The 72,089-nt window shown below is 42.3% G+C and overlaps 2 protein-coding genes and 1 long non-coding RNA gene across 3 annotated transcripts; 2 read left to right on the plus strand and 1 right to left on the minus strand.

Annotated features, from left to right (window-relative positions):
- Positions 1 to 10,326: 10,326 nt before the first annotated feature.
- On the plus strand, positions 10,327 to 12,024 carry LOC124691429. The gene is made up of 2 exons (XR_006998946.1): positions 10,327 to 10,439; positions 11,710 to 12,024. It is a non-coding gene; the product is annotated as an uncharacterized LOC124691429 (long non-coding RNA).
- Positions 12,025 to 17,728: 5,704 nt separating this feature from the next.
- Positions 17,729 to 20,099, minus strand: LOC124689360. The gene is made up of 5 exons (XM_047222904.1): positions 19,954 to 20,099; positions 18,625 to 18,931; positions 18,442 to 18,480; positions 18,164 to 18,342; positions 17,729 to 17,830 (listed from the first exon to the last, which is right to left on the minus strand). Exons 1-4 carry the CDS (start codon positions 20,097 to 20,099, stop codon positions 18,265 to 18,267), a joined length of 570 nt encoding a protein of 189 aa, XP_047078860.1. The 3' UTR covers positions 17,729 to 17,830; positions 18,164 to 18,264.
- A 709-nt stretch (positions 20,100 to 20,808) lies between these two features.
- Positions 20,809 to 41,437, plus strand: LOC124691430. Its single transcript, XM_047224714.1, has 4 exons — positions 20,809 to 21,334; positions 30,596 to 31,186; positions 32,189 to 32,288; positions 40,999 to 41,437. Exons 1-3 carry the CDS (start codon positions 20,809 to 20,811, stop codon positions 32,239 to 32,241), a joined length of 1,170 nt encoding a protein of 389 aa, XP_047080670.1. The 3' UTR covers positions 32,242 to 32,288; positions 40,999 to 41,437.
- The last annotated feature ends 30,652 nt before the right edge of the window (positions 41,438 to 72,089 follow it).

The following is a 72,089-nucleotide window of genomic DNA, read 5'->3' on the forward strand; positions in this document are numbered from 1 at the left end:
ATAATTTGAAATAGAGAAGACTATATATATTTCTAAAGTTGATCTCCTTGTGATGATTCCATGTTTTAAGTGGAATCAATACCATGAGGTGTATGGTAGGATCATGGATTAATTTTAAGATATGGAAAAGATAAGTGAAGAATGGTTTCTTCATTTTATTGTTACTTGATTTACCATTGAATGTATGTTCATAAGTTATGAAAATTAATACCATATTATGTTAATTAATAAGTTCAAGCATTTGATCATTGAGTATAGTGTTGTTGTGTTGATTATTAGTTCCATTTGATCTAACCCCTTAGATCAAATCATCTCTACCCAAAACAAGGTTTTAACAAAGTCACATTGAGGTTTATAGCGCTTGACTTGATGAGCTAGTTCAATTCCATCAAGGTCAAGTGAAACTTCAGTTACTATGACTGTTTTACTTTTAAGCGCGAAAATTCCCCGGATTTTCTATGCATGAATGCAATGCACACATCTGTTTCCTCTATTTTTGTAACCCCATCTCCTGGGATACTACAGTCTCTACCCCTTAAACTAAACTTCGTCCTCGAAGTCTGATCTCTCTCACGTTTCGGAGTGTGGATCTGACTTGTGCAGACTACAAATTTTCTCGAACTCCGTGAGGATCTCTCTTGATATAATTGTATATATCCCTTGTCCAGATTCTTCCTGGAATCCATTATGATTTGTCTCTGAACCATGGTTCTTACTTCGATTCTTGATTTCTTCCAACTCTATAAGCTTGTTTCCTCTCTCATTGAAGATTCAATGATTGAGACTTCTTCTGATGCTGCTAGTCTTAACTGAAGACTAGTTTGATAACATACTCCTAATTGGTAAATAGGTCTTTGTTTTTCCCTTACTACCAAAACTACAATAATGGTACTTGGTAAGGTACTTACTATGGAAATGGTCGTGATGATGGTTTATTTCCCAAGGAATGGATTAGACTCATTTAGTCCATCCAATCATGGTTTATAGGTGATACCTATAACTATTTTGGGGTTCTTTAGGTTCCATGAAAGGAATCTTCCAAATTGACTTTAGTTTTGGTATAGTCAATCTCCTTCGGTCTTTGGCCTTCTTGAGCTGTATTTGGTCTACGGTATTTTCTTCGTCCAACTTCATTAACATCAGCTGTCTTGAGCTCTCGTACTTCTGAGTAAATATTACTCACTTTCTCAAGTTCTAGTCCACTTCTTACTTCCTCGAGGTATGAACCTCGGCTTCTGGTCTGACATCCTTATGAAAGTATTGTTAAATCTTATGAAAATAAGATCGAACTTCCTCTCAGTTCAGACCTTCTTCATCTATCTTGCTCAAAATATAGAGGTAGTATACATCCAACTCAGTCTTTACTCTACCCCTTAGAGTTTTCTTATGGTCTTCAACTCCTTTTCTTCCAACTATTGAGCTTATGATTAGAATATTGGTCTGGGTATAGCTTGTGGTTTGTTCTTATTCTAAGGTCTCGCGAAGAATGTTTGTGGTGTATCCACCCAATTTGTGGACATCCATCATGAATCCTTTGACTAAATGTTTATAGGTCTTAACTATTTGACTGGCAAAATTTTTATTTGTTGTACCAATTGTGGTTTATCTTATACCAACTATGGCTATTTGTTATCTAAAAGTGTACTTTATTATAGATTTTGATCAACTGGACGAGACATCTACTACTCTATCTCGCAGTATTGATACTATACCAACTGTGGTCTTCTGTTACCATCTGTGGTCTTCTTATATCTTCTATGGTTTCATAGGTCATCTTCCATCATCCAGGGTTTATTTTGCAGAAAAACCACTAGCTGACACTATGAATATAGTATCCTAAGTGATTTCCCATGCATTCCTTCTTTCATAATGACTATGGTTCTACTTCTACTTCTCCATAATCATCATATTTCTCACCTTCATGCTCCTTATGTACTAAAGTACCCCTTTGTTGAGGTAAAGCATGAGTTTTGGATTGGTACTTCCTTCCAAAGATTGTGGTTGCTTCCCACAACTTTACTTCCTTTTCTCGATGCACCTTCATCTTGTCTTCGAAATCTTCATAATTCGTCACTTCCTCACACGGATACCATTACCCTCTAGATCTAAAGCATCAAGTAAGAACTTGATATTGCAACATGCATTTGCATATCAAAGTCAAACTTCATGTATGGATCTAGTCAACAATGAAAATCCAATAAAATCCAAGAAGATTCAGCTTTGTGCTTATAATACACACCATCATAAGCCTGAATATAATAGTTGAGTATGACATCTCTAAACATCAGACTCTAATGTGTATTATATAACACCACATAAGATAGGTTTATATCGTGATACTTAGCACGAATATATGGAATTCTACTATATATTTGTCTCAACCTTTACCTTGATTGCACATTTGCAATGAGATAAACTTGAAACAAAGTAGCCTAGGATAGTTGAAGTTAACCTAAATTTTTCTTTGGAAGTACTAACTTAGCTTCCATTTTTCTGGGGACTATTTCACATGGTATATCTAGTTTCTAGCATAGCTACTCTGAATACATAACTATAGGAATATGGTTCCTTAACTTCCAAGTGTTTCTACCATGTGTCTAGGGTTCTGATGTGCTTGACACAATTCCCATGGTTTTGGAACACACATCTTGCACTTGTTGTTGAGGACCTGACTTCTTATTGTACTTCTCTTAATTAATTATGACGTTCTAGTCCATCACATAATGATTCTCAGGTGAATCATATATGATTAACGACTCTACCATGTATACATATTTTATCTCTCATCCATACCTCCCATGATTGACTCATCATGGTCTATACTACCTCACATAACTTGTATGTATCACTTACTATCACTTGTTTTACAAGTCTGGATAAATTTTACTTACTCATTACTTGTCTTGGTATACATCTTCTAATAGGATATTTTTCTTATACACATATCTTCATTACTTGATATCACTCATATTACAGGTCTGGATAACTCTTACTTAACCATAACATGTGTTGGTACGCATCTTCCAATAGGATATCTTCCTTATGGTTGTATCCTCTCTTTGAATTACCATGTATTGTATACCAACCGTGGTCTACTCATATATGATTTTAAGGACTTAATGGTGTTCTACATACTGGGGATTAGCTAACTTCACTTGAGAAAGATGGTTAAGAAAGGTTGACTCAAGTATGTCATGACTATTCTCAAGTGAATATCCATCTCAAGTCATAAGAAGTATTTGGTTCACCTAGGACAACTTCCTACATACACTACCAATCCTATAGGTCTCCTTTAAAAGGGTTTTAATCCTAGGGTCAAAGCATTTGCTCTGATACCAACTGTGGTGACCCGGCATACCACTGCATGGTGTAGTATGCAAGTCTGATATAACACCAATGAAACACAGTTCCACTAGTATTATATCGCTCAGAGTGGTACAACAGAAACATATGCGGGTCCAAGGCATGTCTATAGAATTACAACATTGACTCTGTTACATAAGATCATCACAGCCTCCTACTTTACAATGAGGTAAAACTACAAATAAACTCTAGAAGAACGACTCGTAGTCTAATCTTATCACGAACTCTATTTGTAGAGTATTTATCTAGCTACAGAGGCTAAGAATAGATTCTAGCTAAATAGGAGCTAGGTTTAGGAAACTAGTTCCCTTCTATTGCTAATCTAGGTTTTTCTCCTTGTTGTATATGGTATCTGACTCTTCTGACAGATCATGTCCCTTGAAGAAGTTATTGACTCCTCGGCCTTCGAGTTGCACTGTAGATCCTCCTCCGATGCCTCCATATCTAAGCAGGGATTTAAGAGTGGGATGAGTACGAGCGTACTCAACAAGTTCATTATAGGAAAGAGGTGTTTAATGCACTAGCTACGGCATTAGACCGTAAAGTCTAATACCAATGCAGGTTTTGATAATCATTTCTTCAAAAGGTTGCTTTTATTCAGAAGAACTATGTCCGTCAGCCTTCACCGGTTTACTAGAACTTCATGGAGTTCCTTTCCGGCAGCGTTCACGGTTCCATATCCCGGAACAGGGAGTGACAGGTCACGATTCATTACACTCTGCAGAGGTGTGTTGCTTTACCCATAAGAGATCTTAACCTTGGTGCCAACCGGGCATATGTTCCCGTCCACACTTCCTTTGGTGTGAGGCCCGGTATAAGGTCTAGCCAATCATGTTCCTCCGCTACCTCGCACACCCACCCTTTGTTGCATACCCCGACCCTGGGTCCTCGTCGGTCCCATTATTCCCACTCACGGGTGGACCCCGACCACGACAACAGTTTGGGACTCGTTAACCAAACTCCTTCGCCAGTAGCTGCAACCCATCATAGACCGCAATACCGTGGGGACTTAAGGCTTCCCCAGCCTACCGCTTGCTCTTCGGGCGACAAGTGTCTACGGATAATGTCGTGGGGACTTAAGGCTTCCCCAGCCTACCGCTTGCCCCTGACAGATACAAGTGTCTACGGTAGAGCGCGTCCGTTGATGTACGAGAGGTGGAAACACTTTTGACTACTCTGTCCCACTCCAGATCTTATGGTTAACACGGGTATTACTGACACAAGAATCATCGGACGACATTTGTTGTTTAATCCTAGATGGATATAAACCCTTGCAATGGAACCTCCACCATATCAACACAATCCATGGTTCCATTGCCCACCACATAGTCATATTCATAGTTATGAAAATAGTGGTTTTGCTTTTTATGCAATAGTGATAAACATAGTACTTTGCAAGTAATTTGGTAAAAATACTCAAATGACATGAGCAAGCGATGAACTTGCCTTTCTTGACTGCAAGATTATGCACGCAAGGTCTTCGATACGCAATAACTCCAAATTCTGAAATAGCATCATCGTCCGTTAAGGACGATGTTTAAAAGATTGGCAAGGATGCAATAATGCATAAGTATGAGATGCAATCGCTCTAAGCGTGACCTAACCCCGATGATTTAGGTTTAGTGAATGGTAATGATTAGTTCAGGGTGTGTTGCACTTTTAGAGTGATTCACAAACAAGATTCTTATTCAGGATTGGTTGCTTGGTATCATAAACAGGTATTGTAATATATCATAATAATAACACTAATAGCACACAATAGTAATATTGGACTTCAATTCTAACCTAATGTTATTCTCCAAAGATAATGATGTAGTCACCAATATCTATGGTTAACATGAATGGGTTCTCTCTCTAGGGAAGGTCTGGAATAATATCCTAGGGTTTCTCTTCAAGGTGATGGTTGGAATACATGGATGTATATCCAAGGTTTTAGCTTAAGGTTTTCCATTGCTTCTCAAATAAATACTATAGAACTCTCACCTCTCTAGGTTTGAGGTGTAATAATTTGAAATAGAGAAGAATATATATATTTCTAAAGTTGATCTCCTTGTCATGATTCCATGTTTTAAGTGGAATCAATACCATGAGGTGTATGGTAGGATCATGGATTAATTTTAAGATATGGAAAAGATAAGTGAAGAATGATTTCTTCATTTTATTGTTACTTGATTTACCATTGAATGTATGTTCATAAGTTATGGCAATTAATACCATATTATGTTAATTAATAAGTTCAAACATTTGATCATTGAGTATAGTGTTGTTGTGTTGATTATTAGTTCCATTTAATCTAACCCCTTAGATCAAAATCATCTCTACCCAAAACAAGGTTTTAACAAAGTCACATTGAGGTTTATAGCGCTTGACTTGATGAGCTAGTTCAATTCCATCAAGGTCAAGTGAAACTTCAGTTACTGTGACTGTTTTACTTTTAAGCGCGAAAATTACCCGGATTTTCTATGCATGAATGCAATGCACACATCTGTTTCCTCTATTTTTGTAACCCCATTTCCTGGGATATTACATAAGCCATATGACTTATTAGTTGAATCTTCTCAATTAAATACTAGTAACTATTTTACACAAGTAGAAAAGTGGGCTTCAGTCTTGGTTCGTAAGGGCCTTTAGTCTCGGTTTTGCAACCGGGACTATGGAATCAGGACTAAGACCCCTCTTTAGTCTCGGTTGTGCTGCGAACCGAAACTAAAGGCTCTGCACGTGGACTGTTCTTGTTGAAGACATTATTTTGAGAGTGAGGACTTTCTTCAGGGTGAAAATCTAAGATCTAGGATCGGGCGACGAAAGAGTTTGTGCACTGTTTCCTTCTTGGAGACATTTGCAGAAGGCATTCTCCCTAATAAAGCGGATACCTCCGATCCTGCTTGAACAAAACGAAAGATATTATCGATGAATAAAAGCACTCTCTTATTGAATTAACTAATTCATTTTCTCTTTACTTTTGTATTTTTTGATATTTTTTGATTTGATTTGGCATTATTGAACAAGAAAAGGAAAAAAGAGCTCGAATAGAAAACTAGAATCAGACTCAAGTTCCGAAGTAATTACACATAATAGAAAAAATGACGCTATGGAGAAGCTGATCTTCTTGTGTTGTCTTGGTGGTGCCAGTGTTGCTATTTCAAGTTTTCGATCTCTCTAACTGAGACCTTTTTTTGTAACTTTTTTTTGATGTGTGCATCCTTTATGTCATTAGGCATGATGTTGTTGCAGAGGTTGGATGTAATTGATATCTCTGTGATATTAATATATGCTTTATCGGAAAAAAATCGATAAACGATGTATCTACATTTCATAATCGATAAAATTGAGCCATGTGGCTTTACCTAAAAAAAATAGTACCCCAAAAAATCATTTACTGTATAAACCATATCATCAATTAGCAGCTAGGCTCAAATTCCCCATCTCTTGAGTGGACTGTTTTATCTTCCTGCAGATCCAAGGTTAATTTCTCCGTCGGTGATAGGACATTATGGGCTAGTGACAGTATAAACCATATCATCAATTAGCAGCTAGGCTCAAATTCCCCATCTCTTGAGTGGACTGTTTTATCTTCCTGCAGATCCAAGGTTAATTTCTCCGTCGGTGATACGACATTATGGGCTAGTGACAGCAACGAGTCGAGCAGGTTAAGAAATGATCTATTACCTTTAGTAGCGAGGAACTACCGATGACATGACATCAAAATACACGATAGCCATCTCGTCTAGTCAGGAAACTACAGATTTTCAGAGATCAATTACCTGTATGTGCTTGATCTGTTACCACATTTACAGATTGAGCAATTAGCGATCGAGCCGTAGTTGTCACCTGATCTGCAAGCGAGGCGCGGCCCTGCCAGTATAAATACGTGAGAATCCCTGCGTGGAACCACACCACGAATCAAACATTTCATCGCTGATCTTTCACCACACGACTTCTCTGTTTGATCGTTGGCAAGAGTATGGAGGCGAAGAGATCGAGCTCGGCCGCCATCGCCGCCGTGTGCGTGCTCCTCCTGGTGACGCTGTCCGGGCAGGCCGCCGCCAAGTCCAAGTTCTGCGAGTGCTACGAGGGGTGCTACCCGGCGTGCAGGCACCACGTGGCGCGGTTCTTGTGCGTTCCGTTTTGCGCAAACAAATGCAGCCCCAGCCAGGCCACCGCCACTGCCGCCGCCGTCGGCGGCGGCGACTCGTGCTTGGGGGCCTGCGCAGCCGTCAAGATCTGCGGCCAGTCCGATCCGCCGGCAGGTAAGACGACGGAACCTTGCGTAGTCCATTCTGTTTCCATGTTTTGACTCGAAAGAGAGATGTTTCATTTCATATTTTGATCTGATGGTATTTGTGTTCTTGCAGAGACAGTTGACGTGGAGACCTGCGCGCAGACATGCAAGAGGAAATTCAGCCAGAATTGATCGTCTGGTTGTGTCGATCGTGGGATCATATGATGTTGCATTGCTATGATTTGTAGCGGCAATAACAATTACAAAAAAATGGGCTATGTTGCTGCCGCATACCACTTCTGTGGATGCGTCGTATATTTTTTCAAAATGATGTCAAATTGGCTTTCGTTTTGCTGATCGATGACCAGATTTCGTTGTCTTTTTTTCTCTCGAGGAAATGACACATTTTAGTTTTTTCGATAAAAGGAATATATTAATATCGAAAGATGTCAATTACATCCAGCCTCTGCAACAACGCACCACCATAATGGCACTACGGATGCACACAGCTAAAAAAAAAACTAAGAAACAAAAGCCTCGCTACAGTATCTCGAGCCAGCAATACATCCACCACCAAGACAACACCTGAAATACAGACTCACCAAAAACGACACCTTCAAGAAGAATCGCCGTCGCCTGATCAAAGATCTTAGGTTTCATCCTGAAGATAGTCCTCGCTCTCAAAACAATGTCTCCAACAAGGTTATTGGCAAGCACAATCAGTTAAGGCCGGGCCTTGGGTTTTCACCCAGAAAGGTAGTACTCTGAACTTCACCTATGTTGTCGCTCCCGTTTTCATACCGCTGCTGTGAAGCCCGGAACACCAAGCAAGTCCTCAACAGCGTGGAGACTTGAACCTCCCTTAGCTAGTCCTTCCATCCGGTCTTCATTAAATTCTCTTCTTCCGACTTTCATCATGGATCCATAGTCACTTGATGTCAACACATAAAAAGATTTTTGCGTCGCTCCCTCCAGAACCAAACGGTCAGAATAAAAGCATGGGTGCGCGCGACCGAATACCACCCGATCCAGCGAACTCCAGACATAAGATGCACTGTTTCATTCGCTGGCGGAGCCTTCCGGAACTCATCACTCCGGCTTGATGAAGAAGATCAACCTCCAGAAGGTCTTCGTCTTGGCGCGTGAGGAACCCTAGGACCACCGCCATTACACAGGCCGAGCCCCCACGCAAACGGCCATCCTCGCCGCCTGTCACACCGAAGATCCGGCAAGACGAACGACCCTGGGGTGCGGGAACCAGTAGGCTACACAGCCGCGATCAAGTCCTGGTCGCGCCGCCACCGGCTGCACTGAGCCGCCGCCAACAACAACCACCGAGGACAGCCGCTGCCGTAGCGCCTTCTCCGCAACCCTCCACCGACCGATCCACCGCCCTACGCCCCTCCGCGCCGCCACATGATGACGGGCCTAGGTGGGGGACCTAGACCCGCAGCAAAGCCGCCACTAGCCTGCGAGTAGCGCCGCCGCCGCCAGGCTGGGGACGCCGCCTTGGCTGAGGAAAATAATGTGGTGTACCTGTGTGCATGTTCCATCGTCTTTATGGTCCATCTTGAGTCATTGCAATTCAAGAAGCTTTGTGAAACCAATTTCCTCTGCCATTATCACCCATTTGAGTGTGTCTACGCTACAGGTAATATCATGCTTTCACATATCAAGTTAATTTCTGATAATTCTTCATGGAACACAATTCACATGGAGTATTTCTGTATCGGTTCTTGTGTGTTTGTGTTTTATGTAATGATTATGATTTAGAAAAAAAGGATTTGTTAGTTGTATCTAATTTATTTTATGCTTGGTAGCAAGACAGTGGTTGCGATTGGTCCACTGTTAACTTCATTTCTGTATATTTTGTTGTTGTTCAAGTTGGATCTAGCTAACTGTCTTTGTCAGTTTGTTATATGAATATCCATATAACAAAGCAATGAACACCAAGATTCACAAATAATTTCTGTAATATTGAACTAAATTTCCTTCTTGTATGCCTATTCACATATGTAATAAGCCAAAAAATTGTAATGGTGATTTTAGTGCACAGCTGCGGTGCTGTTTTTTGACAAGACAAAACATTTGGAAGTTGAAGATAACTACATGAAAAACTCGCTTGAACTAACTGAAGTGTCAAATAGGTGGCTCAATAGGTGTCTGGAAGCTTTAAAGTAGTTTTACTTATTTCATTCAGTATTTGTTATCTCTTCTAATCTTGATAATAGCACTAATCCCGTATTGATGAATTTATTTGAATTTACAAATAATTGCTCATTTTACCAATTTAGGAGAGTCCTACTGGCATCTGTGCCTGGGAAAACTAATATGTGGTGTTCATTTCGGTTTTCATGCTAAATCTGTTTCAAGATAATTTAAATTAGAATACCGACGACCACATCTGTGCTAAAATTTATTAGTATGATTGTATTTTTATTTTATTCCGTGTGGCATGGAACGAGCTTATAGTTCTGGATAATTTGTCGGTTACTGAGCAACTTTGTGTCTGAGTGTGCATGTTCTTCATTTGTACAATATTCATTAGCATATACTATTCCTAGAATATTCTTTTAGTTCGACAATATGTGTGGTTTTGTTTATCTTTTCATAATGTTTTACAAAATGTGTTTTTTCCCCTTCGAATTATAGCTGCGAGTTTGCTTAATTATCTCGTTCATGCCTCCCTCATATCTATTTGTCTTTTCATTGGATTGACATCGTGTTTTACTTGGTCGACTTCTTATGATTGATAAAACAGGCATTGGTGGTGGACATGATGCAGCGGATCTTTTGCACCACTCATAAGATGATTGTCTGGTTAAATGTGCTATTGTGATGTACTAATTAGCAGGTAGGCTTATCTTCTGCATGTACGTTAAGATATCTGAACAATCTGTATTGCCTTCCTTTTTTACTTCCATTTCTCAAGTACCAAATTCAAAGAGAGGACTGTAAGATTTAATCTGCAGCTCTTTACTTGACTCCTTCCTTTTACTGCCATCTTGGATCTTTTCTCCAGACCCTGCTTCCTCATCCCTTCCTCAGAAGCTCTCCATCCTTTTATGACTTTAGCCACCTGGCTTCTCTTTATTTGCTGATGTTCTATACCATCTCTACTGGATGTGCACTTTCACTTGTCTTTCTGTTGCATCTAGCTGCATTGCTTTCAGTTTACCTCCTTAGTTCTCTCGCAGTTATACCTGTACCATTTGTTACATGCCAATGATTAGTCTTTCGTTGTTATGGATCTATCAAGTCGTAGTGTGATTTATATGTTGTTTCGTCTACAGTAGTTGATACTCCCGCCGTCCCCAAATAGGTAACAGACAATGCACATTTTGTTTGGTCCAAATTGGTATGATTTGTGGACAATGTATTTTCTCCCCTTGTCGTCACATTAGATGTTTAACACTTTCTATTAAACACTCAGCAAAATGGTATGACTGGATTCGCCATGAATACTTCTTTCGTCGCAGATTGCATATTATTACTAACATATTAATACTATCACTAAGAGTCTAAGAGTAGTGGTCAAAGTATTGTTTTTGATGTTGTGGAGAGTAAAAAAGATGGCATCTTTGTTGGCCTGAAGGAAGTGTGTCCACTAGCTAGCTTACAGAGTAAAAAAAGATGGCATCTTTTTTGGACCGAAGGAAGTGTGTCCACTAGCTAGCTTACACATTTCCTAAAACTATATATGAGCTAGAAACCAGATGGTTCGCTTTGAGCCCCTCATATGCCCATGATAACAATGAATATTTCAAGTGATTTGATAAGCTAGGATATTCAGTATTTGTCTGATGAGAGTTACTTGAACTATTAATCTTATAGCCTTTACTGAGAACAGAATACTAGATGCATCTGAAAGAAATGATGATATGATAACAATAAGGTTTTTAAGGCGTGGCAGTAAAAATTAACTGTTATACTGTAGCTGTTCTCTGTTTCCAATGTTAGTTTTGATCCAATAATGGTGAGACTATTCAGTTTTGGACCTTTTGGCGCGATTTCAACAATAGTAGTGAAGCTAATGTTTTATGCTTTGAGGCATGCAAAAAACTGTGATACATAACTTTAACGACTTTTCGACTAATGAATTGTACAAATTAATGACTCCACAGGTATCTAGGATCACATTCCGGTGGCTGAGAAGCAGAAATGGGTTGTGTTCTGTAGGTTCTTGCATTGTGTACGTTGTGCTCCATCCAGAAGTTAGCCGTCTTTGCTGGTCACTTGTGAAGTTTGACTTCAGGAATTTGCCATCTACTATCTAATTTCTTTACACAATCAGTCAACTCGCATGACGGATTGACTTCCTTGGATTAATGATTAGTTAATTTGTGTTATGCTTTCCAAACAATCATGTTGAGGCGGGTCACCTGTGAGTTGTGTTTCAGGTTGAGATTCCAACATCAAATCTTTGCTTATGTCTTGTACCATGATGTCTCCCTTGTCCATTTCGTACATGCACTTGTCGTGTGTGTTGCATTCGTTTCAGGCAAAATTTTGTTCTTGTAGCATTGCTGTTGAGTTTGTATCACGATCATAGGTGGAGTCCACCCAATGTTTCATGTTTGTTACCAGAATGCCCAGGATTCGACTTCTGCTAAGTTCTTTTTTAACAGGAATAAGACTCTTTATTCATCAGCAGCACAAATTACAATCATAGACGAAATGCAAGCTCGGGGCATTATCTTACCAGAAAGAAAAGATTCTAACTATCAAAAGGCATTCTTGAAACCTGATCAGGTCTGAGGTAATCAGCGGCAGCTTGCATAGCTTCAACAACTCTACCATTTTGTTGCATCCCAAATGATTGTCCAGAATAAAACCTTTTTTAAGTGCTAGTATAGACCATAGCTTATTTATGTTGGGCCCTCTGATTAAGAAATAGAGTTTTCTCTGAGAAAAAACTTGATTAATACGCATGCTAAGGCAATACGTTATGCCTGTTCTTTTTTGATATAAATGGTGCCTTTGCATTAGAATGTAAGTTTTGATGTTGCAGCCATGCCTGAAGGTGTTGGGAATAAAGGAAAAAAAATTCCTTTTCATGAGCTTTTGTCTCTAGTTGCATGTATATATGAAGTTTAAATTTGAAGTGCTTGATGCTCCTAGCGTGTAGCTTTTGTAGTTTCTCCATAATTTAGGAGTTTTCTCTAGTTCGTGTGGTTGACCAGCTGATTCTTGGTTGTGTCTGTTGGTTTGTGGTGGTGAGAGCATCTCCAGCCGCGTTTCCCAAAGCGTCTCAAAACGGCGCCGGATCGAGTGTTTGGGGGACGTGTTTTGTTCATGCTGTGTTTGGGGACGTCGCTCCCCAGTCGCGTCTCCCAAACGCCGCTCCCAAACTTTTTTTTATAGGATTTTCAGAAACACAACCATTTATTAAATATAGCATACAAATAAATATGTTTGCCGAGATTGTTTTCAAATTAAAATACAACAAACAATAAAACAACTAAACAATGTAATAAATAGGGCTAGATTCAGGTGCCGCGGCATTTGCTGATAATCATTTGATCGTCCACATATGCTCAACGAGATCAGCTTGAAGTTGATCGTGAACATTGCTATCACGGATCTCTGTGTGCATGGCGAGGAAATCAGCAAAATCTGCAGGCAACTCATGATCAACATCCGCAAGAGGGCCCTGACACTCATAGGGACTAACATGTGTCCTGGCATGATTATTGCGGTCATCCTTAATGATCATGTTGTGCATGATCACACAAGTCTGCATCACCTCCCACATTTGGTCGTGAGACCAGCTTAGAGTAGGGTACCGGACAATTGCAAATTGAGCTTAAAGCACACCAAATGCCCGCTCGACATCCTTCCTGCAAGCCTTCTATATATCGCGCAGCAAAGTGGCAATTCTTTTGACCTAATGGAGACGAGATTGTTTTGACAAAAGTGGCCCATTTTGGATATATACCATCGGCTAGATAATAGCCTTTGGTATATTGGTGGCCATTGATCTCATAGTTGCATGGTGGAGCATGCCCTTCCACTCGGAGACTGCTGCAACACGTTGATGTCATTGTGATCCCGCCATGCCAAAGAAATAATGTCAAATCCACAGGTTATAATCTGCCACACTTTTAAGCACCACACTGCAATATCCATGACGCCCTTTGTATATACCTTGCTAGGCAGACGGGCAGTTCTTCCATGACCAGTGCATGCAATCGATGCTTTCAAGCATTTCAGGAAATCCTCTGGCAGCATTTTGTGCCATGATCCTTGCAGTCTCTTCCTCGCTTGGCCCTCTCAACTAGTATTTGCCGAACTTTCCCACCACGAGCTCGGCAAAACTTGTACATGCACTCAATGGCGAGTAGACTCACTCATGCGGAGGTAGTCGTCCCGTGTATCGCCAGGTGCTCCGTATGCAAGCATTCTCATGGCGGCGGTGCACTTCCGAATCGACAAGAACCCGGCAAGGCCTACAGCGTCGTGCTCGAGCTTGAAGTAGGGGTCGAACTCTCGTACGCCGTGAAGGATGTTCATGAACAAACTTGCTCATCCTATACCGGGGCCGAAATTTTTTGGCTTGTGTTGTCTCAGTTGCGAAGTAGTCGTTGTACAACATGGTATGCCCCTCCATCCACTGTCGGGGCTTCGACTTCTTTCTCCCTAGCTTTGATCCTCCGCGGCGGGGCCTCTTCCGCTTCACCGCCTCGGCGTCAATCATGTCTTGGAGGGACACAATGATCAGAAAATGCTCCCGGATGTCGTCGTCGAAGGCTTGCTCGTCCTCAAGCAGTCGGACAAGCATCTCGTCGTCGCTATCCATGTCTGAAGCAAAATCAATAGTTAAAATTACGTCGCGGCAGACGAGGCAATGAACAGTGGCCAATCGCGCCTACCTGGCAAGTCGTCGAACACCTTGTGTGTGCGAGGTGGGGCAGATTTGACGCCGCGTTCTGGAACGCGCCGGCGAAGAGGCGACGGCGAAACGGCCGGCGAGAGTACCAGCCGCGACGACGGTGCCGACTCTCGAAGAGATCGGCCGTCGAAACGGCCGGCAAATCCAGCGACGGAGGGGTGGGAGGCGCGGGAGGGAAGGCGCGACGAGAAATAAAAGGCGCGAACCAACGGTTATGGAAATAGTCACCGACAGGTGAGAGCCCGCCTCGCTTTTCGTTGTGTCCGGTGTGATGGATCATACATCAGGAAGTCACAATTAGAAATGTAAAAGGGCATAGTGTTAATAGGTCGATCCAATATGACTCAATTGGTTAGATAGCAATACACCAATGTTCTGTGACAACCTTTGTCTGAACTCCAAGTCAAGCTCATCACACACATGAAAAAGAGATAAGTTCCATCAAACACCTTGCACCAACATCTAGACATCATTTTCTCTATCTATTCTTAACTAAGCATCTCTTCTCAACAGCAAGAAGAAACATGAGAAAGAAGACATTTTCTTATCAGCAATGAAACTGAACCAAATATGAACGAAACTAAGCCGGAGAAAAATAACACCACATGTATTGGTGCTTGTCAAGATCACGCATGGTTTGCACCTCACAGAGTTTTGGTGAGGAATAAAAGGGTACCAAACTAAACATTTGCAGCAATAATAACAAAAGCACCATTGGCTTTGAAAATTCATCAGGTTTAACATGCCATTAAATAGAACAGGTAACTAATTCAACGTATATATAAAATAGATAAACACGCGGAGATCTGAATCAGGGAAAAATATTTTACCTGACAGTGAGACGGGAACAACAACCAACCCACAACGGTAGATAGCCTAAAACAAACAACAATGGCAAAAAACATATCAGAAGGTAGACATGAAAAGACCATAAAACATTTCTCGACCCTTCTATTTGATTGTTCTGTGTAACTGAAACAAACAACACTGGCATTTATCACATCACATGGAAAATGAAAAAAAAATACAGCAGACATGTCTAATCTCCAGACTAAGCAACGGTATTCAGCAAATTTCTTAATATCAAAAACTCCACACATTTTAGCGCTTCTTAATAAATCGCTGGCACGTCCGGTGATGTGGAATCGAAGATAAAATACCTCCATCACTAATAACAACGGTCTCTGTGCTTCTTACAGGATATACTAATTCACCGGGCAGAGAAACAATAACTATCAAGATGGGGTTTCGAGCCTAGTTGGGCCACCATGAGTATTTAGGATAGTTTCTTTCTAACATGATATATATATATATCAATTCACCGGTCAAGAAACACTAGCTACCAAGATGGGGTTCCAAGCTAATCCCCAGAAACCCAAAAAACCGATCTGTCATCGCAAGCTAGTACACACACGAATGTCTTGAGCAAAATAACTGAAAGTGCTAGCACCAAAGAACAGTACCAGCGTACAGCTGAGAAAAGCTATGTCGGCACCGCATACAATAAACAGGTGTGTATAGCTGGCTAGAGGAAAGCTGTAGGTTCATAGAAAAGATTTGAACCTATTACTTCTGTAAGCTCACAAGGAAGGACAGTTTGATCTGCAGAGCTGCTTGTCTGTTAAGCTACCACGAGAAGCAGTTGCAAGCCTATTGTACGGCACAAAAAGAGAGAGTTGTAGGAATACCTTATTTCATTAATTGCTGATTAAATTAAGCAAAAGTATTTTGCCACTGGAAAATCAGCCAATGTTTGGCATGCCCAGACTTATAAAATAGTTGGCTTGCAGTATCTATACCTATCTGCCCTTGAAATCTTAGGCTGCTATTATGAGCCACCATACTTCTGTTGTTCAAAATCCCATCCTATTCAGAGAATGTGTATAAGTCTGACACACATTGTATGATATACCAAAGAAGATAATATAGGAAACAAATTGTTCAGCTGCTACCTTAAATATTCAATATCTGAATCCGTGATGTAGTTGCAATATTCTAATGCTACAAATCCTACAATAGCTTCACACCAATTGAAGCTACAAATCCTACAGAAGATTAACATGTCGCCGATACCAATTGAAACTCTCTGCGATATATAGGAAGATGTTGTGAGGCGAGGAAACACACACATATCACATATATAGGAAGGGAAATTGAAATAAAATCAACATGGCAGAGAACTCTTGGTGATGCAGATTTGGAAAGCACATTGGTAAAAAGCTTATTTTACATGAGTGAATATGTTAGTGACCCGTTGATGCTCCTACCCAAACCCAGACAACCTTTTGCTAAATAAATAAAAAACTGACACAATGCAAAATGCAGAACACATAGCACCTCAGGACCAATATATTTGGATAACCTACAATGCATTTTCAGAAAACAAAAAAGAACAAAATGCAGAAATAATGGGCAGGGGAAATAAATAAATGGTGGTCTACTCACACCAGCAAATATTGTTTGATTATAAATTCCAGTGACATATTTAGTCTTCTAAATGACATGTTCATTGGTCGATATCAAAGTTAGGAAACCCAACAATAATCATAAGTCTCTTGATAAAAAGGATATCGAAGAAATCATTTTTTTTCCTGCTTACTAAAACTCATGAGTATAATAATAAAAATCTTAACAGAATGTTGTCAAGACACAAAGTTACATGGAATGGTGAATAATAAAACATTGACAACTGGGTATGTGGAAAAACTCATATTTTTATATTAAAAATTACATTAAATGGCTCAAGCTTTTATCTTAAGGTTCTATCCAGCAGCAATGGACCAATTCATGATTCAGTACACCTCACTTATGGCCAAACCGCCCAAAGTTAACATATTTTCTGGATTCAATGCAAGCATCAAGACTGTACCTTTCATAAAATGCATGCAGTTGTCCATGTAGTTGGTAGGTAAAATATGGTCTCTGTTTTCTGATCCACATCTCGCTAGCAGCATATGCTTATGCCATTTTCTCACATGGCATTCACGTATTGGCAAGATATGAGGAATTCTCATTTATATGCAAACTCCTTTTTCTTCAAGAACGAAATAATAACAAAATATATGAGAGAACATGATTAACTACAGGTTGTCAGAGTTGGAAAAATCACTACTCAAATAGAATATATGCCTCAGACTTGATAATTTCTTAAACAATCGTAATATCCTAAAAATCAACCAAGCTCTATGGTAAATTTGCAATATATAAAAATAAGCGAACTATGTGTGGATATAGCTGCAGTGATTGTGTACCGTTATCTTAGCTAGGATTTTCATCAAGCACCATGTATACCCATATAAAAATGGATCGAGCACCATGGGCTAGCAGTGGGAGGAAAATTGGTCCATCCAACGCTGAAAACCAAAACCATCATCCTATTAGCAAACCAATCAAAGCGGACCATGTAGGTATAAACGACAGAATCCGATACACAAATATTAATTTACGTATAGCAAAATTGGTAGTCACTATCTAAAACCTTTGTGCTTAATTAACTTCTAGTTTGAATAATTATTAGTAGTCACCACAAATTCAGTCAAATAGCCAATTTACATACGCAAGTATTAAATTAAATTTAGGAAAATGTAAACCAGAATTTGTATTGAATGCAAGAACCTAGTGATCTCAGGTCAATCCAAATATCAAAAGCGTAAACAGCCTAGTGGATAAAGGCTGGAGTGATGTACCGTCATTAATCCCTTCCTCGCCATGTTGCTAAAAATGAAAAACTGCAAGTCAATCGCCTTTACCAATTCAGATAGCAATTAATGCCTGGTTAAACCTCCTTTCACGCTGCCTTCCTTGGCTGGAAGGCAAACACAAGGACGACCGAAAGTCGGATCGAGAAAATCAGTTGAAGCTTCCACTGCAATATTTGTGTCAAATATCTTCTAGGCAAAAAAATAAAGATGCTGGGGATTAAGTAGAGAGAGATGGGAGATCAGGAAGAAGAGATGAAAGGTACCTTGGCTTGTTGACCTCGTTCATCAAATGTGGTCCTCCACTGAATGAATGCAAGGCAGGATGAACATGAGCAACAACAACAAAACGAGCGGCAACCCATAAACAACTTGTCTAGAGCAGCCCGGCCGGACAGTCTCCGTGCAGGGTGGAGATGGCCAGGTGAGGAAGGCAGAGGAGGTCAGACCTGTGTCTCCCTAGAACCTCTGCTAGATGTGCGGCCACCGCTCACGAAGGCGAGGCGGAGCTCTTCATGGCCGGGGAAGAGGCGAACTGGTCGAGATGGAGGAGCAGGAACGGGGAAGGATAATGGGGGCGAGCTCAGAGCTACGTCTCCCTGTAACCTCCGCTGAGATGCGCGACCTCCGCTCGCGAAGTAGAAGGCGGAGCTCATCACGGCCGGGGGAGACGAGGCGAAGTAGTCGAGTTGGAGGAGCAGCAGCGGGACGACGGACGCGAGGGAGTGGCGGCGCACGAGGAGGATGAGGGAGAGTCTGGATAGGGTTTCAATGCCTGGTCGCGGCCGCTTTTCCCCTCACCCTGCGATTTTTTTTTTTCGCTTGGGCTGAGCCAACCACACACCGACACGTGGCCCAACCAGTGGAGGCCCAGCGAGGCCACTGCCCAGCCAGTGCGTGCCGGGTGGCTGCCGTGGATAGTCTCAAAGAGCTCCATGGGGGTGCAGCAATTATACCTTTAGATGCTCGTAACAATTTTTCGCCCAGCTTTCCATTAATTTATTGGGCATTGTTCCTCCTACAATATTCCGTAATTTTTTCGTCTTTTTCAGTTGCAAAAAGAGTGGCTAACAAAATATGGTAGAATTACTGAATCATTAGCTAGTTAGTTTAGTTTATCGAGTTCTTTTGTTCGCAATTTTTATCGAGTTCTTTTACTAAGAGCATCTCCAACAGACGCTGTAAATTTCGGCGCGCTATACCTCCCTTTCGACGCGCTGTAAACGTTTGCCGCGCGCTTTGCCGCACTTTGCTCCGCCGGACGCGCCAAAATGCAGCGCCTGCGCGGGCGGTAAAATTGGGCCTCCTTCGGACGCTCTAAAATACAGTGCGCGCCGCCACGCGAACGGCTAGTTTTTGTATATCGTTTGACTCAAATCAAATAAAATTACGAAAATTTAACTGAAATTACGAAATATATTAAAAGTTCGACAAATACCGACATTTTATTTAAACTAAACTAAACTACTCAGAGTCCTCCCAATCGAAGTCCGACGATCCGCTAGTCGGAGTCGTGTCGGACACCGGAGTGGTCGTCCACTCAAAGGAGGAGGAGGAGGTCGGCATGTTCGTCGACGGTCCGGCGCCTCTCTTCTTCTCCTCCGCCCTCTTCGCCCTCCGCGCCGCCTTCTCCGTCCTCTCCGCCTTCCTCGCCGCCGACTCAGCGCGGCCTGTCGCGGTCGGCCTTCTTCTTCGCCGCCGCCTTCGCCTTGGCCTCCTTCTTCTGCGCGTAAAATGCCTCCGTGGCGGCGACGTCCTCCGGGAACGCGCGCGCCCACTCGAGGCGCATGCGCTCGTCCTGCTCCGCCATGCGCAGACGCTGCTCGAGCTCGCGGGCGCGGCGCCGCTGCTCGGTCGTGACGATCGGCGACGGCGGCGCGAGCATCTCCGCCTGCTCGCACGTCCAAACGTCGTCGAAGTTCATGTGCCGGCGGGGATGGCCGAGGCGCCACGCGACGGCGTCGTAGGCTCGTGCCGCCTCATGCGCGGTGTCGAAGGTTCCGAGTCGGATCCGCTCCTCGCCGGAGCGGATCTCCGCGTCGAAGCGTCCGCTCGGCCGCGCGCGGACGCCGCGGTAGCCGGAGGCGGAGCGGCGGCGCGGAGGCATGGCGCCGGAGGCGGAGGCGGACCGGAGATGGAGGCGGACCGTCGGCACGGAGGCAGAGCGCTAGGGGAGAGAGAGCGAGGCAGAGCGACACGTGGAAGTTTCAGGCAGTTGGCGCGTTCGCGTGTCGCGTTTATAGCGCACGCGGCAACTTTCCCGCGTGGGATGGCGCAAACGCACGGGCGCGGCAAATTTTTTACCGCGCGCCCTTTTCCCGCGTCTGCTGGAGCTTCGCGCGGACGCCCACGCGCCAAACAGACGGTTTTTTGCCGCGCGCGCCTTTTACACCGTCCCCATGCTGTTAGCATCCATGTGGGTTTCCTCTACAGCCCAGTTATGGGCTCTCCACAACTACGTTGCCATTTCTTCGATGCGTTCTCACTCGAGTTCACCACAGTGACTAGGGCTAGACCACAGCCAGCCTCAGCCGCCGCCGCTCACCGGCGGCGTCTTCGCTTCTCTAGGCATCAGACCCATTTGAGTCCACCACATCCCGCATCGTATACCACAGAACCAGTGAGAGGGCGAGATGAGGAGCCACCGCCGTCGCGCCCATTCGCGGGCGGTGAAGACGCTGCTGGACGACGACGACCTCCTCGCCGAGATCCTCCTCCGCCTCCCGCCGCAGCCCTCCTCCCTCCCCCGCGCTTCCCTCGTCTGCAAGCGCTGGCACAGCCTCGCCTCCAACCGCGGCTTCTCCCGCCGCTTCCGCATCCACCACCGCCGCAAACCTCCCGTCCTCGGCTTCTTCGACGGGTACTCCTGCGGCTTCCAACCTACTCTGGAGCCCCCCAATCGTGTCCCGCCTGGCCGCTTCTCCTTCCAGGGCGGCGTCGGCGACCGCATCGAGTCCCTCGGATGCCGCCATGGCCTCGTGCTGATCTTCAACGCCGAGCGGAATCACTTCCTGGTCTGGGACACCGTCACCGGCGACCAGCGTCGCGTCGCCATTCCCTCGGGGCTCGCTACACGTGCAGACAAGCTACTGATCAACGGAGCGGTGTTTCGGGAAGGCGGAGACGCCCACTTCCAGGTGGTCCTGACTGTTAGGGAGACATCCTCCCATGCGGCTAACCAAGATTAGTTAGGGATATTTCTTGTGTAACAATACTTGTAATCTTGACTTGTACCTCAAAGTCCTTGTGCATATAAATCTATACTCCTATATAGTTTACGAATATCCACTCATACGTACCGTTGGATCATTTCAATCAAACGGTTCACAGTTATTGTCCTAAAGAAAAGGACCATGTGGCAACATATATGCCGTACGATAGGCCAATCGAACGGCTCAGGAATCAGGGATTCGCGCTCACCTCCCACTGTCTTGTCAGCGCTCTGACTAACTTTGTACTGTCGCGTCGGTTCTGCTAGAATCTCTGAAATGTTCTGGCTTGCTCGAGAGACGGAGAGTGTGCATGCAATGGAGCAAGTAACAATATTTTAACAAGCGACCGGGCAGCACCATGGAGGGCATGCAGCCTCGGCAATGGAGCCCAATTAATAATACTACAGGAGGAGCTTGTATTTTCCTCTATAAATCTGTCTTGCCAATATTGGACCATGAGTTTACCTTAGCTTTTACAAATACATTTTTTGTGTAAAATCTGATCAATGGAACCGTACTTATTCCCACTGCAAATAGTTCTTTGATTTATATGAAAGTGGTATTATTTCTTCCTTGAACACCTGGAGTGAATGGTTGATGTTCCTCACATGCTTCTTTGAATAAATAATGTTTACGACAATATTTGCTGATCGGTGAATGGTAGGAATCCACTAACCGTAGTCCCTCCGTCCCATAAAATAAGGCACACTTTTTTGTACGATTTTGATGCATAATTTTAACCACTAATATATATACACAAATATATGGTTTCAGATTATATAAATAGCATCGTTGCATTTATGTTGCAAATATTTATATATATTTATGCAAAAAATTGAGATATAACAAGTGAAATCATGGTCAAAGTTATAAGTTGTTGACCAACGATGTTTAAGGGATTAGTTGATATCATGATATTTATTGCTCTTGTTTCAAAATAATTGAAGTTTAAGGTTTATCCAAATCAAACTTTTATAAGTTTGTTTGAGTTTTTTTCAAAAATCCCACGAAAAATCAGTGTAGTTTGAAAACATATTTCATGAAAAATATAATCAAACTAAATTAGTGTTTAGACATTGCTATAAACTCAGTTCAACTTAAAGTAGTTTGACATAAATAATCCTAGAACTTCAAATATGTTGGAACAGTACACACGTTTAATTTCACATGAAAATCCGTGGGATTATATGTATATTATCTAGGAACGTGTTAAGAGAAAGCAGTGGTAAGTGTATCTTGCTCAAATATGAAGTAAATAAATACTCCGAAGTGTCATGCATTTTTATCACGGAGTAGTACTTGCCTTGTTAAATTGTTATCATAATATACAAACGAATTAATCACCAGGCCTACATCTCTCACATCGCTACGCGCAAGGTCATGGGCATCCAAGGAAATCTCCCGATGATGTATCCCTCCGCATGATGTAACATGCAGACAAAGGCTGGAGCTAAGTTTAGCTCACCCCGGTGCATCGTATGAGGTGGGGACGACTGTAGACTGCCGTGGCGGCCGGTGGCGCAGCGTTCCTTCTGCGTGGCGGCAAGAAGGCGCGAGCTAGGTGGTCTAGGAGGAACTCGGCGGCGCGTTCCAGGCGGCATCAGAGAAGTCCGTTGACCAGATGGCTACCGTGGGGAGACGGGACGGCGGTGCTCTGTATGTGCTCTACGTTGTGTCGCGCACTAAGGCGGCATGTCGTGAAGTTCGCCGCTTCCGCACATTGTATGGCGTCTCTGCATTGGGTTTGGGTGGAGGGCATAGAAGACGGTGGCAAGCTTCATCGGTTGTGTCCCCCTCCAGCGAGGCGCCAAACCTCGCAAGATATGGCAACACAAACGAGTTGGTGAGTTTAAGAAGACGTCGAGAGAAACCACAAGGTGCTACAGTGGGTAAATCTTTATTTCTTTTGGTTCAGATCCGAATTTCTTCACTTCTCTTTCTACATGTTTGTGCTTGGTCTCATCCTAGATAGTGAAGAAAATCATCTGATCATTATTCTACTGGAGCATGTTGTTCTTTGTTTCGATCCAAATGATAGAAACATTGATATGTTAAAACTAGCATGGAAGCATGGATACTGACTTGTTTTTTATGATGCATGTACTTTTTTTTATTCACTAGCATCTTAATTTAAAAAGCCTTGATTACATTGCCTAACTAGATTCATCATGTTCTAGGATTTGGAGTGAAGCTCATGCCTAGGCTAGATGACTATATAGTGGATTAGCTACCACAATTGTGCAGCTTCAGTTTTGCTGGTGGAGCTCCTATGCTCACTCATGTCCGTCTTATGCGGAGACTACAGAAATTACTCGATTCTAAAAGAACCTAACGAGGTGCTCAAAGTCATTGATGGTAGTGGATTAGCTGCCATAATTTTGTAGCTTCTGTTTCATTGGTGGAACTCCTATGCTCATGTTCGTTTCTTGTGGAGACTAAAGAAGTTACTCGATTCTTAAAGGACCCAAGGAGAGGCTCGAAATCACTCATGGTACGAATCACTTCGTGTTATTTGTTCAGTTTTCGCTCCCACTAACGAGTTAATAGCTTGGGTTGTGTTACTAAAACCAGAATGACATTTTAATAATCGTCTCTCTACTTCTTAATACCTTAGCAATGCAGGGAAGTGGAGGCATTGAGACAAGACATCATATGGAGCTGGTTGTGGTTTAGTTGGATAATCCGATCGACAATGGCATTAGCAGTGACATGATTGAGGTGAAGTGTAGCTGGCCGATTCTCAGCCTACCATCGTCACAAAAGCGTGTACATCACGTCCCTGATTGAGGAGTGCTATGACATAGCTGGCGATGGCATTGGCGACAACGAGATAACAACTCCATGAGCGAGTGTCTGGGGTGACGGGGCTAACAAAAACAACTAGAACGCAGGCGTGCAACACAATGCAACAAGTACCTGCACGAGAGGATGCCATTGGATGACGTTGTGCAACGGACAAGCTCCGTCCACAGTTAGCGATGACATCGAGGTCTTCAAGTATCTAGAAGAAGAGGATTTCGGAGAAGAAGGTAAATATATGAGTTTTATTGTTTACTAGCTTCCTCCCAGTGAACTTTGTTCTCTAAAGGCTTATTTTCTTTGGACGTTCTGTAATTGGTTGATTAATAATATTGTATTTTCATTAATTCTAATATTTCCATATACTTTCAAAATAGCTAAATTTTAGTTTCATATGTTCTTCTGCAAACGACATATAGAAATTAATAGCTGACACAAGAAATTTCATTTTTGTTTACCTGCTACATAGTACACTGTAAGCAAGTCATCTTGATCAAGGAGTTGAAAAGGAGAAGCAAAATCGAAAGGCTACAAGGAAAAGAGAAGTAGTTACTATGAACCAACGAGGATAAACGATAAGCAACAGAAGAAAAGGGAGGCTCACAGAGTAGCAAGTGTAGCAGAATCGGAACTTTTCCATGAGATAATGAAGGCGCAAAGAAAACTATTGTAGTAGTGATATTACCCATTAAATTTGTTTTAAATAGTGTAGCAAAGTTGGGTGATTTGTAGTAATCCTGGAAGGTTTTCTCACATGATATTATAGTTTGAAGTAATTCTTTTCCTGCTGGTGTTCCATTCTCAGTTTTTTTATTTTACTATGAATCACATGCACTACCTTTCCAAATTCGATGAGGTCGCTGCGGAATCAGTAGTCATTCTATGTCATCACTATAGAGGCTTCAATTTATGATTCATATGTGTAGGTCTTGCAGCAAAGTCTCTCATTTCAGATTGATTGCTAACATCCATTTCATATATAACTTGAAATGTGAACCCAATAGATGACACATGGTCTACCGTAAATCTAGGAATAATAGTGGGACCGAATAGAATGACAGATACTGCCTCCTTCCCAAAACTTAAGGTTTATATTATTTTTAGAAAGTCAAACTATGTGAAGTTTGACTAAGTTTTTGCCAAGAATCATTAAGATGCAAAATACAAAATTAATATCATTAAATAGATAATAAAAAATATTTTCGTATGGTATCTACAGAATATTATATTTGTTAATAGATTGCTCTAAAGTTTTGGTTAAACTTTACTTGACTTGACTTTTCAAAAATAAGACTTAACCTTTGAGATGAAGGTAGTAGGTACAAAGTAGACGGGAGGCGGCAATTGGATACATAAAAACAGAAACAAAATAAAGGGTTTAAAAGGGAAGAGGTGGGAGGGATATGAGGTGAAGTGGGAGCACTTGAGTCATGGTCAACTTAGAGGAAACCAGAGTTTGTCGTGATAATACCACTCCAACATGATGGTTTTATTGACCTTATATGTTTAGAAAAATACTATATAGCTATTTCTTTTATGCATTTGATTTTCATATGTATTTCGTTTAAATTGGCACGATAAAAAATTGTGATGACCCGTGGCAACGCACGGGCATTCAACTAGTAGAAACAGAGGGAGAGGAGGCGTGCTATCGAGCAGCCCATTGTTTCATGGTATCAGAGCGGGTCATCCTCCCCGCCGCCTAAACCCCTCCCTCCCTCTCCAAAAACCCTAACCCTAGCCGCCAACCTCCCTCCCCTCTCCCACCATGACTCCCGAAGAACTCGCAGCCAAGGAGCGCGAGCTCGAGGCTCGTGCCAAAACCCTAGATGACCGCGAAGCCTCCATCAACCAGCAGATCATCGCCGCCACCAACGCAGCCGCCGCCTCCCTTCCGGCTGGCCAAACACCCTCCCCAAACCCTAACCCAACCGAACCCTCCACCACCAGTCCCTCCACCTACGCAACCTCCATCAAGCTCCACGTGTCGATCACCCTCAGCCTCACCGACGGCAACTACACAAGCTGGAGGGAGCTCTTCCTCGTCGCTCTCGGCCGCTACGGTCTCACCGCCCACGTCACCGGCGAAGCCACTCCCTCCGACACGTCTCCTACCTTCGCTTGGGGTCGTGCCGACTACACCATGCTCTCCTCGGATCTACGGCTCCATCGACACCGACCTCCTCGGCATCGTCATGCGTCCCGGCTCCACCGCGCTCACCATCCGGGACGCCATCGAGAATCTCTTCCGCAAAAACAAGAAGCACCGCGCCATCCAGCTCGAGGCCGACTTCCGCAACACGCCACGGGCGATCTCTCCATCGGCGACTCATCGCGCCAAGCTCAAGAACCTCGCCGACTCCCTCACTGACGTCGGCTAGCCCATCAGCGACGAAATGCTGGTTCTGACGCTCCTCCGAGGCCTTAATGACACTTACGCCCATCTGCGCTCGTTTCTCCCCTTTCAGGTGCCGTTCCCCTCGTTTCTTCAGACGCGCTCCGCCCTCATCCTGGAAGAAACTCAGCGCCGCACCGACGCACGCAACGCCGCCTCCACCGCACTCTGGGCCATGGCCAGAGCGTACTGCCCAACAATGGGAGCGCCCGCGCCCCTCCTTCTGGTGACCGCTCATCGCCTGCTCCCTTCGGGGGCTCATCGCCTGCTCCCTTCGGGGGCGATCGCGCCGGCGGCCGCGGCACCAACTACTTCACCAACACCTTCCGTGGCGGAGGCCGCGGACGCGGCAGCGGACGAGGACGTGGGCGCGGCCGCGACAACCCCTGGCAGTTCAATCCCTGGACGGGGCCCCTACTCGCGCCCGGCCTACGGCAGGCCCCGTGGCAGCCACCTCCATCAACACAGTGGCGGCCGCGCTCACCAACGACATGGCAGCCGCCGTCCCCGGGCCTCCTCGGCCCGCGCCCCGGCATGACACCACAGGCGTATACGGCCCAGGGCTCCTACGTCCCCACCGCCCACCGACAACGGCAGATCGACCCGGCTCTCCTCGCTGCCCTCAACAACCTGCAGCTACCCGGCGGCGATTGGCACATGGACACTGGTGCATCCTCTCACATGGCATCCGATTCCGGTAATCTCCACTCCCTCCTTCCATCCTCATCCCAATTTGTCACCGTCGAAAACGGTGCAACTCTTCCTGTCACCCATGTTGGTTCCCAAACTCTTAATACCCTCACTAAACCCCTTTATCTTCACAACATACTCCTAGTTCCACAAATCATCAAAAATCTTATATCTGTTTGTCAATTCTGCATCGATAATCACGGCACCATTGAATTTGATCGTTTTGGTTTTTCTGTGAAGGCCCTTCCCAGCGGGATCATGATTCTCCGATGTAACAGTCCAGGCCCTCTCTACACCGTCAATCCACCTGCCTACGCCGCTACATTCCTCGCCACCATCTCCCACGACCTCTGGCATCGCCGCCTTGGACACCCCGGCCACAGCTCCACGCCATCTCTACCCACCGGCTTGCCGAATAAAACAGGACCCTCCCTGTGTCATGCATGTCAATTAGGAAAACATGTTAGGTTACCATTTTTTTTGTCGAACTCGTCTACTACTCGCCCGTTTGAACTATTACATTGTGATCTATGGACCTCCCCAGTCCTTAGCATGTCTGGTTTTGCCTATTATCTAGTCATTATTGATGATTTTTCTCATTATTTTTGGAGCTTTCCTATTCGTAAGAAATCCGATGTCTTTGCCACGTTCGTTACTTTTCATGCCTTTGTCACCACCCACTTCCATCTCCCTATTCTAACTATCCAATGCGACAATGGAAAAGAATTTGACAACATTAAACTAAACTCCTTCTTTCAATCCCATGGAACCCTTTTTCGCTTCTCATGCCCCTACACTTCTCAACAAAACGGAAAAGCCGAACGAGCCATTCGCACCATCAATGATGTTATCCGCACCCTTCTCTTCCAAGCCTCCCTGCCTCCCAATTTTTGGGCCGAGGCTCTCCACACTGCCACTCATCTTCTCAACCTTCGTCCCACCGCAGCCCTCCGTAGACAAACCCCACACTTCACCCTCTACGGTACAAATCCATCCTATGATCACCTACGCGTGTTCGGTTGTCTCTGCTATGTCAACATTTCCTCCACTAGTCCCAACAAACTAGCCCCACGCGCCACCAAATGTATTTTTCTCGGTTATCCATCCCGCCACAAAGGCTATAGGTGTCTCGACGTGTCCTCCCAACGCATCATAATCTCCCGACATGTTACGTTCGATGAACATACCTTTCCTTACGCCTCTATCACACAAACATCTACACCACCTGCCATCATCGACCCCATAGATCCCCACTTCCTACCAATACCTCCAACCATATCCACGTCGGCACCACCATCTCCTACTCCACCCCTTGCCGCGATAGAGATTTCTGCTGCCGCGAGCCCACGCCAGCCTGCCGCCGCCTCTTCTCCTGCCACGGCAGCCTCTTCCCCTGTCGTGGCACCTCTTTCTCCTGACTCGTCTCCACGGCAGCCTGCCGCCGCTCTGTCTCCTGCCGTGGCAGCGCCGCGGCCCAGCATTACTCATGTGTACACTCGCCGCCCCTCGGCACCACCCGTTATCCATCGCACTCGTAGCACCACCGGTAAACTCCCACCTCCCATCGATAAACTCAATCTCTCCGCCACCGTATCTTCTCCTATTCCTCACAATTATCTAGTTGCTCTTCGTGATCCTTCCTGGCGCCAAGCCATGCAGGACGAATATGACGCTCTTCTCCAAAACCAAACCTGGACTCTCGTCCCTCCCCCTCCTAGTGCCAACATCGTCAGTGGAAAATGGATTTTTCGTCACAAATTCAATTCCGATGGATCTCTTGCTCGTCACAAGGCACGTTGGGTCGTTCGTGGTTTCACACAACAACCTGGCATTGACTTCGACGAGACTTTCAGCCCCGTCGTCAAACCAGCCACCATCCGTGTTGTTCTCTCTCTCGCCGTGTCTCAAAATTGGCCCATCCATCAACTCGACGTCAAAAACGCCTTTCTTCACGGCAACCTTTCCGAAGAAGTCTACAGCCAACAACCCTCAGGGTTTATCGATCCCTCTCGTCCCACTCATGTCTGTCATCTTCTCAAATCACTATACGGTCTTAAACAGGCTCCTCGGGCTTGGTTTCAACGATTTGCTACCTTTGCTCGTTCCATTGGCTACCTTGAATCCAAATCTGATAACTCTCTTTTCACTCTCCATCGCGGTTCTGACATCGCTTATCTACTTCTCTATGTTGATGACATCGTTCTCACCACATCCACCACTTCCTTTCTCCATTCTATCATCAACACTTTCAGCCGCGAGTTTGCCATGAAAGACCTCGGACCTCTTCATCATTTTCTCGGTATCTCCGTCACTCGCCAACCCCATTCTCTTCACCTATCTCAACGACAATATATCCTAGACATCCTCCACCGTGCCGGCATGAGTGACTGCCATCCGTCCTCCACTCCCGTTGATACCAAAGCAAAACTTCCTGCCTCTACCGGTCCACTCGTGGCCGATCCCTTCCTCTACCGTAGTCTAGCCGGCGCTCTTCAATACATGACTCTCACTCGGCCCGAAATATCCTACGCTGTTCAACAAGTTTGCCTTCACATGCATGATCCCCGTGAACCTCACCTCCTCATTGTCAAACGGATCCTTCGCTACCTCAAAGGGACTCTCGATCATGGTCTTACTCTTCACTCCTCCACCTCTCACTCTCTCATTGCCTACTCGGATGCTGATTGGGCAGGATGTCCAGATACTCGCCGATCTACGTCAGGGTACTGTGTGTTCTTGGGTGACAACCTGGTTTCTTGGTCATCTCGCCGATAGCCCACCGTGTCATGCTCTAGCGCTGAGGCTGAATACCGTGCTGTTGCCACTGTCGTTGCCGAGACTTGTTGGCTCCGTAATCTACTGCAGGAGCTCCGGCGTCCCCTTGACAGCGCCACGATTGTCTACTGTGATAACGTGAGCGCTGTTTATCTCTCGGCCAATCCAATTCAGCATCGGCGTACCAAGCACATCGAACTTGACATACATTTTGTGCGTGAGAAGGTGGCTCTTGGGACTCTGCGAGTGCTACATGTACCCTCCAGTTCTCGGTTTGCCGACATCTTCACTAAGGGACTACCGTCTGTCTTATTTCATGAATTTCGATCCGGTCTTCACGTCGGCGAAGCACCGAGTTCGAGACTGCGGGGGCGTGTTAGGGAGACATCCTCCCGTGCAGCTAACCAAGATTAGTTAGGGATATTTCTTGTGTAACAATACTTGTAATCTTGACTTGTACCTCAAGTCCTTGTGCATATAAATAGAAACAGAGGGAGAGGAGGCGTGCTATCGAGCAGCCCATTGTTTCACTGACAACGGCAGACAACGACGACGACAAACAACGTCGACGAGCGCTTGCCTGCGTTTACTCGTCGGAGACCGGCTTATGGGGCGATCTCATCTCAACACCCCTTCCATCCAAGGTTCCTACCAGTGGCTACAGCGTGCCCACCGTGGTTTTTCCTGGCAAACCTTCTGTGCTCGCTGGGAATTCCATTTACTGGATGCTTATTGGGAACTTCAATGGAATTCTTGAGTTAAACTTGGAAAAGCAAAGCCTAGCTGTGGTACGGGTGCCAGAGCGGATGCTTCGGTTCCAATTCTTCATGATGCGGGCAGAGGGTGGGGGCCTTGGTTTACTCTTGGTAACAGGCAGCGGCATCCAATTGTGGAAGAGGAACACTGATTGTGATGGTAGTGCTTCATGGGCGCTCGGAAGAACTGTTGAACTGAATAAGCTGCTTTCCCTGAATTCACATACCAAAATAGTAATTGGTTTTGCTGAGGAAAATAATGTGGTGTTCCTGTGGGCAGGTGGCCCTGTCTTTATGGTCCATCTTGAGTCATTGCAGTTCAAGAAATTATTTGAAACCAACATAGTTTCGGAATATCAGCCATTCGAAAGTGTCTTCACGACAGGTAATAGCTAGCATGCCTAAGCCAAGTTCATTTCTCATAATTCCTTGACGGAATACGGTTCACATCCTTTCTTGTTAAGTTAACAGTTTGTTTTGTGCCCGGTAGCCATCATTTCGGTATTCTCTTTTTGTTCAAAATGTATCTAGCAAACTGTCTTTATCAGTTTATCATATGTATATCCATATAATAAAACAGTGAGCACTAAGATTGAGAAATTCGTTCTCTAATATTCAAATAGATTTCCCTCTTGCATTCCTATTCACATACCCAAGAAGCTAAGAATTTTGTAATGGTAGATTTAGTGTATGGCTGTAGTGGATTTTTTTGCACAAGATAAGGTGCATAACATTTGGAAGTTGGACAGCTAGATGCAAAACTAGTTTGAACCAACCAAACTGTCAAATAGGTGGCTCAATAGGTGTTTGGAAGCTTTAAGCTAGTTTCACTCCTTTCAGCCAGTATTTATTATCACTTCTAGTCTTGCTAATAATATTGAACCCATAATTTTGAATCTCTTTGAACTTCGGAACAATTGCTCATTTTTTAGGAGAGTACTACTGCAAGTGGCAAGTCCATTTGTACCTGCAAAAACTAATGTGTTCATTACAGTTTTAATGCTAAATCTGTTCGAAGTTAATCTAAATCAGAATACTGATTATGATGTTTGTGCTATCCTTTATTAGTATGATTGTATCTATATTGTTTGGTATGATGTGGAACAAGCTTATAATTTTGGATAACTTGTCTCTTACTGAGCAGCTAAGTGTCGGAGTGTGCATGTTCTTCATTTGTACAGTATTCATCAGTATATGCCGTTTCTAGAATATTCTTTAAGTTTGATGATATGTTTTATCTTCTCGTAGTGTTGTACAAAAAAAGTGTTTTTCTTCGAATTAAAGCTGCGAGTTTACTTAAGTAGCTCGTTGATGCTTCCTTCATATCGATTTGTCTTTTCATTGGATTGATGTTGGCTGTTACTTGTTCGACTTCTTATGATTGGAGAAACAGGCATTGGTGGCGGAAATGATGCAGCTGATATTCTGCACCATCCATAAGATGATTGTCTGGTTCAATATGCTATTGTGATGTACTAATTGAGCAGGTATGCTTATCTTCTATGTGTACATTGAGATATCTGAACAATATTTATTGTGTTCCTTTTTACTGCCATTTCTGAAGTACCAATATCCAAGAGACTGTGTGATGTATTTATGACTCTTTGATCGGCTGTTCATCTGGCCGACCCCCCTTTTTTTGGTGACGGCGCACATGGCCGCCTCGTTGCTTCCTCATCCCTTCCTCAGCATTCTGGATTTTTTTTCTCCAGTCCTTGCTTCCTCATCCCTTCCTCAGCAGCTCTCCATTCTCTTCATCATGACTTAACCACCTGCATTCTCTTTTATTTGCTGATCTTCTATCCCATCTCTACTAGATGTGTGCAATGTCACTTGTCTTCCCATTCCATCTAGCTGCATTGCTTTCAGTTTACCTCAGTTTTCTCACACCTCCTTCTGATAATGCGGGTTTTCTCCCTCTAACTCAGACGAATTAGCACCCTTCCCCTTTTTGTGCACATGCTAAGTCCTAACATAATGAAATGCATCCATGTTCTTCGTGGATGTCTTTTTGCTATATCTATACCAGTTGTTGCATGCCTCTGATTAGTTTTTCGTGGCTATGGATCTATCAAGCGATACACATTTTGTTTGGTCCAAATAGACACTGGTGGAAAAAGGGCCTTTGGTCGCGGTTCGCAACTGCCATTAGTCGCGGTTGCGCAACCGCGACCAAATAGGCGCGACTAAAGCCCCCCCCTTTCACTAGTAGGAAAAGCCTCATCAGTGGCGCACCAAAAATGGCTTCTGTGGCGCATGGGAGGTGCGTCACAGAAACGTCGCCACAAAAATAAGGTTTCTGTGGCGCACCTGCCCATGCGCCGCAGAATTAAGGTTTCTGTGGCGCACTTGTTCTTAGGTGCGCCACAGAATTGCTTCTTAGTGCGCCACAGAATTTGCTTGTATTATACACGATTTTGTGCTGCCTCGCTATACATATACAGTTTATACACAGCAATACGGATACACAATACGGATACACGGGTTATATACGGCAACATTCGGATATAATATAAATATCATGTACATTGCACGGATATAACATAGACATCATCATCACATTACTTAGAGCCCGATCGAGATACATATATAGTGGCAAGTGTCAAATATTTTGCATACAACTCTTAATTCATACAAAATTCACAATTTCGAGATACAAAGTAGTCTTCATCCGGTTCCTCCTTTGCTCCGTCATCTCTACCCACCAGGCTCGCTTGCATCGGGGTCCTTCCATCCAGTTCCTACTATGATGAAAATGGAAGAAAGTGAGACCAACAAGTATCCGATGCACAAGAGAAATGGAATAAATGCCTCATACATTGTTGGTCAACACAAATATTAACATTCAGGGACGGTGTAAGTGAGACCAAGTCCGATGCACAAGAGATTGATATTTGTGCTATCTTACCAGGCTCACTTACGCCGCCCCGAGTGTACGGTGACCAAACATTTTAATCATCGGCATTTTGAAAATGTCAAAGCAAATGGAATGACAAAATGGAATAAGTGCCTCATACATTGTTGGTCAACACAAATATTAACATTTAGGGATGGCGTCGGTGAGACCAAGTCCGATGCACAAGAGATTGATATTTGTGCTATCTTACCAGGCTCACTTACGCCACCCCCAAGTGTACGGTGACCAACATTTTAATCATCGGCATTTTGAAAATACCAAAGCAAATGGAATGACAAGGGCCTCATACTTTGTTGGTCGAAACAAATATTAACATTCCGGGACGGAGTTAGCGAGCCAGGTAGGATGCACAAGAGATTGATATTTGTGCAATCACACGAGGCTCACTAACACCGCCCCGAGTGTACGGTGACCAAGCATTTTAATCATCGGCATTTTGAAAATCTCAAAGCAAATGGAATGACAAAATGGAATAAGTGCCTCATACATTGTTGGTCAACACAAATATTAACATCCCGGGATGGCGTAAGCGAGGCCAGGTAGGATGCACAAGAGATTGATATTTGTGCTATCTTACCAGGCTCACTTACGCCACCCCCGAGTGTACGGTGACCAAACATTTTAATCATCGGCATTTTGAAAATCTCAAAGCAAATGGAATGACAAAATAGAATATGTGCCTCATACATTGTTGGTCAACACAAATACTTTGCGAAGGGCCCCCTTTCCCGGTCGGCGTTCCGTCAACGGGTGCTTGACGACACAACAACGCCGATCTGCATCTCCGGCGCAGAACCACGCCGGTCCCTCGCTGTCCAGTGAACGAGTCCTTGATGCAAAGACCGTGCCGGCCTGCCCAGCATTATGCCGGGCCGTGTTGCCGCGCTTCAAGCCGTGTGTCCCGCGCCCTGCATTGTTCGCCTTCTTGCCCGGTGAACCAATAGGCTGATCGTTGGAATAAGGAAACCGATGACAGCCGGTCGCAAGATTAAATTGCGATCGGCCGTCATCGGCTTCCTTATTCCAACGATTAGTCTATTCGTTCACCGGGCAAGAAGGCGAAGAGTGCAGGCGCATGATCGACACGGCCTGAAGCGCGACAACGGGGTCGGCATGATGCTAGGGAGGCTGGCACCGTCTTGGCATTAAGGACTCGTTCACGTACCGGACGGCGAGAGAAGAAAAGTGGTGCTGCGCCGGAGAGGCATGTCGGCGTTGTTGTCTCATCAAGGACTCGTTCACGGAACGGCGGCCGGGAAAGGGGGGCTCGTCTACAAAGTATATTGCGGCGTATAGGTGACCAAACATTCTAATCATCGGCACTAAAATGGAAGAAAGGCCAATGCAATTAAGAAGTAGCTAGTATGAACTAAATGGAATGCCTCATACTTTGTTGGTCGAAACAAATATGAACATCCCGGGATGGCGTTAGTGAGGCCAGGTAGGATGCACAAGAGATTGATATTTGTGCCATCACACCGGGCTCACTAGCGACACCCGGAGTGTACAGCTTGACCGAACATTCTAATCATCGGCACTAAAATGGAAGAACGAGCCAAGTGGTATCAACTAAATGGAATGCCTCATACTTTGTTGGTCGAAACAAATATTAACATCCAGAGATGGAGTAAGTGAGGCCGGGTAGGATGCACAAGATATTGATATTTGTGCCATCACACCAAGCCTCACTTGCTCCACCCCCGAGTGTACGAGTGATCGACCAACCATCTAATCATCGACAAGTAAATCACTTGGGGTAATGTTAAAATGTTTGTCTCCATATTTGGGAGACATTTTTAATATTGGAGTCTAGCTAATGGAAATCAAGAACTAGTCTTGATCTCCAAATGGTGATTAGAGGGAATTTATTCATCTTAAGCAACATTAGGGACAAATGGGATCATGCAAGGGACTTGGGTCATTTGGATCATAAGGCATCAATTAAGGAGGCAACCAGGGACAAAGGGAAACATTTGATGATCCATTATCATAGGCAACAAAGCAGCAACTTTTTCCCCTCTAATCTAGCTAGAGTCCTTAAAAGAAATCCATCATAAGCATGGTCAAATACACATATATAGCATTTGGAGAGCAAACAAGCAGTAGCCATATCACTCAATCCAATAATATAGTAATTTGGATCATAAGGCATCAATTAAGGAGGCAACCAGGGGACAAATTAAGGGAAACATTTGATGATCCAAGTAAGTGCATGACACTTTGAGCTACCCAAGAATAAAGGCCAACAAGTGGATAAACATCTGCTCAACCATTTCTTGCACTAGAGGAAAAGTAACCAACATTGAAACTTGAATAGTCAAGTGACACTACAAGCAGCTCACACACACATGCAAACACATGTGTTGACAGTAACTAATGGATATCAAGAACTAGTCTTGATCTCCAAATGGTGATTAGAGGGAATTTATTCATCTTAATTAAGCAACATTAGGGACAAATGGGATCATGCAAGGGACTTGGATCATTTGGATCATAAGGCATCAATTAAGGAGGCAACCAGGGACAAAGGGAACATTTGATGATCCATTATCATAGGGACATAAGTCAAGATGCTCAAACACACATAGCATGCATGGAGCGAGATGCTCCAAAGGGATTATTCATCACTTGGTATATAGACCAAGTGATGCCTGCAAAGAGAGGCCAATCAAGAACCAAGTAAATCCGAGTAAGTGATAGATATGCCTAAACAAGCAACAACACATAGCATATCCCAGCTAACCGGATGAGACAAGTCTTGGTAGCCAAGCTGAATCACCTAGCACCACCTAGCCTTTTAAAACCATCGAAACAGATCCTTTTTCTTCAAAGGATACCACAGTGGCATTCATTTACATGATCCCCTACTGTGGATATCTCTATTTTCATCAAAGCCAACACAAGAAATAGAAATTTATCATTACTCAGTTGAGTTCAAAACAAAGCTGGGGTACCATAAGGGATTATTCATCACTTGGTAGTAACCATCATAAGCATTCCATTTAAATCACACATTTTAGTATATGTTCTTATCCAAGTTTTTGCCTCAGCCTTTGCATCATTGGCTGAGCTAAGACATCAAGCTTCTGGCCAGGGAGCATTCTTTATTTTTAGGGAACTATATGAACTATATGCACATGATCCAGTAAGCATCCCCACTAATCAGAGCATTATAAGCATACCATAAGCTCACAAGAATCCATCAAGTAAATCATCAGGGGTCCAAAAAACTTGGGGTCCGGAAAACTAATCCCAACAGAGAATTACTTGGGGTCCGGAAAACTAATCCCGAGGCCAACCAAGAGCAACTATAAATATGTATGTATACAAACCCACCAAGTAGCATTTCATGCATTTAAATTCCTATGAACCAGCTTAACCTCACTGAGCACAACAAGCATTTAAATGAACAAGTAGCATCAAATTCCTATGAACCCATCAAGAAAATTGTTAACAGCTTAACCTCACCGAGCACAACAAATGAACCAAGTAGTAATAAGCCATCAAGATTAACAGTTAACCTCACCGAGCACAACAAATGAACCAAGTAGCATCAAATGAACCAACCGAGTAGCAATGCATCACTAGCAAGCAATGCATCCAGAGCCAACAAATGAACCAAGTAGCATCAAGATTAACGAGCTAAGCATCACTAGCAAGCAAATGCATCCAGAGCCAACCGAGCGAGCATTTCGTCGAGCACGTTGTGCTCGCGCGGGGGAGGAAGAGGGAGGGGAGGGGAGGGAGCTTACCGACGATTTGGACAGTTGTGGAGGAGCTCACCGACGACGACGGCAGGGGTGGAGGTCGCGGCGGCTCTTCCACCTTGACGCGGCGGCGGCTCCTCCACCTTGACGCCGCGCCGGCCCCTCCTCCTCCACGCCGCAGCGGCTTGTGCTGCTGGTGGCGGGGATGGGTGGAGCGTGGCGGCATCCGGCCATCGCGGAGGAAGGCGGCGGCGGCGGCGACGGCCGACGGCATCGCTCGCCATGGAAGGCGGCGGCGCGGGGAGAGAGGGAGAGAGGGGAGAGGAACTTCGTGGCGAGGGAGGGGTACGGCCTTGATATAGTACACGCTATTTCCGTGGCGCACCGAGACAAAGTGCGCCACGTAAAACATTATTTTTGTGGCGCACCGTCGCCGTGCGCCACGTAAGAAGTAATTTCGTGGCGCACCGAGGTTTGTGCGCCGTAGAAATTGTAAAACCAATGGTTGGGGGTGACAGGGTGTGGGGCCCACCAAGTTTTTGTGGCGCACCGTTTAGTAGTGCGCCACAAAATTAAGCTATTTCTGTGGCGCACCGAGCTTCGTGCGCCACAAAATAAGTTTCTGTGGCGCACTCAAAACGGTGCGCCACAGAACTAAGCTTCGCCTATAAGGGTTTTCCTACTAGTGTTTAGTCGCGGTTGCTTACGAACCGCGACTAAAGGCCCGTCCACGTGGGCGCCAGGCGACCGTCGGGGCGGAGGCCCTTTAGTCGCGGTTCTTCTGGCAGACCGCGACTAAAGGCCGCCGCAGGTTTAGGGTTTTAGGCCCCCCCCTAAACCTGCCACCCCCCCCTAAACCTGTTTTCTGTTTAATTTGTATTGTTTTATTTCTTTTGTGCTTTATTGTAATTTTGAAGGAGTTTCACATATTCTACGGTACTACATACATGCATGCATATGAATGTACAATTTCAAACAAATTTGAAATTAGAACCAAAAAGAATTCAAGAGGAATATACAATATATATTCAATATCATCGGATGACCATATACAAGTTTGAACAAGTTTCCATACATAATTTAATGCATGTATAGTTCTACGTCCTCGTAATGGTGTTCTCCTTTAGGATCGAGGACTTCCCTCCCGAACCATCCAGACTAGTTCCTCTTGAAGTGGTCGGAAGCAAGCTTCTGGACTAAGCATCATCCGGAGGTTATTCCTCTGAGCATTGGTATTACTCGGAACGCGCTCAGAGGTGTATCTCCGGATCATCTCACGTACATAGTATCCACATAGATTGGTCCCCGGTGGCTGAATATCGCCACCATTCTTAGCCTTTGACCGCATGAAATGTAGCTCTTTTTTGAATTCACCGACCTTTGTATCTGAGAACCGTCTCCAAACCCTAGGAGGCAAAGAAAATTAAATGAACAAGAGAGTTATTAGTTAATTACTTGAAGCTTAATTAGGAAATGAACGAAATAGGCCGATCGATATAGAGCGCAAATGAATGAAAACAATTACTTTTGAATCATTTTTCTCATGTCGGCCCAAGTCGCCGCATCCATATTCAGAGAGTCGTGGATGAGACATTCTGATTTGTCAATTTTAATTACTAGCAGAATCCAGTGAAACCTGCGGACAAAATACATGCACAGTACGTCATGCATAACTCATCGATTAGCCGGCCACATACCATGCATGGAGTAAACAAAAGAGAATGTGCTCAAGACATAAACACTCACCCAAAATGGTAAGGAAATAGAATATCACTTTTGAGTTGCCGCTTTGTAAGAAACTCGCCACAGTGTCCGCCTCCACGTCGGTGGGGTGATGCTGTAACGTATATCCATTAACGATGTGTGGGTCAATGAACCCAACATCATGGATGTTCCTTACTCTGCATTCCTTAATCTTCAATCTGCATATATAATAGCGGACACAACAATATAGTTAGGACATATATATTGTGCGGGCAATATGAACGAGATGGGGTAGAAATAAATCACTTACGTAACGTAGCAACCGATGATAGATTTGTCGAGCTCGCGCAGATTGAAAAGCTGGAACAATTCACTCGGATGAATTTGTACAGAGTACTCGTTTGAAGTGATGCTCATATCCAACTTCCGCAAAAATATATTCTTTGGCGTTTTTATTTTTTATGTAACCCTTGTACCATTTCAGCAGACCTCTCATTTGTGGAGGTAGATCCTCTTCCTGCGCGAGCTCGACGAGAGGCCCATTCTTCACATATGTAAGTACTACCTCCTGCACCGGCGCCTCATCAAGGCCTAACAGTTCACGAAGAGTAATACCTAAGTTGGCCGCTTGTTCTCCGGCACTCGTTACGGTCAATCCCTCGTGCTGCCGCAGCTTCTATGATTTCGGGGGCATCCGGACCGGCGGCTGTCACTATAAGCGGGGCAATCGATTGTTTACTTTGTTCCCCGAGCTGGGCAACAACTCGTTTCCCGCTTTGTGCACTTTGTAATTCCGCTTTATCGGCCTCCTCTTTCTTCTCCTTGAATATGCGTGCCTGATTCTTTAGTTCACGTGCATAGTCGTCAGGCAGATTCTTTGCGGCTTGGGACGGTGTGTTCAAAAATGACTTAGCCCACTTCTTTTGCTCATCAGAAAATACTGGCTTGGGCTCGGGCTCTCTTTTCTTCTTGCAGCTCGCCTTCCATTTCTCTAAATCAGCAGCCGCGCCCGCCTCGACTTCCTCGGCACTACATTCCCAAGTGAGACTGATTTGTGGCTTCCCGGAAGGCTGTTTTTCTACCAGTGAGACTGATTTGCGGACAATCTATTATCTCCACTTCTGGTCGTATTAGATGTACACTTCATATTAAACAGAAGGCAAAATGGCGTGCTAGATTCACTACGAATACTTCTTTCGTCACATCTTGCATATTAATACTAACATAAGAATACTATCACTAAAAGTAGCTGTCAAAGTATTGCTTATGATGTTGTGGGGAGTAGAAGAGATGGCATCTTTGTTGAGTAGAAGGAAGTGTGTCCATTAACAAGATGGTGCTCCATCCCGTGAGGTTTTTACTGACTGAGATTAATAAAGTTTGATTTGTTAGCCACTAGCTGGCTTGCACATTTGCTATTAATATCTATGATTTAGAAACGAGATGGTTCGCTTTGTCACTAAACGGGCCCCTCATATGCCAGTGATAATGAGCAATGCTTCAGATGATTTATAAGCTAGGATGTTCAGTGTTTCCTTGTAATGGAGTTTTTTGAACCACTAATCTCTTAGCTTTCACTGACCAGATTACCAGGTGCAGCCAAAAAACTTGAGAATATGCTAACAGTAAAAGTTGAAGGTGTGGCAGTAAAGATTAACTGTTATCCTGTACCTATTCTCTGTTTCTAGTGTTGGATATTCCCAATAATGTTGATACAATTCAGTTTTGGAAAATTGGCAAAATATTCACACAACTAGTGATGTTACTTTTTGCTGTTTAAGTCATATTCACACTGTGATACATAACTACAATGACTTATAATGTGAATTGTACAAGTTGGTTTGACTTGTGAAATTGGTTGCTCTGCAGATATAGGATCACATTCTGGTGGCTGAGATGCAGAAATGGGTGGTGTCCTCTGTAGGTTCTTCCATTTATACGCTGTGCTTCATCCGGAAATTGGCCCTCTATACTGGTCAATTGTCAAGTTTGGCTTCTGCGAATTTTAATCGCTTCATTTGCTAAATTACCTTCTATTATCTAGTCTCTGTAGACATTAGTTAACCGGCATGAAGTCAGAGTGACTTGCTTGGCGTAGTGATTGGTGTTTACCCTGTCAGTTAATCCTGAGTTCATTTGCTTATGTCTTCCAAGCAAGCACGTTAATGCAGGTCACCTGTGGGTTGTGTACTGGTGTGTGTTACTTATGTACCGTTTACTTCTGTCAGTTTAACCCATGTTGTGTCGTGTTGGGATTTCAACTTTAAATCTCTGCTTATGTTTCATCACATGGTGCTCCCTTTATTTATTCATGTGTGTGTATGCGTGCTGTATTTGTAGTAGGTAAGAATTTGCATTACAGAATGATAACCAAGATATTGTGAATTTGTATCATGATTACACATGTTCTTGTATCCTAGACATAATACTCCCTCCGTCCAACAATGGATGTCTCAACTTTATCTAGACACAAAGTTGAGACATCCATTGTTTGTCGGAGGGAGTACATGTCTTAGATTTGTATCGGACACAGTATTTGTTATCAGTTACCAGGGTGCCCAGGATGCAAGTTCTGTCGATGTTTTAGGGGAATTATACTTTATTCATCAGATAATGGTCAGGGGCATTATGTGCAAGTTCTGTTGATGTATCGGACGTACTACCTCATGAAGTTTGACTAACAATTGGCGAAATTATGTGCATGTATTCGTATACAAAATCAACATCATACTCAAGTAGTTTGAATTAAATATACTGGCATAAATTTTGTATACTAACACACGCATATAATTTGACTGATTGTTGGTCAAACTTTTTAAAATTTTATTTCCACAAAAGCTTGTTAACTTGACCAGTCAAAATAACCTGAGGAAGTCTTAGGGGAGATGAATTTACTAAGAGAGGAATTTTCAGGAATCGCCCCTCTTAGCTTAGCACAAAATCTACCCCAACTCCTCTGATTTCATGAGTCAAAAGAGCATATCATTTCTTTAACTCCCTAATTTTTGACACATCCTTGCGTCCTCTCAATTTTTCCTATGGGTTTGCCCTTGCTAGTGGTTAATGGGCGGTAAGGAGAAAAAAAGGAGCGGTAAGGAGAAAGAGGAAGTGGTCGAGAAGCGCACGAGCCCATGCAATCTCATTTTGTACACACAATGTATATAGAGAGTACCATCTCATGTTGCTTAGCTAATGCTTTGTACCCCCGTATAACTGTTGATACACGAGTACGTTATATATAGCCTATCTGATGATCTCTATGCACCCTATGCTCTGCTGTCGACCATCTCCCACACCACAACATCGTCTCCTGTCGACCATCAGACGAGCTCGAGGCGCGACGACGAGTCGGCGGCGTGCCTGGCCCGCCGCTTCCTCCAGTAAATGACGGCCAGCCCCACCACTCCTGCCGCAACGAAGGTCAGGAGAACGGCGCGAGCCGTCTTCCATCCACTCATCTCGGCTCTCCCGCTTGTTGCCACCTCCAGGTCGCCGCCGGCAGTAGGGGCGGGTGCGGGAGAGGGCGTAGCCTCCTGCGCGGAGGAGAGGAGCGGCGAGAGGAGGAGGACGAGGAGCAGGAGCAACGTGGCAGCGCGGAGCAGTGAGAGTGCCATGGCAGCGGTGGTGTGCTTGAGCGGGATAACAGGCTGATCGCCAAAGCCATGATGCTGGTTTGGCTATATACATAGAACCATATGATAAACGTACACTCCGAGGTAAGAAAGGTGGATGCATGTTCCATTGCACATTGTACATGTCGACGATTGCCACATTGTAGACATCGACCAGTAGATAGTTTTATTAATTGTGAGCAGCAAAGTTCGTTCGCTTATAATATGTGGCTATTTTACCGCACAATGCTAGCTAAGCCTGCTGATACTAAGCTGTCAGCAGATCCAGGTACAGAAATTTTCTGCGCTGAAAAATAAGACATTAAAATTACTGAAAGGTGTAGTAGCAGGAGCATGGTGAGTGGCAAAGCTGCCAGTTGCTCTTGTTCCTTTACCAAGTTTCTTCTTGGGCTCAGAGTTGGCGATGCTTCTATGTAATCATCGATCATGTATAGTGGTTTCCGGTAGCACAATGCTGGTGTAAGGTGGCAAGGTTAATCATTGGATGACCATGCCGGCACTGCATAAGACAATTGACATCAACTGGCTTTTGTGTGGTAATTACGAGCTCCAGATATTTTAATTGTGTACCGTCAGGGTGAGCAGACAGATGAAGAATCTGTGGTAGACTCGAGTGAGAACGGATCGAATAAAAATGCCAACACAGTTGAATTCCCTTCTTGGCAACCGATCGCTCGAGCGAGCGAATCTTGTCGGCGCGGAGCGCTCGCGCGGACGCGCGAAGGCAATTCCCTTTTCGCCGCGTTACGCGTGTCACGCTCGTTTCTATTTTTGGTAACCGATCGACTTTCCCTTTTCGGCCCGTCGTTTTCGAATTATTTCGAATCGATTTGGGGTTCGCCTCCTTCCGCCCGTTATCCTCTCTCCCCTGTTCTCGTCTCATTCAGCCCTGACGGAGAGGGCGACGGCGACGGCGACGGCGGAGTCGACGCTCCGGTTCCTCGTGTCTAGTGCGCGACCTAGATTTCTCCTCGCCGTCGCTTCACTAGCAAGCTCCGGCCGAGTTCGGCGCTGTAAGGTTAGTATTCCAACTGGATCTAGTGGGGAGATCTAGGTCTCGCCGGCCGGTTTGTTTGTCCGGCGAGGGATTGTTTTCCACCGTGGAGTTCCGGCGATGGATTGTTCCGGCGAGGGTTTGTCTTTTTGGGTGGATTTTGTTCTCCGCCTAGGTTCCTGATTCGTTCCTCGGTTCACAAACCTCTGTTATCTGGGTCTCGTCGGCCGGTATTGTTTTGTGCGGCGAGGGATTGTTCCACCTTGGATTATTTTTTCTGATGGGATTTTTGGTTTTGTCCGGCGAGGGATTGTTCCGGCGAGGGTTTTTTTTTGGTGTGTTTTGTTCTTCGCCTAGGTTCCTGCTTCGTACCTCGTTTTTTCTCAAATCTCTGTTATGGGATCGGCTGTAAATTGCGTTTTCACTTATTTCAATGTTCATTGTAGTCCGATTTTTTGGCCTGTTGCACTGCTTTTTGTCCACAATTTCTATGGTAATTGTAGCAGGAGAAAGCAGAGATCATGCGACTTGTTTTTCTAGGTGTTCACAAATCCCTGTTATGGGGTTTGTTTTACCAACCCACTTACTCACTCTTCATCAACTAGTATCTCAACGTTTAACCAATATATACATTCTGAAGTTACCAACCTCTTTTTTTCCCTCTTATGGTAATTGATTTTACTAAGAGTTTCTCATTATCATGGCATCTGTTTTTGTATTGCAGCGTTGTTGTTTCAATGGCGGGCAGCAAGAAACAAGGTGGTGATCATCTAGGTGTTCGCAAAATGCCCAATGCTAGTGAGCGCGCTAGGAATCGGGCGTCTCCTCTTCCTGTTGTCAGGTTATATGAACATCTAAGTTCTGATCAGAAGAACTCGATTGGGGATATGGATCTTGGTTCAATGCTTGACATCAAGTGCCATGTTCTTCACAATCCATTGATAAGCTGGCTCGCTCCTTTGTATGATAGTCATTCCCGAGAGTTTGTCATTCAAGGGCGTGGTAGAATCCCTCTCAATGCTGATTCCATTTACCGTACACTCGGTCTTCCGCGGGGGATATTCCTGTTGTGTATGCAATGGATTCCGTCATAGAGGCTCGTCTAGGTCCTTTGTTATTTCCTGGCCATAGCAGCACGCCGAAGATTACTGGTGTGTTCACAATGCTGTCGAGAGATGACTCGGTATGATGACATTTTCAAGCAAGTTTGGATGATGTATCTTGTTTGTACTTTGCTTGCACCAACAACGTCTAACAAAGTCAGCAACGGATGTTATCCTATACTCGGTATATGTGTTATCCTCTAGTTTTTTAAAAAATCATTCAATTTTTTTATCAATATATGTGAACAATCATTTTTTACGCGGTGTTTACATTATTTTTTTGTAGGACAACATTAGCAATGTCGGGAACATGAACCTTTGTCAGTTTGTGTGCGACAGATTGCATGATGAGCTTTGTACTTGGGAAGCCTTCGGAGGCTGCCTCGTTCCATATTCAGTTCATCGTATGTTGACTCTTTGGATATTAGCTCTCTTAACCTTGACCTTCCGGATGGTAGATTTGTTGCTAATATATGGTCAAAGAAAGATGTTGATACTCGTGCTTGATGCTGACTTGAAAAGGGATGGATCTGGTTATGGGAATCTCGAGGTTAGTTAATCTTTTTTGTGTTTCTCATGTTATGACATGAACTTTTGTGGTCGATTTTGTGCAAGCTGATGCATTTTTTGTTTTTGTCTTGTCACTAATATCGGTTGAAGCCACACCTTGCTATAAATTTCAACTTGTTTGGAGGTGCAGCTAGCTTTGAAAGATGGGTTGAAACCAATATCGCACCTAACTGCCCGAAAAATGTATGATACAGTGATAAGTTTTTAATTTTTAGTTTTTTGTTTTTCAATTTTGTATGGTACCATTACATTTTTTTAGTATATCTCTTTTTTTTAAATGAATTTTAACCTTTTTCATTTTTTGTGTGTTGTTTTTTGATGTAGCGTAAAGACAAGGTTTCTAGATTAATGGGTGAGTTTGCGTCTCGGTCTCACCGGTCTAATGAGTAAGCTTGTGCAAGGTTTGATCGAGGTTGATGATGACGAAGTTGTGTATACTGCAAAATCTGATAAGACATTACGCTCTCAAATCGTTGCCTCTCGTTCATCGCATGATGGAGGTGCTGCAAACACAACCTCTCCTATTGCGCAATCAACTTATGATCGTCCTGATAAGATTGTAGGGAAATCACCAATACGCCGTCTCAAGAATGTGCCTTGCAACCAAAGTGCTGATGCTACAGATGTTGGGGGGATGTGCCTTGCAAGCGGATTGCCGATGTTACGGATGTCGGAGGGGATGTCCTTTGCAACCAGAGTGCTGATGCTACGGATGTCGGAGGTGCTATTACTGCTGATCCATTGAATGTTGTTGATTCCGTTTCATCACCTGTCTCCGAGCAAACTAATGTTCCGGCCGAGGCCCGTGTTGTTGAGCAAACTCGTGTTACCGAGTCTGCTGCAAAAGCCGCTTGTGGTGCCAAAGCGCCATGTCAAACCGATAAGGTACCTGTTGTCAACTTCGGTGACAATATGTCCGACGGCGAGAGTTATCATTCGACAATGACAGGTGATTATGTTGATGAAGCCGTTGCTGATCGCTTTGTTATTCAAAGCGGACGTCATGTGGATGTAGGTGAGCATGGTGATACCGTGTTGTCGGAATGTGCGGGAGTGCCAAGCCGGACAACTCTTTTCGGTGTTGCGACAGTTGTTCCGGTGTTTCTCCTGAACTGGTTTCCACCAGTGTACCCATGGATATTGATTGTGCTGTTGCGGAACCATCTGATGCTGATGCTCTAGTACGTTTTATGGAAACTGATATCACTGTTGCATCAGCAGATAATAGGATTGTGTTTCAGGGTCTTGAAAATCTTGCAGACACTGCTGCTATGCATATTGATGGTGTTGTTGATGAGCGAGATTTAGATATTGGGAAGCAAGTTTTATCTGAAACAAATGAAGCTGATCTTCTTCGTGCCAAAGATGCCAGTGCTGACGGTGCTGTCATTTCTGTCGGTACGAAGTCAGGCGAAGTTCTGAGTTCTAGCCTTGAGGTTGCTGTAATGAATGAAGGCAATGTGAAAGGATTATCTGATGGTTATGATGTTGTCAGTGAGACAATCAACGAAGTCGTGAATGATCTGAAAAGGAGTAGGTGTGCTCTCGATGCCTCTGAAGCGAAACGTACTTGTGTTGTACGCGAGGATAGTTCTGTTAATCCTGTACAGAATGAACCGTCATCTGCTCCTAAGAAGAAGCCCAATGTGAGAGGCAGAAGATATTTTTGATCGACCCCGTTTGAAGTTACTTACCAATGTATTTCATGTGTAGCTATCAACATTTCTGTCGTTGCATTTTCTTACATTTTTTTCGCTGTAAATGTATTCATGTCTTTTTCTTTTTTGCTCTTTTTTTGTATTTCGTGTAATTTTACCAAATACCATCTCATAAACTTACCAATGCCTTTTTCTGGTAGTTATCAAAACGCTGGTTGTATTTGCATGACATAGTATGTTTTTATACTTCATCGTTTTTGTAGTTTTTTCTAATAATTTTAAGTTTTTTGCTTTTTCACGAGCAAGTCTGTTTATAAAAGTCAGGTTGCTACAAGATCTTCACCACGACGAGCTCCTAGAGGTACTTCTTCGGGTGTTGCTGATAACGTTGCAGTTAAATCAAAAGTGTATACTTTGAAAGACCGTCTTGAAGGCTCAACAAAAATTCAAGCTGCTGGAACATCTACTGTAGTTGAAACTGGTAGTCAGATTTTATCAGAGGTTGTTTCTGATGGGGTTGTTTTCAAGGATGCTGTTTTCTCTTCCAAGTCTACAAGTGAAACTGTTCCAACAGGAAAAGAATATGCACATGAGGATCCAGTTCAAGTTAGCTTTGCAACTGGTAGCCAGATTTCAGTAGTTGGTGGTTCTGATGTGGTTGTCCCTTCTAAGTCTACAAGTGAAATTGTTCAAACAGAAAAAGAATCTCCACACGAGGAACCACTTGAAGTTAGCTTTGCAACTGGTACCCAGGTTTCAGCAGAGGTTGGTTCTGATGTGGTTGTTCCTTTTAAGTCTTCAATTGAAATCGTCCCAACAGGACAAGAATCTGCACATGAGGAACCAGTTGAAGTTAGCTTTGCACCTCAAGATTCTGGTACCAGTGTTACAAATCAGATGGCTGATCCTGTTGGCGATGTTGACCATCATGCATCTGCTTCTACTGGAACAACTCGTTGTTGTTGCTCGTGATGCTTGAACAAAATGCAACAGACTTCTCCACAAGGTATTTGCTCTCTCTTGTTTTTTCGTTGTATCGGTTTATGTTTTTTGTATTCATTGTTTTTTCATTCTTTCATTGTTTGTTTGACTTAGTATGAAACATTTTTTTAATCAGATCAAACTCATTACTCGTTGTTAAGAGAGCTAAATTTGTTGCTGCTGATGGCAAGCCGAGTCTCACTCCTGGCATCCCTATAGATCCGTATCCGCTTATCATGTGTCTGTTGTAAATACATCTGCGTCTGATAAAAGCGCTTCTCCATCTGGTAATATGATTTTTTGTTTTGTGCTTTTTTTTGATTGCTTTTTTTTTTTGTCACGCTGCTGCTCACAATATCATTGTTTTTGCGCAGAGGCATTAGGAAATGCTGATGGTCATGATTCTACCATTTCTGCGGATGTTGTTAAAGAATCAGAAACTGCAAATGTGTCATCTATCCCTCCTACTGGTTAGATCACTTTTTCTATCTTTTTGTGTTTTATTTTTACAGTTTTTACTTTCTTTTTATTTTCATGTTCTTTCTGTTTTTCACTCAACCTTTTTTTACTTATTACATGTTTTTTGTGCATGTATTGTTCCATCAATTCATCTACGCCCGTTCCGCGTATTATCTCCCACTTGTAATCTATATATGCAGAATGCGTACCATCAGGGCAAGTAAATGCAAGTATCCGTAATACGTTTTCAAGGAACAAGAGAGGGAGGAAGAAGAAGAATTAATTGCTATTTTTACAAAACCTGCCTTTTTTATGTATCATTGGGGTGTGGCGAAGTGATGGTGCTCGTTGAGTTGGTCGATGTATTAACTTTTTATTTTATTTTATATGGGTGAACAATATCCCGTATGAACGCTATGTAATTTTATCCCTGTTTATATGTAATGGATGATTTTACCTTTTTTGTTATGAATAATATCGATCCGTGTGAGTGAGTACTCGTTTGTTTTTTTCTTCCCTATCTCTTTTATTTTTTTTGGACCTTTTTCTTTTTTCTTTTTATACCTTCATTTTTGTGTTTTTATTTGTGGCTACATGTGCGGTGATGTTTATTTTTTTCAATGAAGACGGAGGTGCAACTGACTTTCAAGAACATTGTTTTGATGACTCTGTAGACGGATTGCATCCTGTAATTGCCACCGAAATCAGTAACAATGAAGCTGGTATGTCCTACTCTATCTTAGTAGTTAAGTTTTTCATATAGAATATCATGTCCTTGTTTTTTTACATTTTGTTCACTTTCTAATTATCCTTTTTTTGATTTTCTCAGATGATTTGGAGGTCCTTTATATTACTCCAGCTTTGCCAGTGCCTGTTCAGAATTTACCTGTTGCCAGTAGAACTCCAAGGACCAGGCTACGCATGGAAAGGGTCGTTCTTCCTTCGAAGTTCATGCTACCTCCATACAATCGAGTAACTTGTACCGATGAGCAAGAATTATTGTACCAGCAAGTTATAAAGCACAACAGCGACTCTCAACACTCAAAAATAAAACAGTATGTCAGGTTTCTCATGTATACGCAATGGTGTTCTTTTTAGATAATTCATTACTTTTTTAGCAACTTAGTTTGATCATGTATTCCTTTTTCTGGCAGATCAAGGTTTTTGATGATTGACCCTATGTGGGTTTCCACTGGTGACTTAGCTAGTAGCGTTATGCCTTCTGGAGAACTGTCAACAACGGTTGCCGAAATTGGAATTGATGTTCTTCAGGTTGACCGTCCGAAGAAGAAGATAATTTTCCCATGGATAGTAACTTGTTTATTTGCTTGAAAGAAGATTTAATTCAAGAATACTGCAGAAACATTTCGGGATGGATGATAAGTATAAACTTAGTCACCAAAATCTGGTAAACTTTTTTCTCGTGTTTTTATGTTTTTTCGATTTGTGTTACTTGTGAACATTTTATTTTTTAATGTTTCTCTCGACCCTTTGTTTTTATCTTTTCTTTTTTTTGTTTTGTTTCGGTTGTGTTTTGGTGTCCTTCGGAATCTTGGAACGAAAAGAAGCCATGTGGTCATTGGTATTCACCGTTCTTGAATTTTGAGAAAAAAAGGTTTGAAGTTCTTGATTCTACGCGTGGTCCCGATGATGAATCGCTCATTAATCATTCTAGTGATCTAGTCGATGCTATCAAGTGCATGTATCGTATAAATTACTCTAGTTCATCAAAACAGATTGATGACTATGAGTTGGTTTTCATTGAAGCTCCTAAGCAAAATAACAAGTATGTTCTCTTCTTTTCTATCTAACTTATGCTTTGTTCACTGTTGGACATTTCTTTGTATTTGATAGCTCACATATCTTTTTTCTGTATCTTCTTTTTTTTTGAAGCGTTGATTGTGGTTATTTTATGCTCAAGTTCCTTGAACTTTGGAATGGCCGTGTTGTACCCGCTATCACTTATGATCGGATACCGGCACTTAGGAAGGTCCTAACATGGAATTGGTTAAACCACCCTCCGAACAAGTTGCGGAATTGGAGGTACCGTTGGAAAGCAACGCTCCGTGAGGTATGAACTACCGGATGCAACTCAAATAAACTACCACTTACAAGCATAAATAATCTACTTTCTCTTTTTACTTGCAGTCTGATTTAATTAGCATTTTTTCTTATTCTTTTTTGGCTTGGTAATTTGTAACACTAACCGTTGGTAAATATATGTTTTAGCGGTTGGTAAGGGGGGGGGGGTGGGGGCAGGTTGGTAGTTTGTTACGAGCTAAAAATGTCATTTTGTCTTTTTTTGTTTTGTTTGTAACTTAGTTTATTTTGTCGTTCGTGGAATTATCAAAAGGTCTGGTAAACAATATGCTAAGAAGTTGATAAACACAGGGAAGAGCGGTTGATAACTTTCTATAATTCGACCTCGTCAGGGGTGTTTTTGGGGGATGGTGTTGATAAGTTCATGTTCTTTTTTCGCAGCTTGTTTTGATGGGCGACCGGGTTGATATTTTTTCATGTTTTTACATTTGATAAACAAGCTGCTTCGAGGGTTGATACATAACCGGTCGTGGCGTTGATAAGTTCATTTTTCTTTTTTGATAGACGATCGGGTTGATAATCATCAAGGATAGTTTTCATAATTTATGGAACGGAAAAATAATTATCCAAATTGTAGTATTACAAGTTCGAACGACAAACACAAGCATGACCATTACACAAATGATTGTACTCCTTCTTTCATTGCATACTTCCATCATTCTTTTCGCTCATCCTTCTTGCTTTGTTATGGGTTCCCTTCTTCTTTTTGGGAATCCATCCCCGGTATGCTCCTGCCAACTCTGTGTATTTTTTTTACATGGGATAAATTTAGTAAATGGTAATAACTTTTTTAATAGTTTCTTTTTGTACTTCGTGTATATTTTCCGTAAGTCGAGTACAGGTACCTTGTCTCTGTCCGGGCACATTGGTCTTTTGTGTCCAGCCAACCCGCAAAGTCCACACAATCTTGGTGCAGCCTTTTTCTTTAGTTTTGCAACGAGATTTCTCATGGAAATTCATAGGTCTTTCACCTAGGTTGAACCCTGGATTTCCGACTCGTGGTGGATCCTTATAAGGGCGATGCTCATCTTCATTTTTTTCTTGGTCACTTGAATTTTTCTCCTCGGGTGTATCCGTTCATTGTTCCGTCCATGATTGTTGTCTTCTCTATCTTCATGACGCATATTGTCGGTATCTTGTTGAACTGGGTCATCAACCTTTTTCTCTTACGTGTGACTTTTTCTTTCGTCCGGAGGCGTTCAATTGCATCTTTGCATATAGCTTTCTTCAGCTCAGCAACTCCTTCAACAAACAAGTCGTATGACCTATCATCCGTGCGTACGAGTAGATAGTATGTGTGATATTTTGCTCATTTCAATTGCGTGTCTAACAGCCAAGTGTGTGTTCCGTGATGCTCGTGTTGCTTCTTCTCTCCGTCAATCGCGCTACCTCTATTCCAGCTGCAGTAGTCCATCTAGGGTTGATGAAACCGATCGGAAGCTCGGTCAAACCAATATGACTAGCCACCCTCAGGACATGGCAGCACCGTATTCCATCGCGAGCCATCTTAGAGCACGAGCACTTGTACACATCGTCATCGGAGGAAACACTAACCACATATGTTAATCTGGGAACTCGCATTCCTATAGTTAGCCACCCTAATCACTCTGTATAATCTTTTCTCTTCCACAACTTCAACGTTGTAAGCAGTACACTTCCTTAGCTCTTCAGCAAACTTGCCGTATATCGGGTCTGTGTAAATTTTCATTGCTTCCCTTTCAACAGGATTGAATCCCCAATTCACAGACTCCTTGAACTCACTTTTCTCTCTTAGGCGATCTAGGTCGGACTGTTTTTTTTCTTGTATTATGATATACTCCTTGAAGAATGTTGCAATCGAGTCCTTCCTTTTTACATAGTGTTTGAATAAGGAGTTTGTGCTCTCACTTCTCCCCGTCGATGAAGTGAATGGGAAGAATCTCTCTTTGAAATATGCTCGGGACCCACCGAGCTCGATGTCATATATCCTCGTCCGGTGTGGCTCTCCCAAAGCATTGTAGCGCTCCAGTAGATCATGCCGCCTATTTTCGAATTCCTCCGGAGTAAATGAGTTCCTTATAACCGCTCTTAGTTCTTCCTTCGGAGTCCCTCTTATCGCGAAGAATAGGGACAACTTGTCATCCAGGTTCTTGTCGATGTGAAAGTTGCGTAAACGGTGCATCGTGTAAGGTAATGCTTCAGATATTGCAATCCTCATTGCAACGTCTTGGTCTGTTATTATAGTTTCTGGGTGCTTGTTGTCCATAGCAGACAGGAATTCATCAAACAGCCACTTGAAAGTGTCTGCTCTCTCATCCTCGAGCAGTCCTACTCCGAACACGACTCGTTTTGCCATAGTTATCAACCCCTAATATTGGAGCAAATGGCATCCCATACTCGGTTGGTTGAAAATGTTGTATCAAATGATACAAATTGCCCAAACTTTGAGTAGTTTGCCCTCCCTATCCGGTCTGTCCAAAATATACTTTTCACTCTATTATCGTTGTCAACATCAAGTGAATGTCTGAATCCAGGCATCTTTTCACGTGCTTCCTTGAATAGTAGCAACAACTCTTCAATGTCCCTGTTCTTAATTTTCTTTCTTTCTTTTGCTAGCTCGTTCTCTAGGTTTTTTGTATCAAATGGAACTGCCCCGAAGCTTCCCCTTGTTTTCCTGAATATTTTCATTATGTTCCCGGGTGGAACTCTTGTTTCTTGTAGGATGTGGATCGGAGTCTTGTCCGATGCGGACATTGACCTCGTGACACTTCATGAACCTTACTATCCACTCGACGGAGCTAGGCTGTGGTTGTGTTCTAGTCTCACGTTAGTTATTGACCACTTTCCTCTGTATTCCTTCACAAACATTCTGACTTTGCATTTTGTCTGCACAATCCTGGAAGTCCGTCTCTGTCTGAGTGCACTGTCAACGTATGTATCGTCACGGCACCTGTTGCATGAGAATGTCTGTCTTGTTATTTCATTGGTTTTTCTAGACTCGTAGGAGGTGTCCCTTTTTTTGCAAATCCAACCCTTCTTGCGTACAATCGCAAAGAAGAAGAATGCATCATCTTTTGAATCGAATTCCATCCCAATTGTGGGAGTAGATGCCTCTGATATCTCTTGCATTGTTGGATACTTCTTGTTTGCAAACATTCTGTCCATTTCAAGCTCTTCAGCAGTCGGTACCTCTGGATTCAGCACTGACTCAAGAGTTTCTTCATATTTTTCATCTTCTTTGTTCCCATGCTCATCACCATTTGAATAATCAGCATTGTCAGCTGGGCATGCATTCTCACCAGCAAATGATGCACCATCTGCATGCAATTCGGGATGTTGCTATCAGCATATCCTTCGTTGTCTTCGTTCTCGAATTTGAGCTCCTGGTTTTCACATAGATGCATCATGGTTTTCGGGGTATCAGCTATGGTGTTTTGATATTGTCTCCCAAATAAACTCAATGTTTTTACTTTATTTTTTGTTTGTAAATTATGTTACGTGAAGCAATTTGACATGTTACCTCATTTAAATCGAAGTCCTTGCATTTTTGTTTGCTCGCCCTTGTGATGTTTGATGACGTATGTCCTTCCGCTTCCGAGTTTTGCTTGTGCATGTAAAAACTTTCTTCAACTCGCTTGTAGCTCGCTAAGCTTTCGAGCTCAGCTCTCTCTTTCCTTCTCTCGAAGAAATGCCCGTAATGTGTAACAAATACTTTTATTAGTTTTTCTTTTTTGAGCATATGAACAAATCCCATCTCTATAGTCTCGGCAGAGGTTCATTACTCGTGCAAATTTATCTACCATGCTCCAGACCTTGTATCGGTGTCTTCCATGTCATAGAACCAAATATACTTTCTGCAGCAGTTATTTCATCATCCTCGTTGTGTTTTTCCCGACTCATTCGCATTTGTTGTATCCATCTCGCAAAAGAAATTATTGTTGTATCGTAGTTACTCTTTCTGTTTTTACATTTGTTAGTCATAGTCACATGTTTATGTATATGAGTTTAAATCAATTTTTTCTTTTCATATCTGCCTTTTTCGGATAATGGAGGATTTAACTTTTTTGTGTGCAAGTCAAGAAGAGTCCGTGGTGCTATGGACAAAGAATTATGGACAGTTGATACACAGTGTTACCATTTTTTTGTTCTACGTGTGCTGTGTAACTTTTAGTACACAGGAGGATGTTAACAGAGATTTTCTTAATTCTGTCTCTTTTTTGTATTTTTTTTTCTCTTTTTGATCTGTGTAAAGTGGTCAATGTTCTGTAAGTTTCTCTATGTGATGTACATTGTACGTTTTTCCCCATGTAATATTCTACTATGCTGAACCTTTTCTATATTTTTTCTATTATGGTAAATGAAGGTAATGTACATATGATTTTCTAGGTTTTCTAGATGAAAAATGCATGTGCTAAGTTGAATTAAGTACTAACCTTTCCTTTTTATACCGAATGCTGGTGGGTGAATCTCCTATCTCAGATCAAGGACTCATCCCGTAAACCACTTGGATGATTTTGTCTATAACCTGAGCACCCTAAATCTCTCTCTCTAGAAGTTCTTCGTGAAATTTGTATTTTTCGACCGTGGGGGGTAGAAGTTCTTTTCGTGGCTGGGTTTAAGAAAAAGGATGATGGTCAGATTTCGTCCGTCTGGTGCACTTGCTCCATTGCTTTTTGATGTGCACCAGGCGGAAGCTTTTTTGTTTGGTTGAGGAGAGAGATGGTGGCGATGGTTGGTGGCGGAGGAGATGGATCTGTCCCCGATTAGATCCTGGGGAAGAAGGAGTTTATCTCTTTCTTTTTTTTTCGGTTTTTACTGATGAGGTTTTGATTATTCTGTACGTGACCCTGTTTCTTATCTTCCTCTATCTTTCATTTCTATCCTTGTGTGTGTACATGTCCACCTGTTCCGTGGGTATTTTTTATATTTTATTTTTTCGGGGGTTTTTTGTCAATAGGTAGATCCTACCTAACCCGACGAGCTGTCCCCTTTCCTCTTTCATTCTCTTTCCTCTCCAGACCATTCTCCGTCAATCTCGTATATTTTCCTCCAAGAAGGCGCTAGGCGTGTACGGAGGAGAAATCATGGGCGGATCCATCTAGGTCGTGTTTTCGGATCCGTTTTTTTTGTCCTGCCCTTTGTTTCCTTTTCAATTTCTTCATACCTATACGTTTTTTCCAGCTCGTACGATCGCTGGTTTTCGTACCTCTTTTTCTTTGGCTTTTTCATCTTTTTGCAGATCCAATGATTTTTTTTCCGCTTATCTTATGATGATTCGTCTATACTCCCCTGTACCTTTTTCCTGGATGATTTTTTGTTTTCCTCCAGGATTTTTGTTTGGTTTTTCTGTTTCATATTGCTTTTTTCTCTCAGCATTTCTTTTATTCGAATGACTGAAATATCAATTGTGTTAATCAAGGTACACCAACTTCTTTGTTTTTTGCAGGGTATGGAGATTAATCTTTCAAACTAGCAATCCTTCTTCTTATATTTCCTTCTTCCATCTGCAAGCCATGGATGGGAATGATGCAGCAACGGTATAACATGATTTTGTTGTGTTTGTCTCTTTTTTCTTTTTTGTGTTTATCTTGTTTCGTGTATGTCCCAAATTATATATGTTTTTTGCTTTTCCGGTTGATCATTTTATTAAATTTTTGTGTGCCTAGATCATAGTTGATGTTCATCAACTCCGTAATGTCTATTCAATGCCATGTGTACAAGGTAGTGTGAAGGTGCTGTCATTTGATGGTTTGTTTGTGTTCATTAATGGGCGTTTTTCCTTTACATATATAATTCTAGATTGGAAATTCGTTCTGAATTTTAAGCAAACTTGATTACACTCTGATGGTTAGCTAGATTGGAATTTTGCTTCGAATTACAAGACAATTCGAAGTTAATTTGCCTTACTTTCGAACAAAGCTTGAAATAGTAGTCTGGACTTGATATGCACCATTTTTATTCAGAGACCATAGTTGCATCAGCCCTGACTATCAGCGCCACTCTCTTGGCCATGGGCGCTTGATTCATGGAGCAGATCTTATGGTTCATTTGGTGCTTTTTTAGTGAACCACTCGCTTACGAATTAATATGTGTATGGTTCAACTTACTATCTCGTTGCTTGTGCTTGTCGAAGGACTTTTTTCTTTTCTTTTTTTCTTTTAAACTCTGTACTTGTATTGGGATCGCCAAATGATCGCCAAAGAGAGTTTGTTAACACACTCGTTGGATCGCTTAAAAGCCTTGAATTATACTCAAATTCAAAATGAGTTGATTTTAAGAAAACACAATTATGCTCGATCGATGTTGTTAGCTCGATTGGAACTTGGTTCCGAACTACGTAACAATCCGTAGTTAATTGGTTATTACTTTCGAACAAAGCTCGGTAAGCAATGAGCCATTTTTTGCCGGAGACCATACTCGCCATCAGCCACGACTATCGGCAATCTCGTGGCCATGAGCGCATGATTCATGGGGCAGATCCTATAGTTGGGCTGGTGTGTTGTCGCCATTTTATGTTTCCACTTTAGATCAACACTTCACTCTCTTCATCATGCAATTTTGTGCCGTACATATTATTTAATCATGTAATTTGCAATTATCGTGGCTTTAGGACCAAGCTCTCGCTTCCTAAGTTTCGGGAGTGACTAGACGTTTGACACCTACTCGAAAAAGCTTGTTGCTGATATTGGTCTTGAGCAACCGCTCTATGTGACCCGTGATTACCTTCCTAGGAGTCTCATCGCTTACTCCGGTAGCTAACTTCGATTCGAAGACTAGGTTGCTCTCTCTACCTAATGGTCCTCCTGTCAAATTCGGTGCCTATTGTATCAACAAAGTTCTCGGCACACCCATCGGAGGTTTGCTCGATTGGTAGGAAAGTCGATCCTCATTTAAGGGCAGCTATTGGTGATTTGACCAACTGCAAAGGACATTACCCTACCATTTCCGAGTCTGGATAAAATGTTGACAAGTGAATTGGATGGAGACACTTTCAAAATTGTTTTCACTTTGTATGCCATGACCGCTTTTCTCTCGTCCTTCTAGCCATGACGCCGTGAGTCCCGACTACTTACACATCGTGGAGAATCCTTCGTCATATCCTCTTTCGACTTCTCAAGTGCTTGTACTCCGTAAGCTCGTTTCTTCCATCGAAGCTTATAATGGAGGTACAACTTCGGTCTTAGGAGGGAACCTGTTTTGCTTAATGGTACGTAATGTTCATACCATGGTAGAATTCTCCAAAAGGGGGAAAAAGTCCGTATTTTAACATCTTTTTCTGCTTTTGTGTTGTCATAGGCCGTGTACTTTGAGTTTCTTGACACCGAGGTGATTCCGCCACACTTGAAGTGCAATGTTCCTCGAATATCAATATGGTCTTCTTCTTTGGTTTCGGAAATCGAGATGCTAGATTGTGTTTGCAAAGCCAAAGCAATATTCGGTAGCTTGCTCGTATGTTTTCCTTTTTCCAGACTTAGTTTATTTCGTACATATTTCATTTTTCTCACACAATTATCGTTCAAACATTGTTGTTTTTCTTCTCTTATTCATTCAGACGAAAGATGTTGCAAGGACCCCTTTTGGAAATTCACTTAATGAAGGTCAAACCATTGAGAGTAATTCATATGAAGACCTTCTACAATTTGTCTTGTCAACAACACCTTTGGAGTCGCATGAAGAGGTATGTATGCTTCTAAGATAATTATAATTCTGTGATAGCACCAACTGCTTTTGAAGAATTCTACCCCTGGTCGTGGATGCTGTTTTTTCCGGGAGGGAGTTGACATGTTCACGTTTTTTTACGGCTTTGGTACGCGACTGGGTTGATAATTTCACGTTTTTACATTTGATAAATAACTTTTCGTGGGATTGATACATAACTGGTCAGGGGGTTGATAAATACACTTTTTTCACAGGCAGGCGACATGGTTGATAAATTGACGTTATTACACTTGATAAATAACTTATATGGCGTTTGGTTTGATACATAACCGGGCGGTGGTTCTTAAATACACCTTTTTCACAGGCGGGCTATCGGGTTGATAAGTCCACCCTTTTACAGCTTGATAAATAACCGATCGTGGGGTTGATACATACCTGCTCAGGTGGTTGATAAACACACTTTATTTTTTGCCGGGGTAGGCTACTGGGTTGATAAATTCACCTATCTACATTTGATAAATAACTGATCGATGGGTTCATACATAACTGGTCAAAGGGTTGATAAATACACTTTTTCTAAGTCTCGTTGTTCAATAGTTCTTTTTTATTAACGTGTCTTTTTGTTTTTTATTTTTGTTTTGTTCATAAAGGTTAAGGCACAAGTCTCTTTGTTAATAAGCAAAATGCAGAAAGACATAATGGACTCCATACAACCAGTAATTGTCAAGAATGTCATGAGGTTTCTTAGGATGACTTCACTTAGTTCATGCTTGTTGAATACTGACGAGAAGCATAAATGTCAGAGTGGACCTGTGTGTTTCAAAGTACCTTCGCATGGTTCTACTGTTTGCCAAAGTCCATTAGTTCAGTCGGACACTATGTGTATTACTGGGCATGCAGCAGCATTAAAAATTTCTGATCCTCTGACTATGTCTGATGTGGACTGTGAAATAGACCATGTCTGCAATGATGGTTGCTTGTTACCAGTTCCTGACGATGATACGCTTGAGAGATTGAATAAAGAAGCTATGAAGGATGGTCAGGTTCCTGATATCTTGTCCATTATTTCTGCTATGGAATCTCTTCAATACCCAAGCGATCTAGGTGAACTCACCTGTAACTTTGAGTTGTTGGAGCGAGATGATCCCGCCCAAGCTCGACTGGTCTCAGGTTTATGATTCTGCATCACCAGGAGTTGACAGGCTTCAGTATGTTATAGATCAAGCTGCAGAAGAGAGGAAACTTATGGATGCAAGGGAATTGCAGTCACAGCTGTTGTCTGAAAAAGTTCACTTCTCTGTCGATTTGGACAGTGTCAGCAGGTTCAGGAGACCCAATGGCGCAGGGTACTTTTGCAATGAAATTTTATCCTCGAACAAAAGAAATGCAATGATTTCAAGCAATGATTTTGGTCCTGAACCTTCTTGCTTGATAAAGAGGCCAAGGATGTTTGGAATTAAAGAAGAAGCTTGCAGTTCGAGCATTGATCCTGCTGGTATAGATAATACAAAGGAAACTCGTTTTAATGATGGAGAGACACCCTTTATATCTCCCATCAACCGTAACATGTCGCACGAGACATGTTCAAGCTCTCGAGACATCGTATTCATGGGATGAAAGTGAGTTTGACGAGGAGTTATTAAGAACAACACTTCAAGCAGAGGCTGAGCACGAATCGAAGCTACGTTCGACGCAGTTTCCAAGTTATGAAAATCAAGCATTCAATGTTACAGAGATCAGCCCAAACAAGGTCATATCAGAGTTCAATTCTACATTGGTTGAACAAGATGTTTTCAAGGACATTGTGCACAGAGTCCCCAAAACTGCAAAAGCAAAGACGTAAGTTGATCTCCCATTGATCAATTTTTTATCGGCAGTACTTGTTTCTTATACTGTCCATCCTTTTTTTATTTGTTTGTGTTCACTGTCTTTTTATTTTTTGTTTTTGTGTTTCGTTGTTTCTTTTTTGGCAGTGTCAACATTGTGCGAATGGGTACTACTTGGGCCGAGCACCGTGTTTTTGCTCTTAGTATGCAAGTGTATGGTAATGTGAACAAATACGTTATCAACATGTTGGGGAAAGCTGTCATTGTTGAGGATACTGGAGAAGCGTTCACTGAAACTTTTACACGAAGACCATTGGAAACGATATTTCATCCCTTTTGATGAATCCGTAAGCTTCTCTCTCTCTCTCTCATATATATATATATATGCTTGTGATACATATAGGTTGGACTTTTGTTTTATTAACTCTGTATTGATGTTTTCATTATCAATATGTAGGCTCTGTTTGCAAAACCTTATGAGAACCCTGGAACCCTGTGTAGACTCATATCACATGAAATGATTGGTTTTAAGCTCGATTCAATGGATCTGGTATGTTTTTAATAAACTTTTATATGTGTTCTGAAATAATGGCTTTATAACCCTCTTTTTATTTTTGCCTTATTGTTTTTCAGCAGCTTTTGAAACTTTTTATCTATCAGATGTTGTTTTTTATCTTCTCACACTTATTATTGTCCTTTCCTTGTTATGCCTTTTTTTTTATCGTAGGTGCATGTTCCGTTGTTCACATCCGGGTTCTACTACCTTCTTCTTATCAACTTTAGGTTAAAGTTGTTTGAAGTGTTATACCCTAACACAAAATTCAATCTTGTGTCTGAGCACGTCGAGGTTGCAATTAAGAATTTTAAAATGGGATTCAATTTATCGTACAAGCACTCATTGATCAAAGTTGATGGCATGCAAACAATTTACAGAGTGTATGTTCTTCGACAAAGAGTATGTCACAAGTTTCCTATATCTCGTTTTCACATGTCCTTTTTGATTAAAAGTTATCAGGAGTATTGTTATGTAGTTACCATTGGTTTTGATAGTATGTTACCAGGTCATTCATTATATAGTTATCAATGGGTGGGGGAGGCCATTGGTTTTGATAGTATGTTACCAGGTCATTCATTGTATAGTTACCAATGGGTGGGGGGGAGGCCATTGTTGATTGTGTCGTTACGAGGGCTTTTCTTTCCTTTTCTTTTTATGTATCCTAATGCTATACAAGTTCTACTCGTAACTTTTTATCCTTTCTCTTTTATGTATTTTTTCGGTTGTGATAGTGGTGTGTTCGTCATGGAATTAATAAGAAATCGAAGGGAGGAAACAAACTCTGTTTTGAACCGATATGTCTTTCTCTTTTTTTCGTTAATTACTTATCATATGTGTTTTTTCATTTCCTTTTTCATTTCTTTTTTGTTACCGATGAATGAAATATATTTGTTAAAATGTTTATTTAATATATGTATTCTTTATTGTCTTTTTTAGAACCATGCAAAACCATTGCGCGAAAGTCTTACTTACTATATGGTTGCTCATCCTTTCAATGAGAAGATGCCACCGGAAACAAAAGAAATCCTTAGGAAGCATGTACGTTTTTTCACATTTTTGATTTATCTTTTTTCCTGAATTTTTTAATCTTGTTTGTTGATCAATTTATTGATTAGTATTTATTTTTCTTTTTTTTTTGCCATGCATTTCATGATACAGGGAATCCCATTTGACCACCAGGTTTGTATTTCTTAAATCTATTTTTTATATGGCTTTTTTTCCCATATCATTTTGTTTTTGTGGTTTGTTTTTGCACACAACTGACTGTACTTTTTTTTTTCAGACACCAGGTTACTATCCCTGGATGCACGAGCAAAACAAGCTTGTTAATGGTGAATATCACATAGTCCTTTTTGTCATATCTTCATTTTGCACGAGCAAAACAAGCTTGTTAATGGTCTGTCTTTTTTTGAATGCGAGATGACATCGACTCCATTGAAGAAATGCTTATTTTCCGATCCTTTTCCATGTTTTATGAGTGTCCGATTTTGCTTGTGAAGAGGAGATGAGATGCGACCGATAAGATGTAGTGTAGACAATTTTTTTTTGTCAATCATTTTATGTTTCTTCTTCTTTTTTAAATTAATTAACTAGTTATTCTTCTAGTTTTTTGTGGAAGTGTAATGACTTTTAAATGTGGACATATCCATCCGGGGTTGGAATGTGAGTGAGAACCTTGTGTTTGTCAAATAATAATCGCAACTTATTCCTCTTATTTCATTCTTTTTTGTGGGGTTCGCACTGTGTTTGGCCCATCGTGGCCCAGTAATTAAACTCCTTTTTTATCTAGTCTTTTTTTGTTACTGGGGCCGTCTCTTCGGGTCCGGTCCGAGTAAACAACTTCTATAAGTATTCCTGGTCCGGAACCGACGGAGCCCCCACATCTACGGCTTCCGCATTTACGGTTCATCTCGCCCGAGAAGTGGGAGGGGCGGTTCAGAGCAAGCGGATAGAACGGTGGTGTAAGTTCAATCTCGAATCCTCCGCCGTCATCTCTCTTTTCGATCTATATTTCTTCTCACTTTTCTTTTTTCGCATTACTGTCTAGTTGCTTTGTATCATTTTCTCAAGTTTCTATGGTGTTTTTCTTGCTGGAAAAACCAATCTATGTCTCTTTTTGGTGTTCTTTTTGTGTGGAATCCGAGTTCTCTCGGTAGCTTTTTTTTTGTTGTCTTTATTCCGGATCTCATCCTAATGGTCTTTTTCTTCTAATATATTCTACTTTTTAATCGACTATCTGATGTATCTTAGATTTTTTTTTATTTTCGCAGGTGAACAGTAAGTGCGAACAAAAGGGTGGTTTTCTTTTCTGGAGGTCGTTGCTGTTCAAGTTTTTTTGGTGGAGATCTGCTTTGTGTGTTCGTCGGTGGTGAGCACTTTCACCTTTTTTTATGTATTTGTATTACCTTTTATCTATATTTATTTTTCTTATCTGCATGTTTTCATTCAATCATTATCCTTCCTGGCAGTAAGTCAAGAAATTGGGATCCAATATATGTTTTTTGTAATCTTTTTTGCGTCTGGAATCCTGGTTATGTGTCAGTAGTAAAGTAGATATCATGGTAGGTATCAACAATTTATACATTTGTAGTTATCAAGGTGCTTTTTTTATAGTGCTTTTTAGTTTCATGTTCTACACCTTCAGCTTTTACATTGACAACTGGTAGTCCGTTAGCATAATCGTAGATATTATAGTAGTTATCAACATTCCTATTCTCGTAGTTATCAAGGTGCTTTCTATCTATCGCTCGTTGGTGACCTTTTAACTCGTTAGTTTTAAACATTTTTTTGATATTTTTTGTTTTGATTAGTGCTTTTTGTACATTTCTAGGAGAGTGAAATTCAAGTATGTCTACTTATGTGATCGAAGAGACGAGGGTTCAGGTGTCTAAGTTCCTTCTTAGTAAACTAGGACTTACTCCTGGCCCGGTTACCAACTCCGTTTCTTGTCAAGAACCTTTCCTGTTTTGAGCCTGCTCGGAGTCTTCAAGTGTCTCCATGTCATCAACAAGCTGGTCGGCACGAGTTTGATTTCATAGTTAATCAAAGCCGCCAGTGTGAAGTCTTTGTTAGGTGCATGACCCACTGTTGCGTGTACGAAGCTTCACGATGTGCTTCCTTTAACCTTTAAGTTTGATGAAGCTCGCGTGAAGTTTTGCAAGGTTAGCTTCCTTGAAACACTCCCAGAAGATGAAGACATTTTCCTCAAGGAACCAGCCAAGACCTTTTCAGCCAAGCATGGAGAATCGTAGTATTACTCAACGAAGCTTCTAGGTTACCCTACTTGGGTACTCGATGCAAGCCTTGACATGGATTATGAGGAGAACATCAGAATGACCGACACCACAATGAAGATTCTCGGTGTTTCTGAGGGTTCTCAAGAGGGTCTAGTTAGAGTGAACCTAAAATATCTTCTTTCACCTGAGTACATTGCACATGCATACTCTGTTGTGCAATCCCCAGACCTTGTCAAGTTTGCTGTTGAATACAACTCCAAGCTTTATATGAAGTTCAAGATACCAATGATGGCTGAGGTGATGACCAAGAGCCACTACTTTGTTGATAGATTCATGATCAAGTTCTATTTAGTCAAGACTGTCGAGAAGTGTTCATTCATGGAAGATATTGGCAGGAAATGTCCAAGTATACGATAGGCTCAAGAATGAAGACCATTTCGAAGACCATTTCGAGTCCGCTTGATTTCTTTAATAGACGATATAGTGCCTTTTCCCTTTCCCTAAGTGTTTTTTAGAAGCACGAGTATGAACTCCATGTAATGTGTTGCTTTTGTATCAAGGCATAAAGCCCTTGATGTTTGATTTGTGTACTATATACTTTATGTGTCTAGGTGGTTTGATGAAACTTTTTTTTTAATGCTGCTTTTTCGTCGTGTGTAATGGATGCTATTTATTTGTACTTTTTTACGTAAGTCTGTGCTGGTGATGATTGTGTGCTGACATTTTTATATGCACATGCTTGACAAATCTGAGTGTCACACATATCTTGGCTGATATACAATCTCTTTTTTTAACCTATCATTTTTGTTTTCTTGTTCTTTTTTTACCGGGGTATGTCGTACATTACTAAGATGAGGAGGCCATCAGTTACTCGTCATGTTATGAGTAGGCTTGGAGAGTATCCTGGGAAAGTGCATGATCTTTACCTTTTCCGTGTGATGGATACTCGGCTTGATGGTATATTCATTTGTCTTGCACTAGCAAAGAAGCTGCTCACTAGAGATTTTCAGTACATCGTTAATCAGGGCAGCAAAACCAAAGTGTTCATCAGGCCCGATGGGACAGATGATAAAGCTACTCTTCTAGCTGCTTCTGAATTTAAGTACATGTTGAATCACTATCATATCAAGATCATCAAGATAGAAGAGCTTCACTACAAGCCAGTTTCCAAGGATTTCTCTCTGAACAAACCAGTGTCGACATTCCCTTGTTCATATGATCATCTCTCGGTTGAAATGATGATCTGAATTATCTTATCCTGTTGGTTTCTCTAGCCAAGGTGATAACATTGATGGTTTTTGCAACACAACAATGTCAGAGACAACCATGATTCTTCTGGGTATTTCTGAAGGAGTGCAATCTGGTCTTCTCAATGTCATTGTCAAGTACTTCGTTCAACCTTCAACCATTGGGCTTGCACTTGAAGTTATACCTACAGACTTTGAATTCAAGTATGCCATTGACCAGAATGGATCTTTTTACATGAAGTTCAAAAAGCCCGAGCAAGCTGAAGCTATTGCTAGGAGGCATTACTTCATTGAAGGCAAAATGATCAAGTTTTACTATGTGAAGATCGTCGAACAGTTGGATGAACAAGATGACACGGGCAAGCTCGTCTTTCCACAAGAAGCATCATACCGATGATTTCTATGTGCGTTTCTAGTCAATCTATGATCTGTGTAGTCGTCCTTTCGTGTCGTTAGGCACCTGGTGCCTTTTGTTTTGTTTCTAAAAACTTGTCATGTAATAAGTAGGTAGCAAGGACTTTACATGTTTTCTACTCTTTCAGTGATGTATTTTGCTTTATCATATATGCAGTCAGCATGTTATCTTTTTCTCTTGGACACTATGATGTAATAAGTTTGTAGCAAGATATGCTATGTTCTTTTTTAATCTTCTTTTTCACTGTTTTTTGGTATCTCTCTTTTGTATGAGTGCTTTATAGTTCTTCACTTTGTACCCTTTTTTGCATCTGACTTTTTTTTTGTCATTTTGCCCCTGCTTTTGTATTCAGATCTTTTCTATTTTCTACTGGATGTCCAAAATACTGTCTAGCTTGCCGTTTTTTTTTTACAAGCAGTTATGAATATATTATCATTGTTCATAACGCCGGCATCTAGTCTATATTTTTTATTCTTTTTATTTTTTACAATGGTTTTCTTTAAATGGTTTTTTCCATAGTTGGACAGATCAAATGGTTCTCTTTTTCCTAAGGCATCAGTACTCATACTTTTAGTTTGTAATAGCTATCGAGCGTGACTGTATGTAGTTACCAACGCTGGACGAATGTTTTTACCGACACTGGGCATTACAGACATTTCCTTTTTCTACGTCCTCTTTTTGTTATTTTTTATTAGTTTATATAAATATAAATGTTTGTATATGTTTTCACTTTACTTATGCATAGTCCACTCCTTTTTTATACTTGGTTGCTTCTTCTCCTTTTTTCGGCACAACTCAAGGCGCCCGTTAGTTGCTTTTCGTTCACCTGCAAATTTTTTAATGCTATTGTTGGTGGAAGGTGAGACGGCTAGGCCTCAATAAATAGAGACCCCTTATCACTTCTGCATCTCTTCTCACTCTTGGCTATCCCATTCTCCCTCTTTCTAGGTCTAAATCCACATCGAGCCATTTGCTGTCAGTGGTGCTTCTCCCTCGAACCGGACGAAAGGAATCCTCTTCTCTCTATCTCTTTTTTTGGTGGATCTTCTCCAAAGCTGCATCTGGACGGTAAGGGTTTTGTTTCCTCTCTTTTTTCCTTCTTTGATGTTTCTGAATCCCGCACCTCCATGTGTTTTGTTTAGTACGACCTCGTTTGATTCCCTTTTGTGCCCCCCGCGCCCCCCTCTGTCTGTAGACATTTTTTGCTAAATCTAGAAAGTACCTGGACAACAACTTTTTAAATATATAACCAGATTCTGAAGATTTAACTCTATTTTTAGCAGATCTACAACAATATTCCTGTAGATCTAGTTTACATTTTTGTAATCTATGAGTGCTCGTCTTCTATTTCCCTATAGTTTTACTCACAGATGTCCCTTTTTTTCATTGCACAGGGTTTTCCTTTTGCTCTTTCTCAAGATGGTCTGCCATGTATGTGGTAATCCAGATGGACCATGCAGGGCAAAAACGAGGGATTGCTCTTTTTTCATAGCAGAGTTGTTGGTTACCTCTGAAGATTGGATGGTACATTTTAATACTTTATTCTTCGTTTTTATACTTTTGTTTTTGTGAGATTTATTTTGCTGATTTTCCTTTTTATCACTGCACCAATGTATTTTTTTTGTTCTACATATTTTTTTGTTTTGCATGTTGTTCACTATACTGTTTTACTTTTTGGCGTAATGTTCCATGCTATGTTAGGAAACGAGATAAACATGATATGTGCTTGGGAGAACTGATATCTCTGTCTCGATGAGTCCGGAACCACTCACACTTTCAATGTAGCTATGAATGAGTATGTAACAAGTTTTTATGGTTGGGGGTGGAAGGAATTCTGATCACGTCCAATTCCAAACCTGGTGATTTCCTTATGTTTCAAATGACCAATAACCCTGAGATACCAATTAAAGTAGGATGTTGCAAGTCAGCAACAATGTCTCAGTTAAGTAATGTGCAATCTGGTACGTTGAATGATTCTGATAGCGAATCAAGTGATGAAGAACCAGATCAAAGTGATTCAAGTGATGGAGAACTAGATCAAGGTTTGTACGATTTTTGTTTTACCTTTTTTTGCACATTTCTTTTTACAGATGATGCAAAATGCTTAGACCTTAAACAACATTAACTTATTCATTCCTTTCTTTTGTTATTTGATTTTCTTTGTTATCAGTGTATGATCGACATAGTGTTGTTGTCATGACAAGGCCACTTTATTGGACTATGAATCTTTTCACTAGCTGGAGAGCAGTTGTTAACAGGAGAGGCATTGGTTTGGGACCATTGTTTCTGCACAAACTCACTGCCACAAACATTAACAATTCGCTGATGGTATGTATGTATTTTTTGTGTCTCTTTTTCTATGTGTCCCTTTTTTAAAATGTTTAATTTTTTTGTACTCAAGATCATGATATGAACATGCATGTTTATATATACTCAGGGTTGTTTCTTTTTTGTTGTTTGTACTGTGCAGAAAATCCCAAGCATGGTTGTCCAGGGTCTTAACCTCGAACCATCAGGTTCCGTGGTTCTATCAGCGGACAACACACCAGATGTCCTTGGACAGTTCCATCCCTCCACTGATGGCAGGATGATAATAAGTGTTCAAGCATGGGCGAGTTTGCTCGAAAAGAAGGGGTTAGCAGCTGGTCAAGTGGTGATGTTTCTCTTCCATCAATATGGTGGTATCATGACACGCGAGCGGGGTGTTGTTATTACTCGTCGATGTTATTTGAATATGTAACGAATCTGTGTATGTTGGAACATCGATCAAGTCCTTTATGTATCGTTTTGAAACACCTTTGTTATCCATTTTCTATGTAACTGAACTATGTTTTGTAACTCAACCTTGTTTTGAGATCAATGTTTTTTACCAACCCATGTCATCTTTTGTTACCTACTTATCAACCCTCCAATGCACTCTTAATCAACAAGTTACTCAATGTTTTATCAACCCATCTACTCTATTTTGTTACCATCTTCTTTCTTTTCTTGTTTTGTAGACAAAGCTGGTCCTTTTTGTTTCTTAAGGGAACAAGGAAACCTACTTATCAACCCTCCCTTGCACTCTTCATCAATAGGTGGCTCAATGTTTTACCAACCCATCTACTCTTTTGTTACCTCCTTATTTTTTATTTTCTGTTTCTGTAGACAAAGGTGGTCCTTTTTGTTTCTTAAGGGAACAAGGGAACCTACTAATCAACCCTCCCATGCACTCTTCATCAACAGGTAACTCAATGTTTTATCAACCCATCTACTCCCTTGTTACCATCTTCTTTTCTCTTTTCCTGTAGACAAAGGTGGTCCTTTTTTGTTTTCTAGGGAACAAGGGAACCTACTTATCAACCATCTCATGCACTATTCATCAACGAGGTGATTGAATGTTTTATCAACCCATCTACTCTCTTGTTACCATCTTCTTTCTTTCTTTTTTCTGTAGACAAAGGTGGTCCTTTTTGGTTTTTAAGGGAACAATGGAACCTACTTATCAACCTCCCATGTCTTGTTTTAAGGGAATAATTTTTGGTCGCTCGAGGTGCTCGCCGAAGCAGTGTCGTCTGGGGAGGCTCGCTGATGCAGGTTCTTATGAGGTTTGTCACCAGAGTTGGGCCGGACGAGGGGTGTGTAGGGGAGAAAGGCACCGAGTCGAGTTGGCTAGGAGGTTGTGGGGGGTGTGCGCAAGGTTTGCGGCGACGGGCGTAGGGGCGAGTCGGTGGTTCCCGAGAGAAGGGATACGGGAGAGTTCCGGAGCGCGAGGAGGACAGAAGGGAGCTGCAGGCCGCGAGAATGTAGACGGTGGCGGTTGTTATAAGGACAGGATGGAAGACCGGTAGGGGCGGTCGTGCGGCGAGGGAGATGTGCGGGGCGGACGCAAGTTTCCGAGTTTTTCTAAGGGTGAGACTATTTATCAACCCACTTATTTTTATCGACCCTCTTACTCGGTTTTCACCAATACGTTATTCAATGTTTTTTTGTCAACTTTGTTTTTTATGTCTAGCGTCTCTTACTCTCTTTTTTGGGCCGTCCCTTTGTTTCTAGGCCCAGTCCAGTACAAAACACTACAAAGCATGCGTCTTCTCGAATCGACGGAGACCCGACGCGTGCAGTTTCTCCCATTTACGATTCGGTCGCTTGAGAAGTGGGAGAGGCGGTTGATACCAGGGCGGATAGGACGTTGTTGCGGGTTAAATCTCAAATCTTTGCCCATCCAATCTCTTTTCGATCTTTATTTCCTTCTTAATCTCTTTCCGCATTTCTGTCTTAGTTGATTTTCCTAGCATTTTTGCAAGTTCTTAGGGCTTTTTGCTGGAGGAACTAATCTATCTCTCTCTGTTCCTTTTTCTGTCGAATCTGTGTTGCCACTCAAGTAATTTCTTCATCTCTTGTTTGTTCGAATCTTATCCTAACCGACTATTCTCTTATGCTCATCAATTTTTACATTTCGCAGGTGAACAGTAAGTACGAACAGAAAGGGTTTTTTTTTCTCTCTGTAGATCTGTTGCTGTTCATCTTCTTCTTTTTGTCGGGGGACATCTGCCTCTGTATCTAGGCGGTGAGTACTTATCCTTCTTTTTTATGTATTTTTCATTAGCTTTTATGTAGATTTTAACTTTGCAATCTTCATGTTTTTGTAGTATGCATTGTTCTTATTTCTACGGGGTAAGCCAAGAAATGAAATCCAATACTTTTTTTGTTAATCTAATGGTCTCAAATCCATGTTATTTTTACCAGCAGACAAAGTACATATAATGATTATTATCAACATTCATTCATTGTAGTCACCAAGGTACTTTTTTTTAATAATCTGTTTATTGATGTTCTTCCCCGTCGGTTATTTGGGGTTATTTTTTAGATAAACAACGGTTATACTTGGTTATGTATGACATTTTTTTTGCGAGACTAAATATCTTTTTATGTTCATGTTTTTTATTACACATTACTTTGCCTAGCGACAAGCCTACAAAATGTGATCCTATATACTCTTTTTCTCCAGGGGCACTCGGCAGCAAGTTATCTCCCTTTTGCTTGTTCCTTCTCATCTTTTTTCTTTTTTCCGGTGACCTCTTCGTGTCCCTCTCATAATGGATGAGGAAGGGAAGTTTAGCAATCCCAGCAGTGGCAAGGATCAGGAAGAAGTGGTTAGCAATCAAAACAGTCATACGGATGAGGAGTTGTATGCTAGGACTGACATCATTGAAACCCGTAAGATGTTTGCACACATGGCTGATATTGAGGTTGTCTATACTGATGACACCCATAAAGCAGCCGAGATTATCGACAAGTACGAGCAATGGCTTATGAAGGAGAAATACAAGTTCGTGGGTCTTGACTTTGAGTATTGTGACCCAGAATATAAAGGTGACTATCGTATTGCGGTTGTTCAACTGTCGATGAACAATCATGTATTGGTATACCAATGGTCTAGGTATGATATTTCAACTTGCATTTTATTTTTTTTGTTGTGTGTTTTAATCAGTGTTGAAAGCAGATTTTTTCATATCTTATATCCTTCTGTTTTTATGTTTTTTGCGGTAGCTTCGAAGTGGTGTCCGAAACTTATGGATTTCTTACGCAGCGGCGTACATTTTGCTAGTGTTGACATAAGGAATGACAAAATAGCAATCGAGCGAAGTTGGAATATTGAGATACCAGGTGATTGCCACATTGATCTTCAAGACTTGTTCAAGCTCGATCGTGACAGGATCGGTATGGCCGACATGGCAGCCAGCCTCATAGACAGTAGCTACAAAGTAATGAAGCGGAAGTTCCCATCTATTCAGCACAAGTTACGGGAGAAGAGTCCGCTTGATGATATTAATATTGAGTATGCGGCCAGAGATGCTTATGTTGCGTATCAACCGTATCGTACAATTCTTGCCCGCAACTATGGACAGCGGCACGAGCTACCTCCGCAAGCAACGAGCAACGAGCATTGCAACCCGAGTTCAACGGGTGGCGCGGAGGCTTCTTCATCGAGCATCCGCAAAGTAAAACAAGTATTGGTTGGCACGAAGCGACCAAGTGGGGATGAAGGGTGGACACAAATCCGCATGACCGATGGGCATGAATATTGGAGTGCCGCGTCCTGGAAATTTCCCATGTATTATGAAACAAGCCCTCCTCATTATCTTGAGGGCGAGTGGGATGATTGGCCAGAGGACAAGAAGCCGAAGATAGATTGGAGTGATGTGCCTGCCGACACACCCGTGTTCTATGCTAAGTGAAGTGTGTATGTTCATACCAGGCTTTTGTGTAAATGTGATGAACTACTTGTCTAAAATGCAAAGTGTGTGTTTTGCACTTGAAAACATCTTCAAGGAATTTGCTTGTGTGTACGTCGAAAATTCAAGTGTGTGAGTGTGTAGCTGAATAAGGGCTACTATGTTATTTTGTGCGTGTGATCCTTTGTTACAAATGCAAACCCTGTCTCTACACCTGAACAAATGTTAAACGTTTTAATACCCGTGTTCATACTGTGTTTTTATGTATGTATCTGAGATGTTTACTGTTCATCATGAAAAATGATCAACAAATATGTACCAACCCTC

Source organism: Lolium rigidum, chromosome 2 (genome assembly GCF_022539505.1).
Source record: "Lolium rigidum isolate FL_2022 chromosome 2, APGP_CSIRO_Lrig_0.1, whole genome shotgun sequence".
In the NCBI taxonomy this organism is placed as follows: Eukaryota; Viridiplantae; Streptophyta; class Magnoliopsida; order Poales; family Poaceae; genus Lolium; species Lolium rigidum.

Excerpts from the sequence above, each read along its gene's own strand:
- LOC124689360 (XM_047222904.1), bottom strand. The coding sequence starts at position 20,099 with ATGAACTTCGACGACGTTTGGACGTGCGAGCAGGCGGAGATGCTCGCG. Across the intron at positions 18,932-19,953 it reads GACGAGCGCATGCGCCTCGA|ACTCTCCCTCATCCTCCTCG; the intron begins GTGGGCGCGCGC and ends AACCCTATCCAG. Across the intron at positions 18,481-18,624 it reads GAGGTTCTAGGGAGACACAG|TGGAGGACCACATTTGATGA; the intron begins GTCTGACCTCCT and ends GCATTCATTCAG.
- LOC124691430 (XM_047224714.1), top strand. The coding sequence starts at position 20,809 with ATGAGGAGCCACCGCCGTCGCGCCCATTCGCGGGCGGTGAAGACGCTG. Across the intron at positions 21,335-30,595 it reads GGTCCTGACTGTTAGGGAGA|ACGACGACAAACAACGTCGA; the intron begins CATCCTCCCATG and ends CGGCAGACAACG. Across the intron at positions 31,187-32,188 it reads CGAAAGTGTCTTCACGACAG|AAACAGGCATTGGTGGCGGA; the intron begins GTAATAGCTAGC and ends TTATGATTGGAG.